Source organism: Marmota flaviventris, chromosome 9 (genome assembly GCF_047511675.1).
Source record: "Marmota flaviventris isolate mMarFla1 chromosome 9, mMarFla1.hap1, whole genome shotgun sequence".
Lineage (NCBI taxonomy): Eukaryota > Metazoa > Chordata > Mammalia > Rodentia > Sciuridae > Marmota > Marmota flaviventris.
In genome coordinates, this window is record NC_092506.1 from 16,833,609 (window position 1) to 16,905,697 (window position 72,089).

General features: G+C 35.8%; 3 protein-coding genes and 4 pseudogenes across 3 annotated transcripts; 4 read left to right on the forward strand and 3 right to left on the reverse strand.

Moving 5' to 3' along the window:
- The first annotated feature begins 5,385 nt into the window (after positions 1 to 5,385).
- On the forward strand, positions 5,386 to 6,318 carry LOC114093756 (olfactory receptor 5W2-like). Its single transcript, XM_027936653.2, has one exon. The coding sequence runs from the start codon at positions 5,386 to 5,388 to the stop codon at positions 6,316 to 6,318; it is 933 nt and encodes a 310-aa protein (XP_027792454.2).
- Positions 6,319 to 7,439: 1,121 nt separating this feature from the next.
- On the forward strand, positions 7,440 to 11,382 carry LOC114093588 (olfactory receptor 5W2-like; annotated as a pseudogene).
- Positions 11,383 to 19,892: 8,510 nt separating this feature from the next.
- LOC114093587 (olfactory receptor 5I1-like) lies at positions 19,893 to 20,834 on the reverse strand. The gene has a single exon (XM_027936367.2). It carries the CDS (start codon positions 20,832 to 20,834, stop codon positions 19,893 to 19,895), a length of 942 nt encoding a protein of 313 aa, XP_027792168.2.
- Positions 20,835 to 35,674: 14,840 nt separating this feature from the next.
- Positions 35,675 to 36,610, reverse strand: LOC114093586 (olfactory receptor 5L1-like). Its single transcript, XM_027936366.2, has one exon. The coding sequence runs from the start codon at positions 36,608 to 36,610 to the stop codon at positions 35,675 to 35,677; it is 936 nt and encodes a 311-aa protein (XP_027792167.2).
- A 6,720-nt stretch (positions 36,611 to 43,330) lies between these two features.
- Positions 43,331 to 46,529, reverse strand: LOC139706967 (olfactory receptor 5D18-like; annotated as a pseudogene).
- Positions 46,530 to 53,460: 6,931 nt separating this feature from the next.
- On the forward strand, positions 53,461 to 54,397 carry LOC114093768 (olfactory receptor 5W2-like; annotated as a pseudogene).
- A 14,695-nt stretch (positions 54,398 to 69,092) lies between these two features.
- On the forward strand, positions 69,093 to 70,030 carry LOC114093760 (olfactory receptor 5W2-like; annotated as a pseudogene).
- The last annotated feature ends 2,059 nt before the right edge of the window (positions 70,031 to 72,089 follow it).

The window sequence follows — 72,089 nt, forward strand, 5'->3', positions numbered from 1 at the left end:
ACCAAGTCTTTGCAAATGGGCCTTGGAGGATGCTTACCCCAGCCACCACAAGCACCAATAACGTTGTATATCCACTAACATGATATGTCTATAAAATTCTGAACATGAGTAAGAAACCAGTTAATAGGGCAGTGTTTCAAAGTGTTCGACCTCCTGACACTCACACTACCTACTTGGCATCATCACTACTTCTCTGTCAGGTAAAAAAAAAAATGATGAGATGAAGTGTGATCTTTCTGTACAACCAAACACAAACAATTCTGAACCCTATTTCTTTACAAAAGATAAATTAACATATGTCTCTACCCAGATAAATGCATGAGAATATTTACAATAACATTAATGAGATAATAACTCCTATCAATAATACAGTAGGGTTAGGGTTAGGGTTACGGTTATGTATATAAGTGATATATTTGTGTAAAGCAACACCTTACAATAATGAGATTGATGGCCAACATGAACAAGATCATTATTTGAAGGTTCAGAAAACAAACAAGGATATATTTAGCTATTCATTACAACTAAGGCTGCTAAAACCAATGCTTAACTCAGGTTTTAGACCTGCCAGTGTAAATCATCTCTGTATTAAGTATTTCTGAATCTTGTTGAAGCCCATATGTGCTTCTGCTTCCTAGGTAATATGAGTACACTCACAAGGCAGGAGAAGATATCATGAAGGAAAATACCTATAAGGATTCTTGTTTCATTACAAAGCCTTATGTGTTTCCACCTATATAATAATTTCTGAATTAACTCCTGATTGTGTTTTTGAAATTGTGTCTTCTGTGCATGGCTATAGTTCTTTTTCTTTCCCCTATGGTTTTCTACCCTAACTCCCCAAATGATAGTACTATTACCTTCTGGGAGTGATAAATTCAGGAGTGCAGGGTACTCCACAATGGGAATAGTGTAATTATAAAACAGATCTGAAGATCTCCTTAGACACTTCTGCCATGGGAGGGCAGTAAAAACAGTCCTGTCTCTGAATCAGAAAAGGAATCTCCCCAGATGCTGATTCTCACATTGTCTAAATGTTAGATTTCTATCATCTAGAACACTAAAGAATAATTTTTGTTATTCACGAGCCAACAATTTTGTGGTATTTTGTTATAATGCTTAATCTGGACAATAAAATGGTGAAAGCATGATTGCAATATGTTCAGGTTTAGGCAAAAGGGATAAATGTGACTTCCCAGTAAACTTAGGGTAAAATTTTTCCACCCAACTAACTCATATCCCTCTCTGATGTTCGCTTTTGTTAGTAATTCAAGCTTTATATTGGCTCATATGTTAGATAAAGTGGCTGTGAAATAAAACAACAAAAATTAAACCCTTATGAAAGGATGACAAAAAAAATCTCATAAACAGGTTTGATAGTGAACTTCATCTCCCTGAAATTTAAGAGGTTGAAAATGTATTATTTGAAATTGTTATCAGTGGTTTAATTACTGAAACATAACTTTGGGCAGATGGTCCCCATTTGCTCTTCTATTTTGGGATTCTATAGAGCTGTGAAATGCAGCACCAAAGACTTGGATCTATTACAAAATGTCTAGCTTCTATTTTCATCCTTCCCTACTCCTTTTGATATCTCTAAAGCATCTCCTTCTTTCATGTCAACAGATGACTGATGGCAAATATTGTTGAAATAAACACAGTACTGGTTATTATGTTGACAGGGTTAATGGTAGAATTGTTTCTGTGCTCATTCTTAATACTATAACAGTTAAATATAAGAATGCAAAAGAGATAGCATAGTGGTATGTACCTAAAACACAGTCTACTTTACTCTTCTTGTACTTAACAAGAGACTTAATGTAGATTATTTGCAATGTCCTTTCCAGGTGCCACATTCTGCCTCTATGAATTATGACTTTATTATATGTAAACCCCATTGCACTGTTTAAATATATTTGAAAACAAAAACAAAAATAATAGTTCATTGTTGTACAGAAGGATCAAGAACTGCATAGCACAGCCAAAGAATGGAGTTGACCAGGTTTTGGCAATTGAGCCTACCAGTATCCTAGCTCCGATGGTTGTTTAGCTGCTATTAGGAGAGGAGATGGTGGCTTAGAAAAGATACAGTAGTGTGTGAAGTTGGGAATCCAGACCAATTAAAATGACCACTACCAGGTTTGCAGTAAGATGAAGGGGATCAACAAAAAGAAATATACTGAATGGTTTTTTGATCCCTGGATATTCAAATATTTCCAAGACAAGGAATTTAATTAAGAAAAAGGAAATTCCCTTTCATTCTCATTTATTCCCCTGAAAGGCTAGAGATGTGTTCCAGAAATTTCTAGACAAAATTTTATCTCTTCTTGACATTTGCAAACTAAGAATCTGTAAGTCAGAAAGCATTTATTACAGTATGTTATATTCTTTATTCTCAGAAGATGGCTGTGTAACTCTGTTTGTTGTCATAGTAATAACATAACTGAGATAATTAATGTTAAGGGGGAAAGTTTAACTTTGGCTCATGGTTTGAGGGTTTTTATTCCTTTTTTACTTTGGGGCCTTTAGAGAGGCAATATTTTATGGTGGAAATGAGAATCAGAGGAATCTGATCACATCCTGGCAGCCGGGAAGCTAAAAAGGCAAGAAAGAAGAAGGACTAGGGTCCCAATGTCCACATCAATTGTACTTCCACTTACTGAAAAACATCCAAATAAACTTCACCTCTTAAAGGATCCAGCACCTACCAACAGCACCATGGGCTGAAGACCAAGTCTTTGCAAATGGGCCTTGGAGGATGCTTACCCCAGCCACCACAAGCACCAATAACATTGTATACCCACTAACATGACATGTCTATAAAATTCTGAACATGAGTAAGAAACCAGTTAATAGGGCAGTTTTTATACTAATTTTGTACATATAACACTTTCATTTGTTTTACTAAAAATAGAGTATTACACTAAATATGCTTTAAAATATATACATATCATTATATAAATATATACTATATAATTGTACATTAGAGTCAACATCTTTAAACAACACATAGAAATATGTTCATACTGAAATGATTGACACATTATAAAATATCACTCAGAATATGGCACAGACCCTGGGATACCATTTTTTTATGCTGTATGTGATTCTTGGAATTTTGTGATATGGAAGATCTCTGCAAACCAAAGATAATATCCTGTTAAAATGAAAAACACAGATTATACATGAATCTGATAGCTTTTCCTACTGCTTCCCTCTGTACTTTATCTCTAGGGGGAAAAAAAACTCTCTCGGTGTAGAGATGAGAATTGGATGACAATTTTATTGTCTTAGAAATCTGAACATCTGCACAAAAACACTATGACTTTTCATGATAACAATAAAGATAATTTTTTCAATGATGTATCCTTTTTTTCCTATTATACTGTGGGTATTCTTTTTTTCCTATTATACTGTAATGAGAAATCTATTGAGAATAGGTACTTTAGAGTCCAAATATGATGCTTATAGGAATCCAGAAGTTTACTGATTACTTAAGTATCTAATTTTTGGAATCGGTATAATGAGGTCGTTAAGAGATAGAATAAAAAAAACAGTATGTGAAATATTATATATGGAAATGAGTTGAATATTGTGTGAAAACAAGTGGCATTTTGTAAGATATCCACAATGTTGTACATTTAAATTAATAACATTTACCCTCATAAATTCAGTGCTAAATGAAAAGGTACTTACAGAGCACATTTACAGAAAGAAGACTAGATGTACTCTTATGGTGGGAAGAATGTAATGCAAGATTGAGATATTTTTACCTACAAAAGAGTCAAATAAAGTCAAAGGCAAGGATGATAGGCAAGATTAAAGGAGAGAGACCGTTCATTGGTGACTGTACACAATAAATGAGTGTGCATAAAATTTTATACTTCCAGTACCTATTATAAATAATAGTACACAAAAGTTGTTTTGGAAAAAAAAAAAAAAAACTATTAAATCTTAGGGTTTCTTTGAAAACATCATACTAACATGCATTAATTTTTTTAAAAAAGAGATTCATTTTACATATGAACTAAGATAGTAGAAATAAATCTTGAAACATTCATTGCTGTTTTTTTATATCTATAGTCTCACATTAAAATGTTTAAAACCTACATTTACTCATTCATTACTCATGCAAACCTTTGTGCTAATAACTGTGCTAATGTAGAGGCACTCACATGGGATGAGATATACAAATATTTGAAAGAGGACCAGTGTGTAGTGGAGTCATGAGTTGAAATGAGGGAATTGGTATGGAAGTGAGGAGAAATCAGATAATGATTAATGAAAGAAGTAGCCTGTGAATTACCATATCTCTAAATTGTAGTGCAAAAGGCTTTCTCAGAAATAAAGAATCAGGTGGATGAAGAAGGGGACCCAGCAGCCACCAAGTAGGGAATACATTTCAGTTTCAATAGAAGTCTGCTTTCATTAGCCGGTATGGTTATGAGAGCCATGAAACAGACTGGTAAATAAGTCCTGGTCCATTTCTGACATTGATTAATTTTGTGACAAGGGCAAAGAATTAAAAGTTCAGCCTCTGCTGAAGTTGTTTCAGTATTCTCAGGAGAAAATACTCAGAAAAGAATCTAATTAATTATATTTGAATAACACAAAGAAGTGATGGCAGTGGCTTAGGAGATTTAACTCCCAACAGTCACTATGTGGAAATAAAATGTGGTCCACTTATCATTCAGGCACCAGAGATAAGGACAGACAGACTTTCTCATCTTGGGTATGTCTCTGAGTGGCTATGCTTAAGAGTAATTGAAAAACATGACTTGACTCAGCAATGAAGAATCAAGTCCTGACAGGTGTGTAAGTGACTGTTTTCATACCTTCATACTCAAGTAAGTAAACCCCTCAGTATAATAACCAATGGTGTTTTCCTGATAGACCTGTGTGTTTTCAAGTGTTTGACTAACTTCATTTGTCAATAGAATAGGCCTGTAGAACTTTTAATTATGCATATTTTAGAAATCCACTCCTTTATAAAATCTTTCTGCAAGGGGTGTGGTACATGTAAATTTAAGTTTATTCTACTTTTATTCAAATATTAATGGAGGCAACACATTACAGATGCCAGCGTATGCCAATGGCCCATCCCTATTTTATTTAAGTCTAAAGTCATATAGTCAGGAACTGCTTATAAATTTGGAAGCAAAGTTAATAAAGTTCTTACATTAGACACTTCGACGTTCATTTTAAATATGTTAATGTTTCTTATCAGTGACCCTATGGACTATTTTTTGAGGTTAAAGAAAGAGATGTACAGGAAGAAATCATGTTCTGCCTCTAAATAACATTTTGCAAGTATGCATAAAAATGATTCCTAATTTATCATTTACATATTGATGTCTACAGCAGATTATTACAAGAACCAGAAGAATGGAAAGTGGAAATTGTTCAACATTAAGTCAATTCTTTCTCTTGGGAATCACCAATAACACTCAAACAAAAGTGGTTCTATTTCCTGCATTTCTAGTAGTTTATCTCATTATTCTCCTTGCAAATCTTGGAATGATCATTTTAATTAGAGTGGATTCCCAGCTTCACACTCCAATGTACATTTTCCTGAGCCACCTCTCATTCTCTGACCTCTGCTATTCCACAGCAGTTGGACCCAAGATGCTGGTGGACTTTTTAGCCGAGAAGAAATCAATTCCCTTTCTTGGCTGTGCTCTGCAGTTCTTCATCTTTTGTACCTTTACAGACGCTGAGTGCATGCTGCTTGCAGTGATGGCCTTTGACAGGTACAAAGCCATCAACAGGCCCTTGAGCTATGCACTAGACATGTCCAGCAGGGTGCGCTCCCAACTGCTGGCTGGAGTTTACCTTGTGGGACTGGCAGATGCTTTGATACACACAACACTAACATTCCGCTTATGTTTCTGTGGGTCTAAGGAGATTAATCATTTCTTCTGTGACGTCCCTCCTCTCCTGTTACTGTCTTGCTCTGACACACAGGTCAATGAATTAGTGATATTCACCATCTTTGGTTTCATTGAACTGAGTACCATTTCTGGAGTCCTTGTCTCTTATGGCTACATCATCTCATCTGTCTTAAAGATCCGCTCTGCTGAGGGGAGGCTTAAGGCTTTCTCTACCTGTGCCTCCCACTTAATTGTAGTTGTAATTTTTCAGGGCACTATGCTCTTCATGTATTTCCGACCAAGTTCTGCCTACTCTCTGGATCAAGATAAAATGAGCTCACTGTTCTACACCCTTGTGATTCCCATGTTGAATCCTCTGATTTATAGCCTGCGGAACAAAGATGTGAAAGTGAGCATAAAAAAGCTGAAAAATAAAATTTTATTTTAATAAATTCCTTACAAATACATATTATACAGAATTTTATAATTGAACAATTTATTCAAGTTCTTTTTTTGCCCTTGCTTGTTTTCCTCTGAGTTGTTGTTTGAGCATAAAAGGAGAAATAAATTTGGTATTATACTGAATGATAGGGTTATTATAGTCAGTAATAATGCATGTGCATTTCAAAATAAGCAGAATAAAAGATTTTGACTATTTTACAATAAATAAATCATGGGTCTTTGAGATAATACATATGATAATCACCTTCTTTGAGATAATGAATGATAGTCACCTTCCTTTTATTACTATGTAATGTATATATGATCCTTTTTTAATTGATGCTTTTTTTGTAAAAACTTTTAAGAATAAATAATAAATAAATGTGTTATTTCTAAGTAGTCACAGGGTGGGCTGCTATTATTATAATATTTGTAAAACTGGGATACTGTAAGAGCAATATTCCATATCTAAGAGTCAAAATTTATTTCACTATGTTCAATCTATTGATAAAAATTCCCATGATCCCAGACCAGTATATAAAGTTTATAAAAGTGTAAGTGTTAATGCTTCTTTTCATCTTCATGTTTTCTGATATATATAATAGTATGTACTAAATAACAGATAAATCCACACTCATTTCCAGTTACCCAAGAAAATAATTTTAGGCATATGTCTATGTCTATGCATTTGAGAATAAAGATCTTTTGACATGACTTAGGACTACAAAGGTTATAATCTGAATAACTAAAAAAAAATTCTGTATGGTACTGATTGTAAAGTTTAATACTAACTTTATAAAGACCATTATCTATCAATGAAAGAAAAGATTTCACTGGACTTATGTGTTTTCAAAGTTTCATTTTTCATTTTTTATCTGAGACTTGATGTCACACCATACCCGAACAATTTGTCAATTTTATGTCATTTAACAATAAAATGAAATGAAGAAAATTTGTTAATGAAGGACATCAATAAAGTCAACCCTGTAATGAAATTCTCAACTCGATCTTATCCATTCAGTTTTTCTTCCTTTATGCCCTTTTTCAGTTCTAATTAAGTGGGTACATTTGTGATTCCCAAATAGTACTTTCCTAAAGATATTATTTGTAGGGATTCTGTCTTTGGAAATGTACAGGTAAGCGTTCCTCTGGTGAGAAAACTCCCAGGGAGGGAACAGGCACCATGTTTCCCACCCTTAGAATGTCCTGTAATCTCTCTTAGGATCTAATAATATAGCTAACATATGAGCTATGTCTAGCTGGTATGGCAATGCCCTGAGATACCTCTGTTTTAGAGCCTCATCAAGCGTTGACCTTGATTACAGGCACATAACTCCTGGGAATAGAAAAACTTGTTTGCTAGATAACTACAATGTTTCATCAAGCTCTGGTGCTCCTAGAGCTGCCCACCTAACAGTAACTTTAGATAATAGACTTTCTTGAGAACTGCCACAAACTCCTGACATTGTACATTGTAACTATGAAATATAACTTCAAAATAAGTAACATTACTGATACTCTAAACAATAATGTTTTATGGTACTAATGATCTAATGTAACCTATTGATATAAATAAACGTAGCCTCTTGGACAAAAAGCTACTTTGCCAATTTCCCTGCCCCTGCACCTTGTCTGTGTCTCCTCTTTATTATTATTTCTTATAATTATTCTTTCCATTGCTGTTTATTAAATCCTCAACTCCAATGAGAGATTGTGAGCATTCTTTGCTGAAGGACAGCATGGCTTATGATTTTGATTCTTTCACAGCATTGTGACTGAGGCACAGAATGGAAAAACAAGCAGATGAATTCATGGAGTAACATTTGAGTGTTCATTAGATATAAAATTATAGTGAATTGAGGATATGCAATATACTTTGAATAAATATTTTAAGCTTTAAAAACAAATAAAGTGGTCATATATTGTAAGTTAGTGATTAAACAAAAATGTGAAAATTCAATAGAGAGCATTCTTCTAAGTACTTAGAAGAATAGTTCAGCTACTGCATCTGGCTGTGCTCAAGTTTATGATGTCCAAACACTAAGAGAATCTGGTTGAGAAACTATGAACATGGCAATAAGTTAGAAGGATTGTTCAACTCTATGAAATTTTTAATTATCAATTAAAATTGTACAAGATTAAAGGCATAAAGATTGTACCTTTTCTAGCTGTCATTATAAAATATCCCAGGTGAGAACTCTAAAAGTATAAGTAAAGCACAGGAGGCACCTATTCTTTTCAAAGTGGCATAAGTGGTACCCTAAGACAGGTTGTATCAATGTGTAGTAAAGGAAACAAGCACATGGATAAGAACTGGGGGAATGTGGCTTTCCAAAACAGGTCTAAAGGTTTGTGTCTGTGCCACATATTCTCAAATTACCCATATACTTTGTTTATCTTTCTTATGAACAGTACCATGAGGCTAATAGTTTCATTGATTCTGCCTCAGCTGGACAAGGATAATACAGATTGCATTTTATGATGTAAAATATGCACATATTCTATTTCTTCTACAGGAAGAACTAATTTGCAGTTTTCATTCTTACAGACAATATTCAGTGACTTCTGATTTCAGTTCAACATTTACTAAAGATGTTCATGTATTCTCAGGGGACAACACAGAACCAGAAATGTAATTACATGTTTGCATGATTTCAAAACCTGAGGGAAGTAGCTTCAGAGAGTTTAAGTCCCAAATGCTGCCTGTTAAAATACAATGGTATCTGCTCAGGGCTTGGTTACCAATGAATGACTCATCTCAGGTAAGCTCCTGAGTTTCTAGATTTAAAACTGCAAGATTAAAAAAGATATATATCACTTTAGAAAACAATTGGGAATTTTTTAAATGAATCAAGTTATACCTTCTAATGTAGTTTTATGAATTCTAAAAGTCTAATGATCAAAAATACTGTATTCGCTTCAGAATTGGAAAACTCTAAGTGAACATGATAGTATTCACAAAATAACATTATTTTATTTATATTTAGGATGATGACCAAGCCTTTACTTATTTTATCATTGACTAGGGATATATAAGAATGTAAGGTTTTTTTTAAATTTGTAGGATGATTTAACTGATTGTAGAAGCACCATAGTAATAAGAAAGCATACAAATAAAAATATACACATATGCATTCTCACCTTATCTTAGTAAAATTAAGAATCATACACACATGCACAAAGATTAAATATTAATAAATATACACACACTTAAAAAAAGGAAATTTATATATGTATGGACGATTAATTGGCCCTCATTCTGTTTTCACTTTCTAAATAAATATGTACTTCTAAAAATATATATTGTATATGTATTATATGATATAATAAAAGATTATGTGTTAAATTATGAGAGGTTTATAATTTCTGTTTGACCATTATTATTTCAATGTTCAGGAAAACTAACCCTCTCTGTTAAGAAGATATTTACAAATAGCCAGTGAGCCTTATGTCAAACCGATATATTTTTTGGAAAGAAAAAAAGAGAACACTTATATTGTGTGTCATCAAATATAAAAGATCACATAGACCAAACATAGTACTCATTGTTTCTACAACTCACACAGCGGTCTTTAAAACCAATCACAAGTATTGATATTGAAAAAAATGCATTTTATTTTTTACATCTAGATGGATGTTTTCAAACATAGCAAATACTTAATCCTTTATATCACTGTCTAAGAAATCTAAGACTTTGTTTATTAAATATTATTTTAAAAACTTACTGAAAGTTCCAGAGATATAAATGTGTAGAAAGTCATGTACCTCATGAATTACACAATTTCTCTTCAGCTATCTATTCATGTCTTTTGTCAAAAGCACACAATAGGGGTTGGGGCTGTGGCTCAGTGGTAGAGTGCTTGCCTAGCATTTGTGAGGCACTGAGTATTATTCTCAGCACTGCATACAAATAAATGAATAAAATAAAGATTCATCAACAATCAAAAATTTAAAAAAATAAAAAAAGGAATACAATGTATTTTTGTAGAGGAGAACACATGACTTGATTTTTTAGGATAAAAAAAATACTATTATAAAATATGTTCTGTCCTATTATATTCTGGAAGAAAAAATGAATCAAATATATATTTATTATGTTTTGAGCATTTAGACAAGAGAGGAGAAGAATAGACAGGAAAAATTTTTCATCCTTGAATGAATTCATTTTCTTGGGAATTACTAGTAATGCTGAACTCAAAGTGGCCCTTTTCATAATCTTTCTCCTGATTTACCTCATTAATCTTCTGGCAAACCTTGGGATAATCTTCTTAATCAGAGTGGATCCCCACCTTCACACACCAATGTACTTTTTCCTCAGCCACCTCTCTTTCTGTGACCTCTGCTATTCCACAGCAGTTGGACCCAAGATGCTGGTGGACATATTTGCCAAGAACAAATCAATTCCGTTCTTTGCATGTGCTCTGCAGTTCTTGATCTTCTGTATCTTTGCTGATTCTGAGTGTCTGCTGCTGGCAGTGATGGCCTTTGATAGGTACAAAGCCATCAGCAACCCCTTGCGCTATGCAGCAGACATGTCCACTAAGGTGTGTTCACTGCTCATGGCTGGAGTTTACCTAATAGGACTGACAGATGCTTTGATACACACGACATTAACATTCCGCTTATGTTTCTGTGGGTCTAATGAGATTAATCATTTCTTCTGTGATTTACCTCCACTTTTCCTCCTTTCCTGTTCTGACATACAGGTCAATGAGCTGGTACTGTTCACCATTTTTGGATTCATTGAACTGAGTTTTCATTGAACTGAGTTTCTGGAGTCCTGGTCTCTTATTGCTACATCATCTCATTGGTCTTAAAGACCCGCTCTGTTGAGGGGAGGCTCAAGGCTTTCTCCACCTGTGCCTCCCACTTAACTGTAGTTATAATTTTCCAGGGCACTTTGCTCTTCATGAATTTCCGACCAAGTTCTGCCTACTCTCTAGATGAAGACAAAATGACCTCACTATTCTACACCCTTGTGACTCCCATGCTGAATCCTCTGATTTATAGCCTATGGAACAAAGATGTGAAAGTGAGCATGAAAAAATTGAAAAATAAAGTTTTATTCTAATTAATATCCTACAAATATATATATATATATATATATATATATATATATATATATATATATTATAAAATAAATTCATAATCATGTTGTTCTCTTCAAAACACATATTATAATATTAAATTGTCACTAATATCTTAACATAATTTTGATTTTATTGAATTTTCACATGCCAAATGTTTTAGATGATTCAACATTCTATACTTCACTATTTGTCTTCAATTTAAATGTGATACTCTTTAGTTTTGGAAAACTCTTCATTTTGTATCTCAGTGTAGTAAAGTGTCATTCATTTTGTGTAGATTTATTCATTAATTATCTTAAGAGTTCTTGGTTTTTTAGTGTGAGCCTTTTGTTTTAGTGTGTGCCTTGATTTTCCTAGCAAAATAATTTCAATGTAAATAAGCTATATTTTGTATGGGAAATTAGAAACAGTAATTAATTTAACTTACAAGTAATTCACCTTGAACTGTAGCACACCGTGAAGTCAAAAAGCTAGGTATTCTATTTAAAAGCAAGTTTCTAAATATAGACTTCAGTGAAGAAATGATTTCTTGTAATGGAGGTCTTTAGTTTTAAATTAAAGCAATGAGTAGAGATACAGTGGAAGTTGGTTGGGAGAATAAAGAATTCCAGATAGAGATGGGAATTAGAGATTCAGAAATGGGCAAGAAAATGTCTGTAGATAAAATAAAGTGCAAATGTAGGGCATATGGAGCCAAGTGCTTTTGATTAGCATTCCAGTAATGATAAGTGAAGTTGAAATTTTCTAATATGCTTGGTAATTTGTATGTCTTCTTTAAATAAATATCTATTCAATCTTCTCTAAAACTTTTTATTCAAGTTCTTTTTTGTTTTCATTTTTTTTTTCCTACTGAGTTGATTGAGTACCAAGGGAAAAATAAATTTGGTATTCTACTGAGCATAGTATTAATGCCAGCTATTACTATGGAGCCCAATTGGCAACGCCTTCTCTTATCTTTGGAAAGTAGATGTCTCTTTGAATCTCCCTCCCCCAAAGTCAGAGAACTTGGTAAAACATTTGGTCTTCCTTATCACAGTCTGCATTTGCAAACACACTTCCCGCTTGAAAATTTTACAAATTATTATACATCTTTACAATACTACATAGTCCATAAATGTTGTGAAAAGCTAATAAAGGGGCATTCAGCTGATCTCTTTCAGGCCCATGTACAAGTAAGGGAGAGCAACAGGAAATAGGAAGCTTAACTATGTTAAGCTTTTTTTACAGAGATTATTATTTATTTATTTATTTGCTGATGGTCCTAAGATCAATTATAGTGTGAATTTCTGGAAAAGCTTAATTAAGATTTTCTGTGGAGGACCGGGTACCAGTGCAAATTAAGAATACAACGAAATGAAAAAAGAAATTGTAAATGAAGGACATAAGTGAAGTCAACCTTGTAATGAAATTCTCAACTCTGTCACTTCCACTCAGCTTGTCTTGCTTTCTTCCCTTTATCAGTTCTGAAGTGGGCACCTTTGTGATTTACAAATAATACTCACCTGAAGGCATTATTGTTTCTTTTGTTCAGTTTAATAAATCTTCAACTTCAATGAGAAACTGTGGCATTTTTTGCGGAAGAAAGCATGTCTTATGTTTTTGATTCTTTCACAACATTGGACTGAGAAACAAAATGGAAAAAAAAAAACAGTAAATAACAAAAATCAATCCATAGAGTAACATGTGTGTGTGTGTGTGTGTTGCTGGGGATTGAACCCAGGGCCTTATGCATGTGAGGCAAGCACTCTACCAACTGAGCTATATCCCCAGTCCCTCCATAGAATAACATTTGAGTGCTCATTAGATATAAAATTATAGTGAATTGAGGAAATGCAATGTATTTGGAATGTTTTACAGCTTCCAAAAACATTTTAAAAGGTTGTATATTCTAAATGAATAAACAAAAGTGTGCAAATTAAGTGAGAACATTCCTCCAAGTAATTATAAGACAACTCAGCTGCTGCATCTGGCTCTGCTCAAGTTTATGATGTCCAAACTCTAAGAGAATCCTGTTGAGAAAATGCAAACATGGTCATCTGTTAGAAGGATTGTACAACTCTATGAAATTCTGAATTATCCATTAAAACAGTACAAGTTTAAAGAATTAAAAAATTGTAGCCTTTGTAGCTGTCATTATAAATGTCCTGTAAGAGAATTCTCAAAAAAATAAGTAAAGCACAGAAGGCAACTATGCTTTTCAAAGTGGCATTAGTGGGACCCTATGACAGGTTGTATAAAAGTATAGTGATGGAAAAAACACACAGAAAGAATGTAGGCAGTGTTGCTTTCCAAAAACAGGCTTAAGGGTTTCTGCTTGTGCCATATATTCTCAGTTTACCCATAGTCTCTTATTCATCTTTCTTATGAGCAGCAGCACTGAGAAAACTCTGCTTGAAACACTGTGACAGTTCAAATAAATTAGAAGATTCATGAACCGAAGTGCATAAACACATTTCATTTTCCTCTGTATGACATTCTGCAGTTAGATCATGGAAGGATTGATTTGATCTTCCTTTGATCATTTGTAGAAATCATGAAATAAACAGAAGGAAAGTCTAACTGCAACAAGTGTGCATCTTATGCTCAAAGATACATGTCTAAAGGTATATGAAAACCAGTTCATAAGTTACAGTTTTCATCTCCTTGAATTTGTTAAAGTAATATTTTAAAAAATCACTTACTCTGAATATTTCTCAGAATATGCATGAATTCAGTAAGAATTTAGGCACATAGCCTTGAGTGATTGATAAATCTTGGGATTCTACGCTAAAGGGGGAACCTGTATTAACGGTCCTTAATTCATTCTGGCCTGTCCACTTCAATCCCCATCAGTCCCTTCACTGTCCATCCCTCCACATCACATCTTCCTCATGGATCAACAGTGACTAATGGAAAATTGTATTGTCACATATGATATTGCCAATAACTGTGTCACTGGAGTTCAAACTACAGGAATGTTTCTCTATCTTCCTTTATTTCCTTCAGCCTTAACACAAAAATACCTGAACATAACAATAGCACCTAATGGTAGGTTTGATGTCTGTATAACCTAGTGAAAGCACAGATATGTACTGGGGATTGGCTGTATAACCGCATTTGTTAGAAGATAGCAGTAATCATGATCAGTAACCGAGGAAATGAGAAGTCACCTGTTAAAGACAGGAGCTTTTAACTCCTGGAACATCTCTCTCTCTAGAAGCATGCTAGGGAATAAACACCTAAAGAAACTCTAAGTCAGTGATATGTAGGACATTGTCACTCTTCCTCATTTGATGTAAGTCCTCCTCTGTAAAAGAGCTTAAATTAAATTATCTGTAAGGTTCTTTCCGGTTGGCATTTTCTCCATTATTATACCTATAATTCTACTATCAAGTATTCCTGTTCCCATTATTGGAGATATTGAAGACACAAATAAATAAAACAAAAGAACTGTGTTGTGTCTCTGAACTGATTTGGTCTGAAATGGCATTGGCAGTGGTGTCAGCTAGACCACTTGTGTTGTGAAAGACCTCATACTTTTAAACATAACGTCTAACTGGACTGCCATTCTGCATTTGGACTGTAATAGACACAGCAAAGAACTGGTTATAAAACTATGAGTATTCAATTCAGTAAAAGTTAAAACCTTGGTACAGTAAAATGACCTAAAGAAAGACTAAAGTAAAAATTGTTAATATTATTAAGTTTATCTATATATACTAGAGTGGATATGTAACAACTTCAGATCTTACATACTGGAAGTAGGAGTCAGAATTGGGTTTTCACTGGAAGACTATTTGGCAATCTCTTCTATAGCTGGACATATACATACCTATGTCCCCAAAGTTCTATTCCTCTGAGAAACTGATGTGACTCCATTTTTGAAAAATCAGATTTCACCTCAAGGCCTGTCCAAAGGGATGGGTGTGACCCTTGTCTTTGGAAAAACCCACATAGCCACCCTGCGAAGTTGTTTGTCTGTAAATAACAGCAGAGATCTTCTGGCACCAGGTGTCTCAGACTCAGTTATGCTAGTTCCTGGAAAGAGCATGAAGACCCATAGCAACCCCCTAGCAACCATCAATCAGCATGAGACAAGGAAAATACCTGAAATGCCAGGTGACCTTCCCAGTAGTTTCATGATTGATAACATGATTAGGAAACCCTGCAGTTTAGCATATACACTTTTGCAACCCCTCATGGCCTAAACCAATCAGTTCAAATGTATCCACCTCTTGAACTAACCAATCAGCTCTACCCAACTTGTTCCCACCAGTCAATGTGCTAATCAATGTTAAGAGTTGTTTGATTTTCCCATGATATGAAATGATGTTGTGACACATAGAGTATCCCCCCAAACCTATAAAATCTCACTGAACAAAGGAGATGATTCAGTCCTCAGTACCGCTGCACTGGAAACAGTTGTGAGTCCAGGCTCGCTTGCAATAAAGACTCTTATGTGATTGCATTGGATTCGGTTCCTGGAGGTCTACTGGGGTCCCCAGAATCTGGCATTACACCTTATTTTGTAAAAATTGAACTTAATGGAGAAATGTATAGTTGTGTTTGTGTGTGTATATATACATATAGAGAGAGATATACCCAAAATTTAGGCAGAATGGTCAGTCTTATTATTTGCACTTTGACAAATAACAGGTTGTCTCTGTTTATTAGGATGCTGCATATTAATGAAAATGTACCATCACTACACATAACCAAATGTATGGAGGAATCTAGTAGGAAAGTTAAAGAACACAGGCATAAGAAACACAATGTGAATGATTCCACTTCAATATCAATTTTTTAATCACGTAAAATTAACCATCAATTTTTGTACCAGCTTAAGTCAGGGCCCTGTTGTGATGGCAAAAGGTGCGACTTATGCAGTCCAGGGGGAGAAACAGAGAATGTCCATTTGCTTCTGTCTCTGCCAATGCTTTATTTACTTAAATCACTCAATACAATTTCACCCTATAGGTTCTTCTTATGTATATATTTTTTTCAGTTGTTGATAGACTTTTATTTATTTATTTATTTGTAGTGCTGAGAATTGAACACAGTGCCTCACACATGCCAGTCAAGTGCACTGCCACTGAGTCACAGCCCCAGCCCTCTACAGGCTCTTAATCAAGAAAACAGCAATCCTTAATGCTAGGCACTGCAATAGACATAATAGATTCACAGGAAACAGTTCTAGATTAATACTAAGCGCTGTAAAACACACTTAATCATGACAGGCTAATAACAGACATTCCCTCTGCATGCTATGTTCAAAAGTCTTAAGCCTTAGGCTTTATGTCCAGCAGATGCAAACTCACTCAGATATTGGTGACCAGGTCTGGAACCAAGGCAGGCTTTTCCTGGCATGGAGTGGATGACCGGTTGAGGAGAGGGTCCTAGGGAGGAGTTGAGGCTCTCACCAAGGTCCAGAGGAGGCAGTAGAGTTTGAGAGCAGTGAAGATAACACAGAGGCTCAGGGAACAATGAAACCTGCAGTTTCACCAGGCACACCCACATAGCCCTCCAGTATGGCCTCAAACAAGTTATTTCCCCTCACCCTGATAAAGAGAGTGAAGCCTCTGGCAGCCTGTCCTAGTCTGATAAGAGGGAAAGGCAAGAAGATAAGGGTGGAGACCACCAGACCAGATGTTTCTGACCCCAGGGTAAATGATGTCACTGAGAATTCCAGTGGTAGCTGAGAAGGGTTGAAAGGGGGGTCAAAAAACCTCAAAATTTAGTATAAATGATAGAGCAAATCAGCCAGCAGAACCAAGGATGCACTCGAGCTGGAAAGCCTGATGAGAAGCTGACATTTCATCACTTGTCATTGTTCCCTGAGCCTCTGTGTGATCCTCACCACTCTCAAACTCTACTGCCTCCTCTGGACCTTGGTGAGAGCCTCAAGTCCTCCCTAGGACCCTCTCCTCAACCGGTCATCCACTCCATGACAGGAAGAGCCTGCTTTGGTTCAGGACCTGATCACTGTGGTATGAGTGTGCATCTGCTGGACTTAAAGCCTTTTTGAACTTAGCACACAGAGGAAATGTCTGTCATCAGCCTATCATGATTAAGTGTGTTTTGCAGTGCTTAGAATTAATCTAGAATTGTTTGCTGTGAATTGATTATGTCAATTGCAGTGCCTAGCATTAAGGATTGTCGTTTTCTTGATTAAGAATCTATAGAGTGAAATCTTATTGAGTAATTTGAGTGAATAAAGCATTGAAAGGGGAAGAAGCACGTGGACTGCGTATGTCATAATTTTACCCCCTCGTGACATCTCCTGACCTTGAATAAAATATTTTTTAAAAGGCTGTTTTTTTTTTTTTTCAAAACACAAATTCCTTTGAGAAGTATGTATTGATGGGGAGTAGGGTTTGTGCCACATGGCCTGCAGGGATGACTCTGTTTATGAAGTTGGTGTTTGGATCCTGAATGAGCAGAGTGTAGCCTGAGAAAATGAGGCATCCCTGGAGACAAGGGAACTTGTGAGAGGGAAAAAGAGGAGTGCTACTAGAAGGTTCCCAAGGATATTTCCACCTCCTCCAAATGTGCACCTGAGAATGAATAAAGCTCCATTAGGTACTTGAGTGAACCTCTGGGAAAGTTATTAGTGATTACTTAGAACAGAGCTCTGCCTCTATAATATCTCTCACAAAAGTATATTTGGTATTTTAGTATCACAGTCATCAAACAAAAATGAAAATGAAACAGCTAGAGATATTAAAATTTGTCAATAATAATATTTTACCAACAGGAAAGGTGGTGCATGCTTATAAAATACCCTAAGTGTGTTGTGGGGGATATGCTGGGAAGTGGTAATGACCAAATTATGTGATTATATTGTGTACACTAGGATTACAGGTAAAGGCCTGTTCACCTAGCTAGTCAAAATCCAGTTGCAGATGGCAGGCTCAGGTCATGTTTATGTATCTCTGCCCAATGACTCTAGGATTTAGTACTCCTGACTCTGCCTTCCTTCCTGGTTAGAGCTTAGCAGAGGCTTCTCCATGACTCCCCCTGCCAATCATATCATCACCTGCTTCAGCCATTTGCCCTGAAATACAGTACTAACTTCAATCCCAGACCCCACATTCTCAAAAACTGAATTCATTAATTCATTTCAGAGCATTTTATTTTATATTACTCTGTGGGACCCATCCCAAGGGCCGAGACTAGAATGGCAGGTAAAAAGAATCAATATCTATCTGTTGTGATGAATCCATGCATTTCAGAGAACATTTTCTATTGATTTTTCAGCTTGAAAAACTTAGTTCTGTTCAATCTCAGGATACCATTTCTGTCTTCACTATTGAAAATCCATATGGGCCAGAGCCCTATTTCAGTACTGGTGTGAAAGGACAAATTACTTTTTATGCATACATTTCCCATTCTAAGAAAGAGCACAGTGGTATAGATTTAGGGCCCAGAATATATTTTTCACTGTCAGAAGACTTCCCTCATTAGTTTATCCTCTCTCTCACTATTCAACTTCAACTTTGGCTTTCATTTTTTTCCTCTTCTTTTCTTTTTATTTTATAGGCATGCTTCATGTGTCATGATATGGTAGTAAGTTAGCCCATCATCCCAACATTCATAGGTAACAGTTCCTGTTGCTGGCTCTCAGTGCATTGCAATAGTTTGTAATGGCCACCACTTGTATATACTGTATCACTCTGGAGAATGCATCCAAAATACTGCACTAAAAATAACAAGTATCTGAAGACTGGAGGAATGTGACCTAAACTAAAAACAATCAATGGTCAACTTACATTAACATGTTAAAATTCTCCCAACAGGAACACTAGAGAATATACTATGATAATGAGGCAAGAGATTAAATAATGAATAAGATTTAATTAATGAATCTGAAATATGATTAGAATATAGACAGCTACAAGATAAGAAAATAGACAAACAAAATGATGATCTTGAAAGAATCACACCAAGGATTCCTGTGGACAATGTATACAAGTTTAGTTTTTATCTGAAATTGAAAGGGCATTACGAAAACAAATAGGTGTGAATTGAAATTTAATAATATATTTTAGAATAGGTAGGATTTAGACAGGTGAACTCTTTGAACAGATGAGCACATTTTTTCCATAGGAATCAAGATTAATGATAAATAATCTTCCTGAATTGAATTTGTTTTCTTTCACACACATACACACAAACACAAAAACAGGATGATGAAATACCATTGATTTATCCACTTTTTAAAGAAATTGTGGGGAAAAAGGGTTTAGAGAAAGAGGAGAAAATGTATAACAGGATACTTAGAAATTGATGAGTAAATATTCCCTTAGATTGATGTTTAATATTTCAGCTTTAAAACAATAGAAGTTATATTAATAATGTAAGAGATCCCAGCTCCAAGGTTAACCTTCAACCTTATTCTGTGTTTGAGATTTCATTATTCACAGATCTGAGGAATATCCATGTTAAGTTGACATTTCCAACAGTTAGAACCAAAGATCAAGAAACAGACCTTATTAAAGTTGTCTGGTGATTTTCATGTCATCTTAAGAAGCCATTTTTGGAGAATCATTTTTCTAAAGGCATTTTTGACATCTTTGTTCCTTAGACTGTAAATTAGGGGGTTCAACATAGGGATAATCAATGTATAGAACACAGAGGTCACCTTGTCAATATCCAGGGAATGATCTGTGCTTGGGCGCAAATAAATGAAGATCAGGGTGCCATGGTAGATAGTGACCACTACCAGGTGGGAAGCGCAGGTGGAGAAGCCTTTCCTTCTGGCCTCAGCTGAACCTGTTCTAAGGATGGCTGCCAAAATGCAGACATAGGAGAGGAGAACTGTTATAAGACAGATACCTTCCACCAAGCTAGCAAAGACCACCAGAATGATGTCATGAACATGAGTGTCAGTGCAGGACAGAGAGAAGAGCGGTGAGATATCACAGAAGAAATGGTTAATTTCTTTGGAGCAGAATGACAGATGGAAAGTATTGGTGGTGTGAATAATTGAGCTCAACGTTCCCCCCACAAATGCTCCAAGTGCAAGCTGACAACATGCCCTCTTTGACATAATAACAGTATAAAGGAGTGGGTTACAGATTGCAATGTACCTGTCATAAGCCATGGCGGCCAAGAGGAAGGATTCTGTGTCAACCAAAGAGCAGAAAAAATATAACTGTGCAGCACAACCATTGTAAGAAATGGTCTTCTCATCAGAAATCAAGTCCATAAGTAACTTAGGGGCAATAACAGAGGAGTAGCAGGAATCTATGAGGGACAGAATGCCAATGAAAAAGTACATTGGGTTGTGCAAGTGGGAACTGGTGGTGATTAGTAAAATCATCCCAAGATTCCCCATCAGGGTAACAGAGTAGATGGAAAAGAACACAGCAAAAAGAAGACTCTGAAGTTCTGGATGGTCACTGAATCCCAGGAGAAGAAAGTCTGCCTTCACAGTATCATTCTCCAACCTCATTATCTGGGGTGCATCTGGCTTTCTGGAGTCCTGACAGAGTAAAGATAGAAGTGTTAATAACACTGTCAAAGGAAAATATTTTTTTTTTAAAAAAGAAAAAAAAGTCAAAATAATTGCAATAATGATTGCTAATCCACTTGAGTATACCGATAGCAACCAGGTATGTCCACAATCAGTTCATTACATACATTTAAAATTAATTTGATTCATGTCATTTTAAGGTATCATTTAAAGGTATTGTTTCCCACATTAAATAAGGTCATAATCAAAGCAGTTTCAGGGCTCTACACTTGGACTTTAGCTTTAATTTTCCTTCTTTTTTTTTTCTTCTATCATCAGTGTGGAGTGATTATGGCTAAGCACCTGATGTGGGCAAAGTGAGTAAACTATTTCCCTTTTGTGTTGTCTTGTTTATTTCTATAACAGATAAAAGCGCTGCTGTTCTTAGTGCAGTCATGTGGGTGGAGCAGTAGGTCTGTATTTCTCACTTTGAGATGTGGCTTCCACCTTGGAGGAACCAAGGACCTCCTCCTTCATTTCTGAACTCCACTGATAACACAGAAAGAGCAATGATTCTGTATAGTTACTTCCATATAGACTGCTCCTCAGTAGTTGCAAGATCTTGGTGGCACAACTATGTACCAAGTTCAGTTTCTTCATCTGCAATATGAGAAAGACAGCACCTTTCACCAAATGCACATGCTGAACTAATTGGCTTCCACATCTTCAGTATAGTCCCCCTCTTATTCTTTCCCTGTTATCAAGTGTCACTATAACAATTCTGGGTGAATCCAGACATCTAATTTTTGTTCAAGTCTGGAATCTAAATATGGAACAATGATTTGTCATACTTACAAATTTACTCTGTTTAATTCAGGAAGTTATAGTAAATGAAAAACAGGAAGGTTTTGATTACCTTTTCAGGGAATAACTGTATAAGTTTTTAAATAATCTTACCTACTTTCTCTCTAAATTGTTTCTGCTTTTTATTGCTCTAATCTATAACTCTCTAAGTTGTGTATCAATATTTGTGTTAAAATTATCCTTGTCTGTGTGTATTTTGTCCAGCATAGAGAAAACTGACTTTTCTCTCTTCCACGGAAAAGCCCAGATTTTTATGTATGTATAATTTATTTCAGAATACCTGATCTTTCAAATTAGTTTTTTTAAATTCTCTTTTGTGCCAATTATAGAAGTTTAATGAATAAGACAAGAAAGATCACTGAACATACACATTTTATATTTGTATGGTCATAATTTTAGGTTACATGTGTGTTTATCTATGTATATAAAGACAGGTCCTTTCATGATTCATATTACACACAGCTCTTTCTCTATGGATAGCAATCTTAAACCTTTATTATCCTATTTATGACCCTACTTTGCCACCTTATTCTTCGTCCTGAAAATGCTTTCTAATTTATAGGGAAAATATTAAATAGAAAATAAGTTTATCCTGATCTTTCTATTCAAGTCATCTAATCAGCTTTTGAATATATCAATGATCACACTCTCTTTCTCTTTTCTTCCCTAGGGAAAATGTGCCCCTTCTCTGTGAAGTTGATCCTACCAACCATGTTGTTTCACTTAAGTTACTTCTACTAATCATCTCTCATAAACTTTTAGCACATGATAATGTTTGTCAATTTCTTCTTTCAAAATGCAGCCTTGCATGTATTTACTCATGTATCCTTTCATTTCATCTAAATGTTGCATTAGGGGTATTCACAGTGAAGTTCCCACTCACAGGTCTGATGATTTTTTTTCCAATAATTTAAAGAAAGTTTATTTCTTCAACATTATAAATTACATCTTCACTGCCAAATTCAAAGATTTTTCAGTGTGTTTTGGTTTTAAGTACTATATAATAGAACTGTCCTTAAAACCCCCACCTCTGCGGGTTCCTGTCACCTATTGGTTGCTTCCAAATTCCAAATTCCCCCACCCTCCTCAACCATTGCAGGTGGTGACTTCATTCTTGACCTCTTTCTCTCCTTTAAGTACACTCTTTCTAGGCAATACTACACCTTTACTAAGGTACCACATCCGCAAGACAGCTTTCCTGTATTCATTTCAATTCTGTCCCTCATTACATGGCTGTAGACCATGCACATATACATAATAAGTCTAAAATTGAATTTCATTAATACTACTTCCCACTACATAAGCCTGTGCTGTCATCCTGATCTTGTAGGTATATTTACTACTGAAAACATTCTATGTCTCCAATTCTCCCATATTCGAATAGCTTCATATTTGCATTTGTTTCCATTTGTCTCATATGCTTCATTCTATACCATGACCTAATCTAACAATATTATAAATACCTTATGCTTCTAAATGAGTTCCATAAAATGATATTGTCATACTAAATTCTGTAAAATAAATTGTAATAGTTTATTTTTAAAAAATCCCCTTACAATCAACATATAAGCGTAACCCCCACCCTGTTATTGTTTATTTGACAACCCTCACACTGGCTTTCTTACTTGATTTTCATTACATTGGTGCATCTATTTAATAAATCTAAATTTCTTCTTTAAAACCCTGGATTCAATTAAGAATAAATAAACTAACTGCAACTATTTGAAACATTATTCTCTGGGTACAAACAGTGTAATAAGACATGATGATGATTATTTTCAAAGTTGCTTTTTCTTACATTTGTTCTTTTTCCAAAAAGATCTAGTTAAATCAAATGATTCATGGATAAATTTGATACACTGAGAATTGTTGTTTTCATTTTATAATTTTCAAAGGACTGTTAAATCTGATTAAATTCTGATCATTAAATTTTCTAATTATTGCTCTTTTTTAAAAAAAGGAATTAATTTTTATAGGCAAATTAGTCAGTCCATGGTTATGGAATTTAATTATAGGAGAACCAGGCCAGAGATTGGCAGTTCTGTATCACTGGGCTACAGCACTCTCCAATAAGCACCACTTCCCAAGACAGGGGATGACACAAAGATGCTCAAGTTGGAAAAATGATTAAATACTTGCATTGCTTCCTGAAAAAAACAATGTGCTAAATTTGATATGAGAGTATTAAACAAACTTGAATGTCCATTTAGGGTTTTCCTGCAGATGTCAGTTTTGCTTCTTTCATCCAGGAACAGAGAGTAGGATGCACATTGGAGCCAGATTGCCTGGGCTTACATCCCACTTCTAGCATTTATGTTTATAAGACTTTAGGCACATTTGTTATACTATATGGTTTCACTCTGATATGTAAGTCGTATCATATAGTGAGACTTGTCTACAGGGTTATGAGGATTAAATGAGTTAACTCATATAAAGTTCTTTGAAATGTATATTTCATATCTCAAATATTCAATAAATATAAGCTAGTACTATACAACTAGTGAGATGAGTTTGAGTTTCACTAAACATTAATATGTTATCTTATTATGAATCCAGAGATCCATAAATCTGTGCAATTTTCAGACATTATAAAAAATAAATTTAAAAGAAAGAAAAAGTAAAGAGAAAAATTAAAAGGTGAGTTGATTGGAAAAAAAAAAATCCTTAATCGACTGGTCAACTCTTTGGGTTCTTCCTTGTTTATAATACAAAGTATTTCCTTCACAGAAAATATAAGATATGACTATCTCTGGTGGTTAGAAAGTGAGTCTCAGATGGAAGTGCTTCTGTGTTGTGCCATCCTCTATTTGGGCAACTCCAAAGAATGATCCTTAAAAACATTGGTTCATCATTAGGGACAATTCTTAAATGAACTTCTGGTATGGACTATTAGGAAATAGCCACTTCTCTTCTGAAAATGCTTTGTATTATGAACCCTTATTTCTGAACACAAAATTAAAGATGATAAAGAAATTAATTCATAAAGAGAATATTGGTTGCAATAATCTTGCAAGGATGTTATATGCTTCAATAGTGCAAATACTTGAAGCCAGGAAACTTGTCCTATGCAATGGACAGGTGAAATGGAGGATTCTGAATGTATTCCATAAAATGATATTGTTATAGTAAGTTCTGTAAATTACATTGTAATACTTTATTTTTTAAAAAATGTCCCCTTACAATAAACATACACCCCTCACTCCAGCCCTTTACTTGTTTATTGATATCTGGCAGCATCAATATGATAAGATAAAGCAAGTGACATATAAAATCAATTCACCTTAATTGATATCTGTCTGTTCACACTTTAAAAAATCATACCACATAATGAAAACTGGGTTTACACTTAGATTTCTGATCAAGTCTAGTCAGAGTCTAATAATTTTGAAAATTGTCTTCAGACTCTTATGCCTAAGAACACCCAAGTGACAAGAACACTCACCAGATCACTGCCTTTATTTCTTCCAACTTCTTACTTCACTGTTGTGACCCCCAGTTAATTCTCTCCTGGAAAAAAGTTAAGGTTGACAATTAAAGAAAAACAACAACATTATCCTTTGTAGTATCTGTCATAATCCATTTAGCGCAGGACTTCCGGGTTCATAGAAGAAATCTGTGCCTTCCTTAGGAAGGCTGTTGCTGTGGAAAAACATGACCTTTTATAGTTTGCTGTGAGGTTTTTCAAGTCAGCCTTTAATCTCACATTAGATCCTAATAATTCTAACTCTGACATCCAAATTTCCCATAGGAAAACATACATGAGCAATTAAATATTTCCACCAAGGAGCTGATTAAACCCAAAACCAAGTGATATAATGTGTTTGTCTATCACTTGAGAATACCTCAAGGAAATAGCTTGGCTTTCAAAATGACAGCATATATGGAAAATTGGATTAAGATATTTGTTATCTCACTTGATTTAAATAACAATTTATCAAAAAACTAGCAGAATATACTATGCAAAGAGAAGGTCACAAAAGTGACTATTAATTTAGAAGTATAGGATCTTAAAAACCAAAATGTCAAAAGAAAACCAATTATGCATGGATTTAATAAATTTGATATGTACTATGATATATTTGTATGTGTATTAAAGTTAAATTTTAAGCCAAATTATGCCATAATGTCTTCATTTAACAAATACATTTAGTTCTTGAATATTTTGTTTCAGAAACAAAGTTTAAATTAAAAAAAAAGAGTAACTTAAACATGCTTTACTAATTTTATCAAATGTAGAACAATTATGTGAGATGGATGGAATAACATAAAGAATTACATAGAGATTGGAAACTCCATGGCATTGATATCAGTCTTAAAAATAATTAAGATCTAGTTCCCTGGTATTGAAGATTTAAACACCTGAGAAACACGGAGGCAAGGGCAAATAGTAAATTTTAAGAAACAGAAACACACACACACAGAGAGAGAGAGAGAGAGAGAGAGAGAGAGAGAGAGAGAGAGAGAGAGAGAGATTCATCCAGAGAGGAAGGGACACAAAGCTGATGTTCATGGGAGCGGGGGCGTCTTCCTCTTTACAAATTTCATGCTTCTTTTGTTATCCTGCCTATGTGATCAAAAGGCAGGAAGCGTCTTCTGGCAGTGATTGCTTCTGCTGGAAAATAGGATCCTTCTTCTCCCACAGAAGTGTTTGCAACCAGGTGATGGGGAAGTGCTATCTACCTCTTTCTTTCTTTCTTTCTTTCTTTCTTTCTTTCTTTCTTTCTTTCTTTCTTTCTTTCTTTCCTTCCTTCCTTCCTTCCTTTCTTTCTTTTTTTTCTTTATTTTTTTTTTGATAATCAGGTACTTGTACTTCTTTCTTTCTCCTATCTCAGCATGATTAGAGAATTGAAAATGAGATCAATAAAGAATATATTGCCTAATAAAGTAAGACTGAGAAAACACACAAATATACATGCACATGTAGCTAAAAATGTTTTGTCTTAAAATTCACTTCAAGGAAATCAAATATATTTTAATTAATCAAGAGGATACTGAGTTGTAGGTGTTTTAGTTATCTTTATGTTACTATAAACAAAATACCTGACAACTAGAGAAGCAAGTTTATTTTGGCACATGGTTCCAGAGTTTTCTGTTCATAGGTGGCTAACTCCATTACTCTGAGCCCAAGATGAGGCAGCACATCATGGTGGAAGAGGTGGTGGAGAAATAAAGTCCTTTTCATGGAGACCAGGAAGCAAAGAGAGGAGAAATATGTCATAGGGAAAATGAATGCTTCCAGAACACACCCCCAGTAACCTATCTCTTCCAAAAAGGGCTACCTGAATAGAGTTATCACCCAGTCAGTTCATTCAAATTAAGATGGACTAATGAATTGACAGTCTTCACATTTCAATCATTTCACCTCTGAATATTTCTGCATTAATGTAAAAAGGGGATATATCATATACAGACCAAAAGAGTAGGAATGTTTTGTCTGAACGTAGTAGAATGCAAATTCTTGAAATTTGTATTAAAGTTAAAATGAACAGAATATGTCAATGATATAATTGAACACTCTGGACATAAAGCAGAAGACAAAGGATCAAAGGGCTCAAAATAAGTGCCATTGATTATTTATTTTTCTCTATTTCTCTCTTAGGCTTTCCTCTGTTGACTTAAATCTCAAGTAGCCTCTCTATTCTTAGGAAAGAGAACAATGAGCATTTGAGTTTCTGACTGCTCAGAGGATTACCTGGGTAGGAAGTATCTCTTCCTTCTTCCAATGATCCCAGCAAAATCCTACAATCAATTCATTATCTCACTTCTGTCTAACCAGAAACCAATCCCTGTGTCTCTAGATGACTGATCATAAACCACTTCTCTGACTACAGCAACAGGAGAAGAGGTATCTTAGAAGTGTTTTAAAAGTTCCAGGAGAGATGGGGAAACTCGAGACAGCACTGTTATGTAGTAGCTAGCAATGAGCAGTGAAATGCATGGCAAGGTCACAAAGTGTTCTTTAAATTACTTCAATGTCCTTCTTTAAACTGTCAAATTAAATCAAATGGTGGCAGTTAATCTGTACAAAAAAAAAAAGGGAGCTTTTTGTAGAACATATCAAGAGAAAAGGATTAATGGGATTAACTCATAAGACGGTCCACTGATGTTGATATAAAGCTAGGAATTATGACTATATGTGTCTCAAATTGTCTCGGAAGGAAGATTCTTTTAGTATTGCAGGTGCTCTAAGGTAACTTCTGACCAGCTATTGACATCAATGCCCACATTAACATGGAATTGACTTGTAGATGAAGCCCCGCTAAATGGATGGCCACCATGACAGTTCCAGAGAGGACCAAAAGCTCCACCTCCTGATGTGATGGAGGATCTGAAAAGAGCACAGAAAATGGTCCCCAGCTCTTTTGGTAAACATCAAACAATTAAAAAGAAAATAAATAAAGAGCCTTTGCTTTGTTATTTTTTGCTGGGAGATGACTCACTCTCTCTTGAGAATGCTCTCTGCTTAAGTCTTAATTTATTTTTAGGTAACTTTCACTTCACTTTCATATAACTTTCTCCTATATCAAAGATCTCTTGCATGATTTTTCTTTTATCAGAACACAAGAACCAAGATTTGGAATTTCAGCTCCCTGCTTTCCTGTGACAGAGCCAGTGGTATAGTTGGCTTACATGGTAAGGACATCAACTTGCACCAGTCAGAGGCATAGACAGAAGTTTATTTAAGAAAGTAGGCTTATATTAAAAGTACAATGTGGCCAATATCAAGAGAAAAAAATGTCTTTAGGGTTAAAACAAGGAATACACATTCAAGGGGGGATATAGGCCATCTCATGAATTATAGACACATTTTGGAAGTTTAAGAATCTTCTTTTAATGAAAAATAGTGAGCCAGTAGGTACATAGCATTGAGGAGCAGGTAGGTGAAAAAAGACAGTGTAGATAATGAATGATTGGGTTATATTGGGAAGATGGGGGCTGGTAGGAAAGGAAATAAAATGCTCATACCTCCAGAGCCCTTCTGCTTTTCAAGGTTACCTCCCTCCAGGGAAGTTTTCCTCCCTGCAAGCAGTTGGTAATGAATATCTGCTGGGCTGCTCCCTTCCTGTCTGTTCTGATGGGAAGTTTTATTCTCATTCTTGGATCACTCCACATTTTAGTCACTAGTCATGTAGGCAAGATAAGGGGGGAGGAGAGTGAAGGGAAAGGTAGGAACAAGAGACTAGTAAGCAAGAAATGAAAGACAGAGACCAGGCAGAATACACATGACAGTTTATTTGCCAGAGCTAACAAATAAAGACCATCTCTCTATAGCAAGAGAGACAGAATAGGCTTGGGTTCCAGGAGTTTTATAGGGCAGGCACTAATAGGTGGGGCAGGTGCCAATGAAGGTAGTTAAGGGTTGGGTTGGTATGACCCAGTGGCAAGTCTTTCTCAGAAACACCATTGGGCAGGAAAGCGAAACTTTTTCCTAAAAAATGGTGGCTGTCACTTAAAATGTCCATCCAGTATAAATACAGATGCTAAGCAAGGACTTTGAATTTAGCACTTAAGCTTAGCATGCAGAGGGAATGTCTGTAATAGGTCTGTCATAATTAAGAGTGTTTTGTGTGCTTAGAGTTAACGTAGAATTTGTTTACTTTGAATTAGTTGTGTTTATTGCATTTATCAGTCTGAATTATTGTGTTTGTAGTGCCCAGCATTAAGGATTGTTATTTCTTGATTAAGAACCTATAGAGTGAAATCATATTGAGTAATTTGAGTGAATAAAACATTGAAAAAGGCATATGAGTGTGGACATTCTTTATTTCTCCCGCTGGACTGCATAAATTGCACCTTTGCCCATCTTCTTACAAGGCCTTAGATTAATCTCTAGTTTTGGACCTGATTCCCCACAGGGGCATGTACACTTCAAAGGAGTCATTAGATTCCTAGGGGAAGTCATCTACAACTCAAAAGATAGGGGGGTGTTAATCTGGTTCCCTGAAGATCCCAAGAGGGTTGACTACAAAGGGGAGGAGAGCTCTCCCTTTCCCAGACACTAATTCTCATGATAGTTGTTATTATTTTCAGGCTTGAGTTTGTCTCCCATTATAACACAAGAAAGTTTTCAAATATCACTCAATGTAGCAGGCATGTGTGTATTAAAGGAGATAGGAAAAAAAGGTAAAAGGGACGCTGTCAAGGAGAAGAGTGAGTCCTCTAGGAGAGGGAGAGACCATGCTCCTTTTCAGTGTTATTTAATTTCCAAGGGAAGTTTTTAAAAGTCTCACCCAGGTTCATCTCTTGGCTTTTGACTGACAGCAGTAAAGTAACAATGAAATATTAAGTCCTTAGGCCAAAGTAACCCCATTTGGAAAATCAGCAGGGGCACCCAGGCTTGACCCTCCTGTCACTCTTTCCTCAAGAATCCCTAACTACTAAAACAACAACAAAGACCTGAAGTAATAGTCATAGGAGCAGATGGGTTATTCTCTGTCAATAAACCTTTGATTGACTCAGCAATGTCTCTCTTGTGGGTGTTTGTGCCAGCTACACTCACATGAAGTTTTTTTTTTTTTTTTTTTTTTTTTTTATTTGTTTTGATTTCCTTCAAATCTGGCTTGAATTAAAACTTCTTATTCTACCAATTTGACTTTGAATACTTTGGGAACAGTAAGCACTATTGTTACTAAAAGCTCACTTCTTGTCTCTGATGCCAATTTGATACTGAGGACTTCATGTTGAGAAAAAGGAATAAGGTTTATAGTTTTGCTATCAAAGTAGAAGCACAGGAGACTACTGCCCAAGAGACTTTTCTTCCCTTAGTTAATTGTCCTTCAACACACCCACTACAGGAAGGATAGGTCTGCTAGAGGATTGTTATGGGGAGCCATCTCAGAAAACACTCTTAGTCTGAATTCAAACAAGAGAGAGCTTTATTTACCTGGCCAGGGACTGTCTCTCACAAGTAGAGACTGGTGCTCTGTGGGAGAACAGCAGTTTCCTGGCCTGTGCCTTGGGAATTTAAGGATGAAAAAAAATCACAACTCAGGGGCTTCTTTCAGTGTCATGCAAGCAAGCAAGTTACAAAAGCTAAAAAAGGCAGTTAACTTTATCACATTTCCATTCTGAAGAAGTGTTAGACCACCATATCCTGAGTTTTAGCTGAGCAGGGGCGATAATCTATTTTAAAGTCATATAGACCCATAAATGTACTCAAATCCAGGATATAGCTCACCATGACCACCACTATATCCTGAATTAGGTACATTCTGTGGGGTACAAAGTACAGTAAAACATTTTTTTTTTAAGAAGACAGCTTTCGTTTCTGTTTCTCAGAAGTGGGTCATGCAGTTCTCTCTTCACAGAAGCAGTAACAGAAAAACTAAGATGCAGTCTAGAACAGCTAAGACGGAGTCCCTATGGCCACACTTTTTTTCATATACCCACAGTGACTCCATTCCTGCTATCCCAGTAGTGATAACTTAGTCAATGCTGAAGTTGTCTCAATTACTCATCATTTCACTACTGATCTCTATAAGCCTTATGTCTACATGATCAAGCTACTACAATTGTTCACAACTACACTGATTTAACCTTGTCTATATCTGTATTAACCTACCAGCCTATATTTATAACTATATCGGCCTACTGACTTATACTTATCAATTTACACTGTGCTATATCTTATTTCCTGTAGCTTAAATCCTATGTCTTACAGTTACATGATTATCCTGCTATTACTTATGCTTACTCCTGATGAACTTATGTTCTATGCTTACTTCTAACTTATTATTAGGACAGTTTAACATTATTCATCTCATAGTACTTATTTTTATTATCCTATTCTATCTTATCTTATTCCTATAATTTTTTATAGGTTTGGTTTTTTTAAAGGAGAGAGAGAGAGAGAGAGAGAGAATATGAATCTTTTTTTTTTTTTTTTGTAGATGGACACAACACAATGCCTTTATTTTTAAGTGATGCTGAGAATCTAACCTGGATCCTGCCTGTGCTAAGCGAGCGCTCTACTGCTGAGCCACAATCCCAGCCCAATTTCTATAATCTTTAACCTATGTCTATGACTTATTGATTATATTGATCAGTTCACACCACAACAGCATCTAAGAAATGAATATCTAACACAACATCTGGGTGCCAAAGAACCGCCTACCAGAACACACCTGGAATGCAAACCTTGAAATTTTTTCTTTAAAATCCTATTTCTCCTGATGGGCAGAATCTCAGCCTCTGGTATGGGAGTCCCCTGTGTTTTTCCTTTGTTAGCAAAGCAATAAAACTTCTTTTATCTTTTTTCTCAAAATCATGTCTTCATTATTAAGTTGGCATGAATTGACATCCAGGACAAGCACTGAGATTTTGGTAACACACTCATGTACTCTCTAGACCAGTGGCACTCCACTGGGGCAAGGGGACTTCTGCTGTAGGAAATGTGGCAATGTCTGCAAAGATTCCTTGCTTGTCATAAATGTGCGGGCTGCTAAGTCCTTGCATCTGATGAGTAGGGATCAGGGATTCTGCTAATCATCCCATCAAATATAGGACCAATTCCCACAGCATGAAATGATCTGGTCCAAAATGTCAGTAGTATCAATATAGAGAATCACTATTCTCTTTGGAGAAGAAAATTTTGTGAAAGAAATTTCTCTTTCATTAGTCTTCACATTCAAAGTCTCACAAGAGATAAATAAAATCTCATTCCAGTTTGAACATTTGAAAATCCACTGAGTGCTAACTGTCCATCACAAGCAGAACATAAGTCATTCTTTCAATCAGTGTGTATTTATATATGACACAGTCATATAGTAAATACTATTGCATTGTATATTTGGAATTTGTTTAATGTGCATGTACTCTTTTCACCATAGAAAAAGAAAGAAGAGAAAAAGGAAAAGAAAAATATCGGTAACTGTGAGGTAAAGAATTATGAATTATCTCCACTATGGCGATCACTTTGTTTTCTGTGTATACATCACATTATCAAGTTATATGCCTTAAAGAATCTTTAATTGTCAATTTTACCTCGATAGATAAATAATTTTTTTTCAGAAAAGAGAAAACAAACAAACAAAAAATGTAGCTGTCTTTTCCAGGGATACTAAAACATTTTAAATAGATAACAAATGACCCTCAAACTCAAATATTTTTTTTTTGTCAAGAATCAGTTAAAGTGCATTTTGTGGGCGAGTTCTTTGCAGGCATTGTTGTTGTCAATGTTGTGGTTGCTATTATTATTCTTATCATTATAATCGTTATCATTGTTATTATTGTAGTATTTAAGTCCAAAATAGCAGTCTGAAGCTACCAGCTTATTTGCAGGTTATATGTGAGAGAAGTTAGGTTGAGTTTAAGCATCTTGCTCAAAATCATTCACTAGGAATCAGAACATCGTCACAGGTGTTTGATCTTATATGTCAAGTGATCCTCTCAATTCACTAAAGTAACAAAGATCTATGTTCCATTTAAATGAGTGACTCATGAAAATAGAGACAAAAAGAAGTAGCAATGCAATCTTAAGAGAATAATAAAACAAATAGTGTAGAAACAAGGAAAGTCAATTATGACTTAGCCTTTAAAAGATGTACATGTTAACCTTGAAGACAACTGTCGGAGATATCAGGTTATATAATCCTGGAACCTATAATTGCTACTGTGGGAAGCCATTCTCCAATGTGATTGGGCACCTCCCTGATTGGGTGTGAGGTGTTCTGGCCAAACTATGGCGGAACTAATCTCCACCCTCTCCAGGTGCGAGAACCTGTCTGTGTGGGGGTGTGACTGACCATTGACCCTGAGACCAACACTGACCCTGACCTTGGAATGCTGTCCCCCTTGACCTTCATTGGATGGAATTTTCCCCTGAATTTCTTGTTCCCCAATAAAAGGCCACTCCCTGGCATACCCTACCTCTCTCTCCTGCTAGTCCTGAGTAAGCCTTGCGGTTCGAGGCGGGAGCCAGAGGGAGGGCCGTCTCAGACCTGGTCAAAGAAAAAGGTAATTGAGTCTTGTGTGTTTATTTTGATCTCACTAGTTAACTTCTATGCTACGAACCTCTTGTATGAAGCCAGCGTGCTGGTCGCGCGGCTGATGCTACCTTGTTTGGAGAAAGGTTACTTGCAGAAGTGATTAGATGAAGGATCCTGACAGGAATGAGACTGGGACTGATCAGGGGGTAAAATGGCAGACAAACTCTTGGGCCTTCATTTATAATTTGTTTTAACCATCTTTTTCTACTTCCCCACTCACACTATGTGGAAGTTTTCTTTTCTTATCCCCCCGTTCATAATGAAAATAACCATAAACATCAGATAGAGTAGGACCATGCTAAGATATCCAGGAGTCTTTTCCACAGGAAAGAAATTCCTTAAAGGAATTATCATAAAAATACTAGACCCTTCCTGACCCAGCAACTCAATAAAAGGCTAGTCCATCTTTTGGTTTGTGGGCAATGTTGATGACTCTCTCAATAAGGGCTGTCCTGTTCATCTGGAAGTGGAGCCCCTTATCTCCTTTTTGTTTTCTTTTCTAGATTAGAGCTTTGTCTATATATTCATGCTCACTTGACCTGGTTTTCATATTCAACAACATTTTCTCAAATGTTCCCATCTCTGTTATCAGGGAGTCTATCCTGGATTACTTTCAGGTTTGGGGGTTACTGTAAATGCAATCTCACTCAATCTTAATCTTGCGGTTAAGAGAGAAGCAACACACACACACACACACACACACACACACACACACACACACGGGAGAAGATACAATGATGATGGAGCTGAGAGAGGTTTGAAGGTGTTTGCATGGTTGAATGAACTCTCATGGAATGTCTGCTGCCACCGGAAGCTGAAAGAGCAAGGTGTAGATTCTCTTCTAGAACTTGCTGATACACCTTGATTTTGGCACAGAATACAAATTTCAGATTTTTGACTTCCAGAATTGTGATAAAATAAAAATCCACAGTTTTAAACCATCAAGTTTGTGGTCATTATTTTCAGAATCCATAGGAAATTAACACAATGGGCTTAAGATAAGTGTTTATATTTAGAAAAGGTAATGAATGAAAGGCATCATTTCCTGCAGATATAAATAATAAAAACATTAACATGGATGTGGAAATCTTAAGAAAGTAGGGCATCAAACACATAACTAAATTGTTTAATCAGGAATGATTATAAAATTTAAACATGAAAGTAAAAATGAAGCAATAAAATACGATAATAATATACTAGTTTATTAATGTTATATTACGTATAATGGTAAGAATTTAAGACAATATTTAATTTTCATGAATATTTTGTAATAAATGTAGAGAATCTCATGTCTAGTTTGCAGATGAGAAAGTTTACAAAGGTTCCAAAATTATAATCTCTCCAAAGAAAAAGTAATAAAATGAAAATTACTGAAAATATTATCCAGAAATACATAACAGCTCAGTGGAAACTAATAGCATATTATGAAAAAAAGCATAGATGATTAAATAAATGTATTTTTCCCTCTAGTAAAAGTGAAGTAAATTTAGTGAAAATGTTTATATGCATCAAGGATGATGAAAAAGCATTTCAATATGCACTTTGTTGGAAAAACATCGTACCTATCTCAGACCCTAAAATTGGGAATAATTATACTATCTTACAAACCCATTTAAACCAGTTGGAGATTGAAGAAGAGAAGTGAAGGTAGAATATTCAGTTAAACAATAATTAAATAGTATAGCACATGACTTAACATACAGACAAGTGGTCCACCTGAAAGCACATATAATCCCCTGGTGCCTAAAATATTTCCCTGTTTGACATTTCCCCACATTGATTCACACATAAGTCCTCTTGAGGTTTCCTTTTGCAACCCTGAAATCTATATAAGAAAATGATTCTTCAAAAGTAATTGAATCCCATCACCTTTTTAAAAAAAATATTATTTTTAGTTGTTGATAGAACTTCATTTTTACTTACTTATGTGTAGTACTGAAAATCAAACCCAGTGCCTCACACATGCTAGGCAAGCACTCCGCCACTGAGCTATAACCCCAGCCCAGATCGTATTACCTTTCTGAGAGCTTCTTTCACATCCTTGTTCCTCAGGCTGTAGATCAGGGGATTCAGCATGGGGATCACCACAGTGTAGAACACTGTGGCCACTTTGTCAGCATCCCGATTGTGGCCTAGACTGGGCTGGCAATAAATGAACAGAATTGTTCCATGAAAGACAACTAAGACTGTGAGGTGGGAGGCACAGGTGGAAAAAGCTTTGTGCCTCCCTTCTGCAGAGCGCATCTTCAGGATGGTAATGAGAATGAACAGGTAGGAGGTGAGGATGATGATAATGGTAATGACCTCATTCACAGTGGGCACAATTAATACCATGAGTTCATTAACAGACACATCAGAGCAAGCAAGAGAAAGGATAGGTGGTAGATCACAAAAGAAATGATCAACCACATTTGATGTATAGGATGGGATTTCAAGAGCTAAACACAAGTGAATCAGAGAACATACCATTCCACAGAGGTAGCAACTGGAAACAAGGCCCATACGAAGCTTCTGAGACATGGTAACCATGTAAAGGAGAGGGTTGCAGATGGCCAAAAAGCGGTCATAAGCCATAACTGCCAAGAGGAAGACCTCAGTGACCACACATGTACAAAAGAAGTAGAGTTGCACGAAGCACCCTAGGAAAGAGATGGCTTTGTCCTTGCTGAAGATGTTGGCCAACATCTTTGGTACGATTGTTGTGGAATAGCAGAAATCTACAAAGGACAAGTGGCTGAGGAAAAAGTACATGGGCGTGTCAAGTCGGGAGCTCAGCTGAATCAGAGCAATCATGCCCAGGTTGGCCAATACGGTGACTCCATAGATGAGAAGGAACATCAGGGGGAGAAGGACTCTCAGATCAGGGACATCTGATAATCCAAGGAGAATGAATTCTGTCATGGTGGTGCAGTTTTTTCCCACCATTGATCACTGAGTCAGGTTGGGAAGATATTCTGTTTTGTATTTTTTTCTGGAAAGAGAATAAAAAGGAAAAAAAAAAAAAGTCTATATTAAAATCAGAAAAATTTCATGTGTGTATATATGTCATTGATCTCAGAATATTTATGAAGATAACAAAACATAACTACCAAGCAATTTAAAAGTTAAGCATCTTAGTGAGTATTACTGATTTAAATTAATTTATTCATCAGGAGCACTTGATATTTATTTCCACCTTTTTTCTACCAAAGTAGGTTCAGGTGATCTAATAAGTTATGTCACTCCATGGACTTTGAAATATATTTTATGTTTCATCTTAAAATACATAGAAATTAAACCTTGTTCCCTGTAATACTTGGTTAGTTGCATTTAAGAGATTTACAGACAACATGACCTTGTGTAATATACACTATTTTTTGGTTTGATTTGTCATAACATTACTTTTTTAAGTGAGGTGATTTACAGCTACTATATAAAAACATGACAAATTTGAGGAATTACAGGAAGATAGATCATTTAAATACAGAAATATGTAGAATGAATAAACAATAAAAGGAACCCTGAAAATCATAGGAACTTTACTTACAAAATTGACAGTTATTTCATTAATTAAGGTTCAATATTTCTGATTACTCATAAAGATGAATACCTATGTGAACTTACCTGGAAATAACTAGGCAACATGCATCTGAAGTCTTAATCCAGAAAATAAGAAAAGATAAGATATTGTTTTGTTTAGAAGTACTATTATTCTTAGAAATTGTTTAGGTCTATTAAAAGGAGAGACATAGAGAGAGACACAGACAGATATAAGACAAATTCTACCATTCATTACTCTGTCTTTTATACTTTCGATGCTTTATGTTACACAGGAAATCATTCCCATCAACTGCCTCTCAAAACTATAAGGCAAACACATTGTATAAATTAACTTCACAGAGAAACAGTCTATAAATATAAGAGAGATGCGGTTAACATATTTAAATTATCTTTTATCAGAAAATATTCTAATTTCCTTCTTCAAATAACCCAAATCTAGTTTTGGCTATCACACTTGAAGTACCAGCTTTTCTTCCTTGATACTGAGGATGGTAAGTGAATAGTATAAGGTTAGAGATTTATACTATACGTAACCCCCTGGGAAATGGGTCTCTTAAGTAAAATTGTTATTAATATCTATGGTTTAACAAAATACAAATGGCACAAAATCATGTGATGTAAGCTATGAAATATAATTAATCTCTGTGGAATTGGCTGAGTATTTCGTTAAACTACTTTAATTGAAGATATAACTGTTTAATATCAAACATGCTTCCTTTCAGAATCCATAGTTCTTTGTGGAATTGTATAACTGCATATCAAATATATGATTAGAGTTTATGCTTCCATTCTGAAGGAACAGGTATATTTCTTATAAACATCCACTTTCTCATAATATTATACAAATCCCATACTTTCCAGTTGGTGGAGTGCCTTAAGCCACACCAAATTTCCTTCAAATAGTAGAAAGATAATGAACCTACTAATAAGAAAATTCTAATTAACAATCACACTATGTGTCTGAAGCTATTCTGAATCATGAGATACAAGTATTACCATTCTGGTGTCTGGTTTTGCACTTCGTAGCTGAACATGAAGAAAACATAGGACCAGAGCCAGTGTAGAGACTGCATTCTCCCTAGTGGCTGTCCAATGCTGGAAGGCATCCAGGTGAATGCTGCTAGGTGTGCTGCCCTTCACACTTGATAAGGATAAGCGAGGCACCTGTTCTACTTGTCTTTATCTATCACTGGATGTCCATTTGGGTTTTCAATGTGTGCATGATGCAAAAGCTGTTTCAGATAAACATATTGAGATATTTTCAACTCCTGTACAGTATATTTCTAAAGTTGATCTGTCGAAGATTGCACATAAAACTATGGAGACAGTTGGATTCTCTACTCAAGCACCTATTTTATTTTTCACATTTTAAAAAAGGAAAGTTTATATCAACTCAGAGTAGGGTAAATTATCATCTTGACTAAAATTCTGAAGGCCAAAATAAAAGGGGGGATAACCTGAAATATTGTTGTATCAGGGTTAATTTTTATATCTTCTTTGTATAAACCATAAACTCATCTAAAATTTTTTGACCTTTTTCCAGTTCTTACATTTCCTACTACTAGCATCTAGTGTTAAGAAGCTAGGGGTGCAGCTCAGCATCCTCTAATTCAATTTACAGGAAGTAGTGGCCCCCAAGAAAAATTGTCCCATGTAAAACATCAATAGCTTTAAGAACGACAAGCCCTACTATCTCTGTCATGATTCTTCCTTTCAGTAATTTCTATTTTACTTTTCAAAACTTTTTCTGGACGAGAATGTGTGTGTGTATGTGTGTGTGTGTGCGTGTGTGTGTGTGTCTGTGTTCTTTCTGCTTGTCTCTGACCTTTTATTGTTCATCTTGGAGACTTTTGTTTTTCTATTTCTTTTCGTTTTTGATTAATTTCAGAAAAAAAATTAGCCCCATTCCTACATATATTTCCTCTGCCCTGACCTCCTTATCTTGAAGGAAAACCCCATTATTTCTAATTATAGTTATTTTGATTCCTTGGTGTTACTTACTGCACTGTCTTCAGGTGTGGTCTTTACTCTTTTTCATTTGGGGTATACTATGTTGATACGCCTTTAATTTCATTAAAATTCTGCTCAGTTATGTTGGACCTACTGTTGTTCTTCTTTAATGTATTTTTTCTTATTTTTTTAAGTTTAATTTCTAGCTATAGTTTTCATGACTTTTTTGAAATTTGCTTTATACGCCTGCATACATGTTTCATTGCCCACCTGTTTCATTAATGCATATAGAAATCATGACTATTTTAGATTATTTATCATATAGTTCTAATATCTATGTTGTACGTAAATCTGGGTCTTCTAATTTTTTTTTACAATAAGTTATTGTCTCTTACTTTCATGTATACCTTATAATTTTGATTAAGAATGGATACTGGTAGCTCAATATGGAAGTGTGTACTTGATGCCCCATCTACTTGGGATGCTGAGGTAAGAGTGTCTCTTGAGCCCAACAGTTTGAGACCAACCTGGAAAACATAGTGAGAGCCCAATTAAAACAAATAAAAAAAAATTTAAAAAAAAAGAAAAAGAAAAACTGAAATAAAGGAAAGAAGAAAGAAAGGCTAGAAAGAAGGAAGAATAGATATTGTTTTGGGGATACTAAGTTATTTGTCATTTCTGTCTGGTGATTTATTCCTTCTTTTTCTCAGTGTTACCTATCAGGATTGAGCTGGGCCTCTACTTAGTTGACATGGTGATTCTCTCAGTTGTATGTATCAGCTTGACATGAGTATAGGCATCTTGCTCGAAATTGCTGACTTGTTCATCAGGTAAACCTGGCATGCATTTTAAACAGTAGAAAATGATTGAGATATTCAGCAGAACATTCAGTGATAATCGCTGAAGTCTTGAATTTTCCTTAACTTATGTTTAATATATTAATAGTAATTTTTTTATTTTATTTTATTTTATTTTTTGAGGAATCCCAGCTACACTCTGATTGGCAATAGATCACGTTTGTCTAGTTTAGCATATGAACCTTTTTGTCATACCATGGAGAGTGACTTCTGCCACCCAAGACATGCTCTGTCTTTAAGTACCTAATGAATTGGATTGGACTCTGTGAAATTTTATGTTTAACTGCCTCTTTCATCAATCTTTCTGCACCTTTCACCATTTATGGCTGGTTCTTACACACCAGATTCCATTTTTATGAAATAATCAATGAGCTAGCAAGGAGCTTATAAAACTGATGAAAGAGAAGGAACCTTCCATAGGGGAAATCCTGAGCATCCACTTATGTGTATGTGGAGGGGGAGAACTAAATGCCCGATCCTGGAGGCCTGCCATAGTAGTACAGGGACACTCTATGTTTGGAGAGCAGCAGGGATGATACTCTGCCATTGTTGACAGAAATTTGTCTAAACTAATGTGGTAAGGAAGGGCTGTATTGTGCTGCCATTATTGAATGCCCATTGTTGAAGTGTGTACATTTCGGTACTGATGCAAAACTAATTACAGAGGCAAGAACAAAATGGATGGAGGAGAAATTACAGCTACAAACAGATGTACATTGTTCCACATTCTTTCTGGCCTCCAAGTTGAAAGAACAGACATAGAAGAACAGAATTCTGGTTTGGAGATATTAACCTGTGGATTTGTCAGGCTAGGAGGGAAAATGATAGAAGTAACAAGTGAAAGCAAGTGTCTAGTGACCTGAGTGAGATGGAAAGAAATGGAATTCTTAGGAGCAGGGAAGTGTGGACTGGGAAGATTCTCTGTCTTATGTACCAAACTTTTCATCTCAACAGTGGTTGTAATGGAAGACAAAAGCTCAGACAGAAGACAGGTCACAACCTGCAACAACCACCATGCAAGAAACCTTACTCATTCAGTAGCAATCATCTGTAGAATTGTTAAGACACTGCAAAATTGTGCAACTTCTTACTAATGAGAGTCTGCCTGCCTGAATGGTAACTACAATCACAAGTCAGGAGAAGATATCATGAGGGAAAATACCTATGAACAATTCTTGCTTTATTAAAAAAGCCTATGTGTTTCCACCTCTATAACAATTTGTGAATTATCTCCTGATGTTTTGAAATAGTGCATTCTGTACATGGTTATTGTATTTTGTTTTTCTTTCACCTATGCATTGTGACCCCAAATCCCCAAATGATGGTACTATTACCCTCTGGGGGTGATAAATTCATGAGTGCAGGGTATTCCACAATGGGAGTACTGCCTTCATCAAACAGGCCTGGAGATCTCCCTGGACCCTTCTGCCATGAGAAGACACTGAAAACAGTTGTCTCTGGACAGAAAGGGGCTGTCCCCAGACACTGAATCTCACAGTGCCTAAATATTAGACTTCTGTCCTCTAGAACTCTGAAAAATAAATTTTTGTTGTTTATATGACAACAGTTCTATGGTATTTTGTTATACCAGCTCAAGTTGAACAATAAAATGGTGAAAACAATGTTTGAAATATTCTGAAATTTAGGCAAAAGGGATGAATGTGGCTTGCCAGTAACCTGATGGTAAAAATTTTCTATCCAACTAACCCATCTCTTTCTCAGATATTCACTTTAATTGTCATATTTAGAGGCCAATTCAAGCTTCATATCGGCCCCTATCGTTAGATACAGTGACTGTGAAATAAGAGAAATTAAAGACTTATGAAAGGATGACCAAAATATCATAAACTGGTTTGATATTGAAATTAACCTCCCTGAAATTGATGAGTTTCAAAATGTATCATGTGAAACTATTATTATTGGATTCATAACCAAAACAGAAGTTTGAGCAGATGGTTCACGTTGGCTCATTTTTATCCATTTTACTCTTTTTAATTTGTTTTCATTAGTTACACATGAGAGTAGAATGTATTTTGACACATCATACAAAGATGGAGTATAATTTCTCATTCTTCTGTTTGTACATGATGTAGAGTTATCAGTCATGAAGTCATGAAATCATATATTGACATAAGTTAATAATGCCCAATTCTTTCAAACTTGGGATTCTAACAATCTGTGGAACACAGCACCAAAGGCCTGGATCTATTACAGTCTGTCTAGTCCAGTCCTCATTCTTCCCTTCTTCTCTTGATCTCTCTTAAGCACATCCTTCTTTCATGTCAATCAATGACTGATGGCAAATATTGTTGAAATAAGCACAATATTGGTTATTGGGTTGACAGGGTTAATGGTATAATTTTTTTCTGTGCTCACCCTTAATGCTGTAACTGTTAAATATAAGAATGCAAAAGATATGGCATAATCTAATACATAATCTATTTCAATCTTCTTTTACAAAAAAGAAAGATAATCTAGATTATTTATAATGTCCTTTCCACATACCACATTCTGTTACTATGAATTATGATTCTATTCCATGTAACCCCATGTGGTGTTTAAAAAAATTGAAAAAAAAATAGTCACTTTATTGTTTTACAGAAAGATCAAGAACTGCAGAGCACAGCAAAATAAGGGGGTTGACAAGTTCTTGACAATCAAGCCTACCAGTATCCTAGCTCCAATTGTTGTATAGTATCTGAGATCAGGAGAGGACAGGTGACTGAGAAAAGATTTAGTAATGTGTGAAATTGGGAATCCAGTCCAATAAAATTACCATTACTTGGTTTGCAGTAAGATAAAGGAGATCAACAATGAGAAATGTGCCAAATAGTGTCTTTTTAATCCCAGGTTTCTTGAGAATTCCCAAGAGATGGAATTTACTCATGGAAAACCAAATTCCCCTTCATTTTTACTTACTCCTCTGAAACCCTAAAGACATGATCTAGAAATTTCTATACTGAAGTGCCGCAGTCTGGCTGGGCACAAAATCACGAGCCTCTCAAGCAGGAACAAAGTTTATTTTTTGAAACTGCCGCCAATGTCTGGTACCGCCCGGGAAGATTTTTTCCACACACGCGGCCTCCTCTCGGACCGCCGAGAGCGCTCCTCCCCCGGAACTCCCTCCTACTGTACTTCCCCAACCAATGGGAACTCTCCAGGAGTCCAGTAGCCGGCCTAGGTGAACAGCAGGAGTCCAATATCCATATGAATGCAAATCTTAACATAATCATATCATCTCAATGGCTAGCTGGCGTCACCTTTCGACCAAAAATGCCATGCATCATATACTTGGCTCTTAGCAGTAAGACATGAGGATGATGAGCAGTGTGCTGACTTCATTAAATGTGGCAGAAATAAAGAGCAGCAAAGAAGTGATGTGGGGATCTGAGCATGAGAGGGAGAACAGGGAGGAGAACTCACAGAAGAAGTGATCAATGGTGTTGGAGCCATGGAAAGACAGCTGTAGAGCAGAGCATGTTAGTATAAGGGAACAGGCCAACCCCCATGCATAGGATCCAGCCACCAGAACAGCACAGAGTTTCTGGGACATGGCCACTGTGTAGAGCAGAAGGTTGCAGATGGCCACAAAGCGGTCATAGGCCATCACTGCTAGTAGAAAAGACTCAGTTATTACAAAGGTACAAAAGAAAAAAATTGTACCACACATCCTGAAAAGGAGATGCTTCTGTCTTTTGCAACTGGGTTCACCAGCATATTTGGAGCAACAGTGGAGGAACAGCAGAAATCCACAAAAGAGAGGTGACTGAGGAAAAAGTACATGGGCATGTGAAGTTTTTAAAGGTGACGCCAGCTAGCCATTGAGATGATATGATTATGTTAAGATTTGCATTCATATGGATATTGGACTCCTGCTGTTCACCTAGGCCGGCTATGGGACTCCTGGAGAGTTCCCATTGGTTGGGGAAGTACAGTAGGAGGGAGTTCCAGGGGAGGAGCGCTCTCGGCGGTCCGAGAGGAGGCCGCGTGTGTGGAAAAAATCTTCCCGGGCGGTACCGGACATTGGCGGCAGTTTCAAAAAATAAACTTTGTTCCTGCTTGAGTGGCTCGTGATTTTGTGCCCAGCCAGACTGCGGCAACTGGTGGCCCGCACGGGGAACGCCTGAAGTTTGGAGGTGAGTAAAATTGCTCGCCCCTGAGGGAAGGCAACAAAATGGGTGACCATTTCAAAAAACAATGTGTTCTCGTTTTGATTTATCTTGTTTTTGTTTCAAGCTGCCTATCCCTAGAATTTTCTCAGGCAAACTGGGAAAATTGGTTGGCTCAAGGTTTGAAGTTGTTCGGCCCTGAGAAAGAGAAAATTGATACAACTATTCTTTGTTCGGTTTTTGTTTCATTCTGTTTCGGTTTTGTTTTATGCTATCTTATTGGGTTGCGTTACCTTTATAGTAGATTAGAAACTAGTAAAAAACAAACCGAAAGACTGTTAAGTAAATTGTTAGAGGTCCAGACTATGGTAGAAAACATGTTAGGTCAAGCGAAAGAGAAGGTCTCTCAAGCTAGTCAGACAGAGGAAGATTTGAAGAAAGAAAGCTTAGAGGAAAAACAACCATCAGGCGGGGAATTACAACAGGAGGCTGCTACTAACCCCGTTCTATCACCAGAGGGCGTAATTCAACCAACAGCTCCATCTACAGCTGAGCGGCCCTCAACTCCCGTAGTTGATGGACGGAATCCTGAGGCAGGACCCCAAAGATTAGCATGCCCTGTACTTGAGCAGGCAGGAGGGCAACGAATTCACCGTGCTTTAGATTTCAAAACAGTGAAGCAATTAAAGGAGGCTGTAACAACCTACGGGCCGCAAGCACCCTTCACTGTGAGCATGGTCGAATCCATTACCAACTTAGACATGACGCCAGCAGATTGGGCTAACATGTGTCGATCTGTGCTAAATGGAGGACAATATTTGTTATGGAAGGTTGCCAATGAGGAATTTTGCATGGAGACAGCTAGGCAAAATGCAACAGCCGGTTACCCTCAAAGAAATCTAGAGATGTTATTAGGAAAAGGACCTTATGAGGGTCAACGGCAACAAATTGAATATGATCCTGGCGTATACGCACAAATTGCTGCAGACGCAGTTAGGGCATGGAAAACTTTACAGGGGCATGGAGATTTACAAGGACAATTATCTAAGGTAATACAAGGAGCTAATGAACCTTACGTTGAATTTGTAGATAGGCTTATTCAGACAGCATCTAGAGTATTTGGAGATACAGAACAGGCAATGCCATTTATAAAACAACTGGCTTATGACCAAGCAAATCGTTGCTGCAGAGAGGTCATCAGACCATGGAAACATGAAGATTTAAACACATATATTAAATTATGTAGAGACATTAATGAACAAGGGCAAGTCTTAGCAGCAGTACAACAGGCTTTAGATGCCAGGCCAAAAACATGCTATAATTGTGATCAAACAGGACATTTTAAAAGGAGTTGCCCCATAGGAGGAGGGTTTAACAAGGCTAGGTATCAAAGGAATAGAATACCGGGTATTTGCCCACGATGCCGTAGAGGGAAACATTGGGCTAATGAATGCCGTTCTCAAACCACCATAGAAGGTATTCCGTTATCAAAAAACAGACAAGGACCAAGTGTTTACCCACGATATCGTGGAGAAAGACATCAGGCTCCATTGCCAAAAAACGGACTGGAGGGCCCAATGCTCCGGGGCCCCAAACCACAAATATACGGGGCAGTGGAGGAACCCAGCAACACCATCAAAGTAGTGCCCAGGACGCATTATCCATTAAATCCCTCATCAGACAAACTAGAGGGAGCGCAGGGTTGGATATCTGCGCCTCTGCCAGAGCAGTACTAACTCCAGAGATGGGAGTTCAAATCATTCCCACAGGAGTAAAAGGACCTCTTCCCCAAGGAACAGTAGGCTTATTATTGGGACGCAGTTCTTCAACACTAAAAGGACTTATGATAAGTCCTGGGGTAATTGATCCCGATTATGAAGGTGAAATAAAAATTATAGCTAGTTCTCCAAGAGGTATATCAGTAATTTCACCAGGAGATAGAATAGCACAGTTATTAATAATACCCAGCCTACATGATAAATTTTCCAGTAGTACTGTAGAAAGAGGTTCCAGGGGATTAGGCTCCACAGGTGTAGATTGGGCTATGCTGTCTTTAAATCTAGATTCTCGCCCAATGCTAAAACTAAATATTCAAGGACATGACTTTAATGGGCTACTTGATACAGGTGCAGACCTTAGCATCATATCTCATCAAGAATGGCCGAAACATTGGCCATTACAACAAGCCACTCAAACGCTTTGAGGCCTAGGAGTGGCAACTAATCCCCATAGAAGTGCAATGGTATTAGATTGGAAGGATCCTGAAGGATGTGAAGGAACTATACAGCCCTATGTATTGGATCATCTTCCTATAAATTTATGGGGACGAGATGTCCTAGATCAATTAGGTTTGACATTAACAAATAACATCAATCCTAATGCGCCCACTACTAGGGCTAGACAAGGCTTTAGGAAAGAAGAAAGATTAAGAGAACAAGAACAAGGTATGACAGCACCAATTCAAATAGATCAAAAAACAAATAGACATGGATTGGGTTTTCAGAAAGGGCCACTGAGACAATCAAAATTACTTGGAAATCAGAAAGACCAGTGTGGGTTCCTCAGTGGCCCCTGACTAAAGAAAAGATACAAATAGCCCATGACCTGGTCAAACAACAATTAGCGGAGGGACATATACAACCTTCCGTATCTCCCCATAATACTCCCATTTTTGTCATTAAAAAGAAATCTGGTAAATGGAGATTATTACAAGATTTAAGAGCCATTAATAATGAGATGGTTATTATGGGACCTGCTCAATCAGGGATTCCCCAATTGTCTGCTTTACCAAAAACCTGGTATGTTTTAGCTATAGATATTAAAGATTGTTTTTTTTTTTCAATTCCAATTCATCCCGAGATTAGTCCACATTTTGCATTTACTATCCCTGCACTAAATCATGAAGGTCCTGATCAGAGATATGAATGGAAAGTACTCCCTCAAGGGATGGCTAATAGTCCAACTATGTGTCAAATTTATGTTAACAAAGCAATCCAGCCACTTAGAAATCAAAATCCTGAACTACAAATATTTCACTATATGGATGATGTGTTATTGGCACATAAAGATAAAAACACATTGCTAGAATGTTATGCCACACTTACAAATTTATTAAAAAATTATAATCTAGAGATAGCAATAGATAAAGTACAATTAAATCTTCCAATTAATTATTTAGGGGTTTTATTATCCTCAACCATGATCCGTCCACCCAAAATTCAAATACGAGTAGATCAACTCAAATCACTTAACGACTTTCAAAAGTTATTAGGAGACATAAATTGGATAAGGCCTTATCTAGGCATACCAACAGGAGAGTTGGGACCTTTATTTGATATTCTAAAAGGTCCATCAGATCCAAATTCACCCCGCATGTTGACGCCTGAAGCAAGAAAGGCATTAAAAATCATTGAAACATATATGGAAAATATGCATTTGGATAGAATTGATATAAGTTTGCCTTTATTATTTATTGTACTGCCAACAAAAAATATACCTACAGGAGTATTCTGGCAAGAAGGTCCATTATTGTGGATACATTTATCTTATTCTCCTAATACTATTCTTACTAGGTATCCTGAGGCTGTAGGACAATTAATACTCAAAGGAATAAAAGCAGCCAAGGGAGTGTTTGGGATTTCTCCCAATAAAATTATTACTCCATATACTATAGATCAAATTGATGAGTTAGCTAATGAGTTAAATACTTGGGCAATAATCATGTGTAAATCTAATGTTTCATTTGATAATCACTTACCGTCTAATCCTTTGTTGTCTTTTTGGTCTAAACATCCTGCAGTTTTTCCAAAGATGACAAAAAAAAAACCCCTATCATGAATGCTCCAAATATATTCACTGATGGGTCAAATAATGGTACAGCAGCAGTAGTTACCCCTGATCAAACTTTTACATTTTTAGTACCCAAACAATCAGCTCAAAAGGTAGAGCTTAATGCAGTATTACAAGCTTTTATGATGTTTAAAAATTCTGTATTTAATTTATTTTCTGATAGTCAGTATGTAGTTAATGCTATAGTATCCCTTGAAGATGCTGGTAGGATTTCCCCTTCTTCTACTGTTTTCTCTTTGTTTTCTACTATACAAAGTCTAATCTGGGACACAAAAGATCCATTCTTTATAGGACATATCAGGGCACATACAGGATTGCCTGGAGCCCTTAGTTTGGGCAATGAGTTAGCAGATAAAACTACACATGACATACATATTTTCTCCACAATAGAAGAAGCTATAAATTTTCATAAAAGGTTCCATGTCAATGCTAATACTTTACAAAAGCATTTTAAAATAACTAAAGAACAAGCCCGACATATAATAAAACAATGTCAAAATTGTGTGACATTTTTACCACAAGTTAATCTTGGAGTCAATCCTAGAGGACTGATACCTAACCATATTTGGCAGATGGACGTCACACACTTGCCACAATTTGGAAAATTAAAATATTTACATGTTACAGTTGATACTTCTTCCGGATTTCTGATGGGCTCCTTTCATGCTGGAGAAAAAACTAAAGATGTTATAGCTCATTGCTTACAAAATTTTGCCACTGTGGGCGTTCCAAAACAGTTAAAAACCGATAATGGTCCTGGTTATACGTCCACCTCTTTTAAACAATTTTGCTCATCATTTGGCATTACTCACATAACAGGAATTCCATACAATCCACAAGGACAAGGCATAGTTGAAAGAGCTCATCAAACTATTAAAATGTACTTATTAAAACAAAAGGAGGGAATTGGAAAGGGGTATATATCCCCCAAAGATAAACTTAAAATAACCCTTTTTACTCTAAACTTTTTAAATTTGGATTCATCAGGGCTTAGTGCTGCGGAAAGACATTTGTATCCAAAAAATGTACATAAGCCTAAGGTACTTTGGAAAGATATTCTAACAGGACAATGGAAAGGTCCTGACCCAGTGATAGTCTGGAGTCGGGGCTCTGTTTGTGTTTTTCCACAGGAAGAACAGCAGCCGATTTGGATTCCAGAGAGACTAACTAAAACAGCTCCTACAGAACAAAAGGAAGATGATTCCACTCAAATCCATAACAGCTGATATCCAGATCTCCAGCTTGGCTATTCTTACATCTGTGACAGTGATTAACCAGGATGTTTTTTTCAATATCTATTTTATTATTGCTTTTTCCCACATCATAAAGTTCTATTTTATTTTTGAGCTCATACAGACCTAGGTTAATGTTTTTTCTGATCAGTTTTTTTGACTGTGGAGTTTTTGAACATTGCAATGGAGATTTCACCTAGGTAAAGCTACAAGGCCTTTACTATTGTCTTATGTGTTATATGTTACGTGTGCACACTTCTGTTTTGTGTTGTATGTCTGTATGTGCGTATGTCCATATTTCACATATGAGGGGCGCTCATGCACATGGATCCAAAAAAAAAAAAATTTTTTTTATTATTCACGTGATTTTAATAGTTTAATTTAATTTGGGTAAACAGCTGTTGAGGATTGTTCTAATATATGAACAAATAGAAGGTTAACAAATCTGTTTGTTTACTTTCACCTTTCCTTTTCATTATATTTAATAATTCTGTTCAGGATAATGTAAATTGTTCTAAATATTGTTTTCTTAGTACCTGTTGAAATGTTACATATTTTTTTTAGCATCATTGTCAAAATTCCTATTTTCATCCCAGTGCCGGTGAAGACAAAGATAAAACCAAACTACAACTTCTTCGAGAGTTATCACAACAAACCGTGTAAGCTGATACATCAATGATTTATAACTCAACAAGTAATGCTCAATCAATGAGTTGATTTATTTTGGAAGGATATGGACATATTGATAGATTCCTCTGCTTTGAACTGCTTACAGAACTTGCCTGGACTATGTATCACTTGTATGCTTTATTTTGGGAGGATATGGACATATTGATAGATTCCTCTACTTTGAACTGCTTACAGAACTTGCCTGGACTATGTATCACTTGTATGCTTTGTGATCTATTTGTTGATGCAGCGAATTATGGTAGTGCCAGCGTATCTTTGCTGATGTGTCACCAGTGATGTAATTTTTCCTAGGAGCAGTTAATTGACTTGGTGTCATGACATTTCTGTATCCTCCTCCCTTCTACTAGTGATGGTCTAATTTTGGGGGCCAACAGAGGTGAGGTAAAGAACCTCACCCCCCCACCAGCACCAAGGCCAATTTTGGGGGCCAACAGAGGTGAGGCAAAGAACCTCACCCCCCCACTGGTACATAGGCCTATCCACAAGTATGGCTATATGCTGGACCGGTAGTCAGTGACGGGTATGATCCAATTGCAGTGGTATCAACCTAAGACAGGAGGCTGACGCCTAAAAGTCAGTTTTCCGATGACGGGTAAGAACCATATGTTGAATTGGACAAACCTAACAGGCACGGTCCCTAGCCAGATTGCTTGTTACTTAAACAGAAGGGGGGAGATGCTAAGAGCCAAGTATATGATGCATGGCATTTTTGGTTGAAAGGTGACGCCAGCTAGCCATTGAGATGATATGATTATGTTAAGATTTGCATTCATATGGATATTGGACTCCTGCTGTTCACCTAGGCCGGCTACGGGACTCCTGGAGAGTTCCCATTGGTTGGGGAAGTACAGTAGGAGGGAGTTCCAGGGGAGGAGCGCTCTCGGCGGTCCGAGAGGAGGCCGCGTGTGTGGAAAAAATCTTCCCGGGCGGTACCGGACATTGGCGGCAGTTTCAAAAAATAAACTTTGTTCCTGCTTGAGTGGCTCGTGATTTTGTGCCCAGCCAGACTGCGGCACTGAAGTTTTAATTTTTCTTGATAATTGCAAAACTATTTATTTCATTATGTGATATTCTTTATTTTCAGAAAATGGCTAGGTTACTCAGCTTTTTGTTATGGTAATTATATAGCAGAGGTAATTAACATTAAGGGGAAGATTTTACTTTAGCTCATAGTTTGGGTTTTTTTATTCATAATCAATTGGCCTCTTTGTTTTGGGCCTGTGGAGAAGCAACATTTTGTGGTGGGAATGAGGGTCTGAGAAATCTGCTCACCTCATGGCAGATAAGAAGCCATAAAGGCAAGAAAAAAGAAGAGCTAGGGTCCCAATGTCCCAATAAATTTTTCTTCTTATATTACTGGAAGTAGGTCCCAGCTCTTAAAGGATCCAGTACTTCCAATAGCACCATGGACTGAAGACCAAGTCTTTGCACATGGGCCTTGGAGGATGCTTACCTGAGCCACCAAAAGCCCCAATAAAATTGTATATCCACTAATATTACATGTCTATGAAATTCTGAATTTGAGTAAGAAGTCAGTTAATATGACAATGTTTCAAAGTGTTTGACCTTCTGAAACTCACACTACCTACTTGGCATCATTCACTACTCCTCTGTCTAGTGGGAAGAGAGAGAGAGAGAGAGAGAGAGAGAGAGAGAGAGAGAGAGAGAGGAAGTACAATCTTTCTGTACAGACATAAATTGTACAGAAATTTATACCTCCAATTTCCATACAAAAAAATAAATAAATGTATGTCTCTACCCAAAGAAATGCATGAGAATATTCAGAATAACATTTAAGTTCATAGTAAAAAAGAAAACAATTCAATTCCTACCAAGAATTCAGTGTTTAAAAAAATAGTATATTTGTGTAAAGGAATATTTGACAATAATGAGAACGGCCTTACATGCAGCCTGTACATACGAAGTAGTCAAATGAATTTAAAGACAAGGATGTTAAACAGATTGAAAGAGGGAGAATATTCATTGGTGGCTGTACAGGATAGATTAGTGTGCACACAAAAAAATACTGCCAGTATGTATACTAAATAATAGTATGCAAAACTTATTTTGGAAAAATAATAAATCTTGCTGGTTTTTGTGAAAACATCATACCACCATGCATTATTTAAAAAGAGTATTATTGTACACGTGAACTAAGTTAACAGAAATAAACCTTGAAACATACTCATTGCTGGTTGTTGAATATCTAGAGCCTAACATTAAAATGTTTTAAAACACACATGTACTGATTCATTACTCATGCAAATATCTGCACTAATTACTGTGCTAATGTAGAGACACTCACATGGAATGAGATATACAAACATGAGAAAGGACCAGTGTGCAGTGGAGAACATGCATTGAAATGAGGGCAATTGGTGTGGATGTGAGGAGGAATCAGACATTGATTAATGAAAGAAGTAGCCTGTGGACTACCATGTGTCTAAACTGTAGTTCAGGAGGTGGTCTCAGAAATGAAGAAGCAGGCGGACAATGAAAGGGACCCAGAAGCCACCAAGTAGGGAATGTATTTCAGTTTCAGTACATGTCTGGTTTCACCAACAGCCAGTATGGTTATGAGAGCCAAGAAGGAGACTGTTAAATAAGTCCTTGTCCATTTCTGACAGTGAGTAATTTTGTGACAAGGGAAAATAATTAAAAGTTCAGTCTTTGCTGAATTTCTTTTGGTATTCTCAGGAGAAAATACTCACACAAGAGTATTCGTAATAAGCTGTTATAGCAAGTAGTAATTAATCTAATTAATCATGTTTGAATAAAACAAAGAAGTGATGGCAGTGGCTTAGGAGATTTAACTCTCTACTGTCACTATATGGAAATAAAATGTGATCCACTTATCATTCAGGCATCAGAGATAAGGACAGACAGACTTTCTCACCTTGGTTAAGTCTCTGAGTGGCTATGCTTAAGAGTAATAGAAAAATATGACTTGATTTTCCAATGAGGAATCATGTCTTGACAGATGTGTAAGTGACTAGTTTCATACTTTCATACTCAAGTAAGTAAACCCCTCAGTGTAATGACCAATGATGATTTTCCTGATAGACCTGTATGAGTTTGACTGACTTCATTTGTTATTTGAATAAGGGCTGTAGAACTTTCACTTGTTCATATTTTAGAAGTCCTCTCCTTTACAAAATCATTCTTCAAGGAATGTGGTACATAGTTTCTTCTACTTTTATTCAAATATTAATAGAAGCAACACATTGCAAATGCCAGTGTATGCCAACTACCAGTCATTATGCTAAGTCTAAAGTCAAAGACTCAGAAATTATATATAAATTTGGAAGCAAAGATAATCAAGATCTTATGTTAGCCCTTTTAAAGTTTTTTTTTTAAATATGTTAATGCTTCCTATCAGTGACACTTGTGTTTGTGTAGGCTATTTTCTGAGAGCAAGGAACACAATGTTCGAAAATAAATTAGGTTATGTCTTATAATAACATTTTTCATGTATGCATAAAAAGCAATCCCTAATTTATCATTCCCTTATTGACTTTTATAAAAGATTATTACAAGAACCAAGAAGAATGGACAGTTGAAATTGTTCATCATTAAGTCATTTTTCTCTTTTGGGAATCACTAATAATCCTCAGATGAAAGTGATTCTATTCCCTGCATTTCTAGTTGTTTATCTCATTATTCTCCTTGCAAATCTTGGAATGATCATTTTAATTAGAGTGGATCCCCAGCTTCACACTCCAATGTACTTTTTCCTCAGCCACCTCTCTTTCTGTGACCTCTGCTATTCCATAGCAGTAGGACCCAAGATGCTGGTTAACATATTCTCCAAGAACAAATCAATTTCTTTCCTTGGTTGTGCTGTGCAGTTCTTGACCTACCGTACCTTTGAAGATTCTGAGTGTGTGCTTCTGGCAGTGATGGCCTTTGATAGGTACAAGGCCATTAGCAACCCCTTGCACTATGCAGTAGACATGTCCACTAAGGTGTGTTCACTGCTCATGGCTGGGGTTTACTTTATAGGCCTGGCAGATGCTTTAATACAAACGGCATTAACATTCTGCTTATGTTTCTGTGGGTCTAAGGAGATTAATCACTTCTTCTAGATGTGACGTCCCTCCACTCCTGTTACTCTCTTGCTCTGACACACAAGTCAATGAGTTAGTGATATTCACCATTTTTGGATTCATTGAACTGAGTACCATTTGTGGAGTCCTTGTCTCTTATGGCTACATCATCTCATCAGTTTTAAAGATCCATTCTGCTGAAGGGAGGCTCAAAGCTTTCTCCACCTGTGCCTCCCACTTAACTGTAGTTGTAATTTTCCAGCGCACTATGCTTTTCACGAATTTTCAACCAAGTTCTGCCTACTCTCTAGATGAAGACAAAATGACCTCACTGTTCTACACCCTTGTGACTCCCATGCTGAATCCTCTGATTTATAGCCTACGGACCAAAAATATGAAAGAGAGCATAAAAAAACTGAAAAATAAAATTTTCTTTTAATAAACATCATACAAATACATACTATACAGAAATTTATAATCATGTTTTCTTCAAAACACATATCATGTGAAGTTATCACTAATATCTTATAATATTAATTTTACTGAATTGTCACCTGCCAATAGTTTCTAGATAATTAAATATCCTATACTTCATTATGTGCCTTCAATTTAAATATTATACTCTTTAGGTTTGGAAAACTTTTCAGTCTGTGTTTCAGTGTACTAAAGTGTCATTCGTTTTGAATAGATTTATGCATTAATAATTATTCTAAGAGTTATTGAGTTTTCAGTGTGTGCCTTTTGCCTTGATTTTCATCCCAAAATAATCTCAATGTAAATGAGCTAAATTTTGTATTGGAAATTAGAAACAATAATTAACTTAACTTACAAGTAATTCACATTGAACTGTAGCATGCCAAGAAGTCCAATGGTTAGCTACTCTATTTAAAAGCAAATGTCCAAATCCAGACTTCTGTGAAGAAATGATTCCTTGGAATGGAGATGATGAGTTTCAGATCTAAGCAATGAATAGAAAGAGATACAGTGGAGTGATGGGGAGAAGAAAGGATTCCAGATGGAGATGAGAATTAGAAATCTAGAAGTGGGCAGGAAAATGACTGTAGATAAAATAAAGTGCATCATTTAAGGAACATCAAGCAAAGTGATTTTAATTTGCTTTCCCCTAATGATAAGAAAATTTGAATATATATTTTTTTCACGCACTTGGTAATTTGTATGCTTTCTCTAAATAATTGTCGATTCAATCTTCTCTAGAATTTTTTATTCAAGTTCTTTTTCCTTTTTTTTTCTTTGCTTGTTTCTTATTACTGTATTTTTACATTCTACTCAATGTAGTATCACAATAGTCAATGATAATGCATGTAGAAGAAGAGACTGAATATTATGTAATAAAGAAATTATAAGTCTTTGAGATAATGCATATTATAAACACATTATTTGATATAATGGATATAATAATCACCTTGCTTTTTGTTATTATGTAATGTATATATGACTCTTTTTAAATAATGCCATTTTTTATTTTTGTAAAAATATTTTATGTATAAAGAAGATATGGTATTTCTAAGTAGTCACAGGATTGGCTCCTACTATTATAATAAATGCAAAATTCAGATGCTGTAAGAGAAATATTTTATATCTGAATGAGGATTTATTTTCCCGTGTTCAGTCTATTGAGAAAAATTCCCATGATCCCAGACCATTATATAAAGATTTTAAAAGTGTAAGTGGCTATGCTTCTTTTTAGTTTCACATTTTATGACCTATACAATAGTACATACTAAATACAAGGTAAATCCACATTCTTTTCAGTTATCCAAGAAAACAATATTAGGCATAAAGATAAGTGTATGCATTTGAGAGTAAAGAGCTTTTGACATGATTTAGGACTACAAAGATTATAGTCTGAATAACTAAAAAGAAATTCTGTATGTTATTGATTATAAAGTTTAACGTTGACTTCATGAAAGACCATTATCTATCAATGTTCTATCAATAATTTCACTAGAGTTATATTTTCAATGTTTCATTATTAAATTTTATATAAGACTTTATGTCAAAATGTATCCTTTCAATTTGTCAATTTTGTGTCAATTAACAATAAAATGAAGAAACTTGTAAATGAAGGACATCAATAAAGTCAACCTTGTACTGAAATTCTCAACTCTGTCACTTCCACTCAGCTTTTCTTGCATTCCTCTCTTTTTCAGTTGTGGTGAAGAGGGTACCTTTGTGATTCATAAATCTTACTCTCCTAAAGGAATTATTCTTCCCATTTCTCAGTTTATTAAATCTTTAACTTCAGTGAAAGAGTGTCAGTATTCTTTGCTGAAGGACAGCATGTCTTACGCTTCTCTTTCTTTCACAGCATTGTGACTGAGACACAGAATGGAAAAACAATAAGAAATAAAGATCTCTCATTTGAGGTAACATTTGAGGGCTCATTTGTTATACAATTATAGTGAATTGATGGATGATATGCCATGTATTTTGAATAAATATTTTATAGTTTTCAAAAACAAATAAAATATTTGTGTATTCTAAGTTAGTGAATAAACAAAAGTGTGTGAATTAAGTAGAGAGCATTCTTCTAAGTACTTAGAAGACAGCTCAGCTGCTGCATCTGGCTCTGCTCAAGTTTATGATGTCCAAACACGAAGAGAATCTTGTTGAGAAAATGCAAACATGGCCATTTGTTAGATGGATTGTTCAACTTTGTGAAATTCTTAATTATCCATTAAAATTGTACAAGTTTAAAGATTTTAAACATTGTAGCCTTTTCTAGATGTCAATATAAAATATCCTCAGTGACAACTCTCAAAATATAAATAAAGCACACTAGGCATCTACGCTTTCCAAAGTGGCAACAGTAGGACCCTATGACAGGTTATATCAACGGTGTAGTTATAGAAAAAACACATGGGGAAGAACAGGGGGAGTGTTGCTTTTTCAAACACAGACTTAAAGGATTCTGCCTGTGCCACATATGCCCAGTTTACCCATATGTTTTTGTTCATCTCTCTCATGAATAGTGGCATGGAGAGAACTCGACTTGAAACACTGTGACAATTCAAATAAATTTAAAGGTACATGTAAACACATTTAATTTTCCTCTGTATGACATACCACATTTAGATCATGGAAGGATCAATTTGATCTTCTTATTTATTCCTTTAATCATATGCAGTAAGCATAATATAAACAGAAGGAAATTCTAATCACAACAAGAGTGTATCTTATACTCAATGATACATGTCTAAAGGTATAAGAAAACCAGTTCATAAGTTATAGTCTTCATCTCTGTGAATTTGTTAAACTAATATTTAAAAAAACAAACACTTACTCTAAATATAGCTTAGTATATGTGTGACTTCAGTAAGAATTTAGGCAGATAGCCTTGAGTGATCCATCCATCTTGGGTTTCTATACTGATAGGCAAACCTGTATCAAAGGTCTTTGATCCATTCTGGCCTGTCCACTTCAATGCCCACCAGTCCCTTCACTGCCTATCCCTCCATATCACATCTTCCTCATAGATCAGGGAAGACTAATGGAAAATTGTATTGCTACATATGATATTGCCAATGACTCTGTTTCAGGAGTTAAGACTACAAGAATGTTTCTCTATCTTGATTTATTTTCTTCAGCCTTAACATGACAATACCTGAACATAACACTGTGTCAATTCATATAAATTTGAAGGTTTATGGACTGAGATGTTTAAACATTTATGGAGGTTTGATGTCTGTATAACCTAGTGAAAGCAGAGAACCTACCGGGGATTGGCTGTATAGTATATTTGTTAGAAAATTGCAATAATTATGATAAGTAACCAATGAAAAGAGAAGTAATGTGTTAATGTCAGAGACAGCAGCTTTAAACTTCTGGCAAATCTCTCTCTCAAGAAGGATGCTAGGAGATAAACACCACAGTGATATGTAGGAAGTCACCCTTCCTCACTTGATAACTGCCCTTGTGTAAAAGAACTAAGAATAGATTATCTGTGAGATTCTTTTCAATTGTAGTATTCTGCATTATTATACCTATGATTCCACTATCAAGTATTTCTATTCCCATTATTGAAGGTATTAAATAAATAAAACAATGAAGGGCTTGATCTTTGTATAAAAAAAAACTTTGTTCTTTCTCTGGATTGATTTGGTCTGAAATGGCACTGACAGTGATGTCAGCTAGAGGACTTGTGTTGCAAAAGACCAGATACTTTTAAACACAGCCTTTTTAACTGGCCTGCCATTTTGCAATTTATTTTAATAGACACAGCACAGAATTGGTTGTAAAACTGTCCGTGTAAATTCAATAAAAAATAATGCTGTTAAATGATCTAAAGAAAGACTAAAATAAAAATGGTTAACGTTATTAATTATATCAATTTATATTAGTGTGGATATGTAATAACTTTTCGTCTTACACACTCGAAGTAAGAGTAAAAATTGGGTTTTGACTGAAAGACTCTTTGGCAATATCTTCTATAACTGGACATATACATATGTTCTCAAAGTGCGATACCTTCTTTTAAACAAATCTCTGTTTATCAGAATGCTGCATATTCATGAAAATAAACTATTACTACATATAACCAAATGTATAGAGGAATCACATAAGAAAGCTAAAGAAAACAGATGCAAAAGAATACAATATTTCAATTTGCAATAGTGCATTTCAATTTGCCTATCCAATTTAGTTACGGCCCACAACAATTCTCTGAAATTCTTGTTCTGTTCTGAGTTTTTGTGGTTCAGCTTTGAAATATAGAAGTGTTTGCATTTCTGAAAATCCCTTTGCTCTCTTTACTATTTGTAAAAAATACATATATTATTTTTAAACATATACAGTTAAAACTTTTTATGTACACATGTCCTGGAAGGTTGTCAGAAATCAAACACTATTTATTGTTAGATTTTTATGATTATATTATCCCTTATAAATCTCTAGCAGTTTCTGTAAACAAAGCATATTGAACCTACACTTGTGAAATTAATAAAGCACAAAACCTTCACATAATATTTCATAAAATAAATATTCTTTATATTTACAAAAATCTGCGATTTATTAATTTATTAATGCTAGCATTCTCAGGCACTGATTTTCTGGCTTTGAGCAGCAGAGATCCCTGAAACTGGTTTTCCTTTTGACCACGATCATGTGGTCAAATATGATATGTGGTCAAATTTGAATATGTGATAATGGCTCTTCACAGGACTTGGTAGCTGTCTTCTTAAAGAAGGACCTTAGAAGAAGTGGGGTTCCCATAGTTATATTTAAGGGCAACAGTGACCCCAGGAAAGCTGTTTTTGTACAGGTATTTTCTTTATGTGTCATTCTCACTTGTTTGTGATGTTTTAAATTCTACCTTAAGTCTCTTGACCCTTGAAAAAAAATATTTAAAAAGAAATGTTTTCTTTAAAAAAAAAAACAATTCCTTTGGGAAGTAATTCGGATGAAGCAATTTTTTATAACACAGTCCAACCTTTGCTGTCATATTAGTTGGTATGGGGGCTGGATTTCATGGCCTTCAGGAGTAGCTCTGTTTATGAAGTTGATGTTTGGATCCTTAATTAGCAGAGTGTAGCCTGAGGGAATGAGGCATCCCTGGGGACAGGGGAGCAATTGAGGAGAAAATCAGGAGAGCAACTAGAACATACCCGAGGATGATTCCATCTTTCCCACATGTGCAGCTGAGAATTAATAGAACTCCTTTAGGTCCTTAAATAAACCTGTTGAAAGTTACTGACAATTACTTAGAACAGACCTTTGCTTCTATAATCTCCCACAAAAGATTTGGTATCATCAAACAGAATGAAAATGAAACACCAAGAGACATTAAAAATTGTCAATAATAATATTTTTACCAGCAGGAAAAGTGGTTCATGCTTATAATCTCAGAGACTCAGGAGGCTGAGGTAGGAGAGTTGCAAGTTTGAAGCCATTCTTGGCACCTTAGTGAAATCTTGTCCCAAAGTGTATATATATATATATATATATATATATATATATATATATATATATATATATAGGACCGGGTATGCAGCACAGTAGTAAAGCACCTCTGAGTTCAATTCCCAGTACCAAATGGAAAACACACACACACACACACACACACTTTTCCAAAAATAAAAAAAATGTATTAATGCCATTGAACTTCCTGATGATAAGTGTTTTCTACACTCAAAAATATTAAACTTATTTTACCATATTGTCATAAAAGGAGCATGGAGGGTGATACAGAGTTTACTATTCAAGACCTCTTCCCTGATTTTATATAAACTTTCAGTTATAAGATGGACTGAATGTGCTGGGGGATATGCTGGGAAGTGCTATGTGTGCTATTATATTGGGTCCATGAGATAAACCCAGCCTAATTCCCTCTTAAGATTGGGAGCCATCTTGTCAAACATTACAGAAAGTTCATTTCTGTTTTCTGTAAAATGTTAGGATTACTATTTGGCCTGGCCATATTTTGATGTTTTAAACTTTCTTGGAAAGCCTGCTAGTGCCTTAAACTCATTCATGCCTGGCTTTCCCTGGCCAGACAACAACCATCACTGAAACCCCAGCAGTGCCTCATAAATTCTGGTGTTGGGATCTGAATTTATTCCCCAACTTGAAATGTTGAGCCATGTAGATCATTAACCTACTATCTGCTTTTACATTATGCTTGTCAAAATCCTGTTAGCTGTAAGTTCTCAAAACACCCACTTTGCAACTTTTTGTGCTATAAAACCTCTTTCCTGGAGAGCTAGAATGCTGATCTCTAGCCCCTGTTGAGAGAGACAACTGCTGATCAGCTCTTTGTGTACACAAATACAAGCTTGCTTTAATTTGATTTAAAATTGGAGTTGGTGGTCTTTTCTTTGCGTTGGGACTCAACACATATACTAATGTGTAACAACAAAGCCCATAATTATGTACAACTAAGATGAACCAATAAAAATGTGGAAAAAAAAAAAGATTTACTGAATGTTATCTATCCCAAAACATCATAGTAATTGAGCAATTTATAAAAATATGCAATTTTGACAGGATATTTGTCTTGCATTAATGACCTAACAGAGCTGAAAATAAATGAATAATATTATTGCGTCTCTTAAGTACTTGTTCTGTACAACCTTAATCCAGATAGTTGCTTCTTTTTTTATTTTTTGGTTTGTTTTTCTTTTAAGAAAGGAATAAAGAAGAAAGTGACCTTAATGAAAGACTTTGGATTTTGAAGGAAGACAGATATGATTTTAGTTTGTATGCAGTGATTACTTATTAATTTTATGACAATAATCAGACCTTCATTTTTTTCATCTCTTAAATTGGGCTTTAGTAAAATCTGTATCTGTCAGTTATATAGAGATATATCTGATATTGCTCAATAGAGTTTCTATAATGATACCGTTTTAGTTTTGATATGAGAAGTCCCTCTAAAGTTAATGTGAGACAGGCAAGTATATTCAGAGGTGAAATAGTTAGATTATGATAGTTGTAATGCAAACAGTGGATTAATCCACTGTCAAGGATTCACTGGGATTCAATATAGGCAGGTAGGTTATGGTTGGAGGAGATGGTTCACTGAAGGTATGCTTTGGGGTGTGTATGTTCTTGCTGGTGAGAAGAGAGCTTTCTCTGCTTCCTACTTGCCATGTCCTGAGCTGCTTTCTTCTGCCCGGCTTCTGCCATAATGTTCCATCCTAATGTTCCGCCTCAACTTAGGCCCAGAGATATGGAGTCAAATCTTTCTAGACTGAGACCTCTGAAAACACAAGACAAAATAAACACTTTCCTTCCTCTACATTGTAGTTGCCAGGTCTTTTTCTTATAGTGACAAAAAAGCTAAAGCTCATACTAGGTCAACCATAAAGGACTAACCTCCTGATGATAAAAGACAGATAAATTATATTGTTCATAGCATCAGATCATGAAACAGTCTTCAAGCTGTAACTCCTGTATGTTTGTTGTGGTACTAGGGGGTAAAACCAGAGGTGTTCTACCTCTGAATGACATCCCCAGCCAATACTGATGCAAGTTGTAAGTAAGTTGCATAGGTTGGTCTTGAACTTATGATTATCTTGTCTCAGACTCCCAGGTCACTGGGATTACAAGTAAAGGAGTGTTCACCTAGCTAGTCAAAATCCAGTTGAAGATTCTAGCCTTAGATCATGTTTATGTATCTCTGTCCAGTCACCCTAGGAGTTAGTACTCCTGACTCTGCCTTTCTTTTTGTTTAGAGCTTAGTAGAGGCTTCTCCAAGACCACTCCCCCGAAATCATATCATCACCTGAATAAGCTGCTTGCCCCAAAATACACTAGAAACTTTATTCCCACATTCTTAAAAAGTGAGTTCATTAATTAATCCCAGAGCACTTTTTTTATATTACCCATTGGGATCCAATCTCAAGGGCCATGGTTGGAATAGCAGGTTAAAAGGAATCAATATATATCTGTTGTAATAAATCCATGCATTTCAGAGAATATTTTTAATTGTTTTTCAACTTTCTAATGCTGGTTCAATACATATTTTGCTCTATGCTCTAGCTAAAACCATATATAAACTCATAAGCTGACACACATACTAATGAATTTTTCTGCTCAGGTTCCTTTCTGCATGACCACAGTTTTATCTCTTCTTGCTTAAGTAAATTCTGCTTTGTTTACTTTTCCCTTCCATGATTATCCATGAATATTATCCTTCAAAATTTATGAGACAAGAACCTAGAGGAAATTGGTGAAGCATGGAGTCTAGTCTCATGTCAAAAGTCCAGTTTCACTAAAACTGGTATTTCAAAGATAGAAAATTAACCCAACCCAGTGACCTGTTGGTGGCTGTATTGAAAGATACAAAGCAGTTTCAACCTCTCTTCCCACACAGAGAGAGACAATCAGCCTGTGCAGTCAGGTGATGCAGGTTATTTCAGATGACTCCTTTTCAGTCCCTGAGATTAGGAATATGGTCCAAGTTGCCCCAGAGTGAGGCAAACAGAGAGCAACTTGAGGTCTCATATAGAATTCACTCTATGCTTGTCCACCAAAAAAAAAAAAAAAAAGTTGCCCTCACAAATTTTGATGCTAAATGTACTCAAATCCATGGCACACAATCCATGTTTTCCAGAACCCTGGACAATACATACAGATATAAAAAAACAAAAACTACGAAGGAGAAGCATTAAGTATCAGATGAGCACACCAGGCACCACACCAGGTGCTCATATGTTAATCCCAGGAAATACACCTGGAATAGATACCTTGCTTGGAAAGACCCTGAAAAAAAATCTGTTGGAGAATTTTGGCATAAATAAGAATGATACAGTTTGTATTGAAGAGAGAAGCAAAAGGGGGTCCTAACAACCTCCTACCCTATGTGATACATGTGTACAAGGTAGTCCAAACTCTCCACAGAATATAATAAAGTAAAATTTTACTCTGTATGGATTCCCAGTTTTCCCTGCACCATTTGTTGAAGCACCTGTCTGTTGTCGAATGTATGTTCATGGCACTTTTATAAACTATGAAATAACAATATTTATTTGGGTTTTTCTCTTTGTCTTTATTCTGTTCCATTGTTCTTCATATTTGCTTTGGTACCAATACCATGACTGTATTTATTACTGTAGTTCTGTAGTATAATTTAAGGTCTTATACTTAGATGTTTCCAGCTTCGCTTTTCTCATTATGGATTGCTTTGGCTGTTTGGGACCTCTTGTTCTTGCAAGTAAATTCATGACTGCTTTTTCTATTTCTATGGAGAACATCGCTGCATAATGGCTCAGTGCCTCACTTTGAATTCCTGCTGTAGTGGTGAGTGCCTATAATTGTACTGGGAGGCTCATGCAGGAGAATACCAAGTTCAACCCAGTACATGGTGTAGACAGTAGACACTGTCTCAATATGAGAAGAGTTGAAAAATGCAGCTTAGTGTTAGAATGCCCCTCGGTTAAATCTGCAGTTTTGCCCTCACTGTTGTTTCCTACTGATCTTATCTAGTTTCATTATATTGAAAATATTTTTCTGAGAAGATAATATTATTTTACGGAAGATAGTAGACCATCTTTGTACCAATCTCCAAGCAAGAGGTTGTGCTATTATGTCTCCTAAATTCAGAATCTCATACTATTGCCAAAAGTTGGATCCTTGTCCCTAATGCCAATTTAATAAGATGGACACAGTTTTGAGAAAAAGGAAAATGAAGGTTTATTGGTTTGCTAGCAAAGGAGAAACACAGGGGACTTCTGTCCCAAAGTATGTATTTCTACCCATTTGGTGGAATAAGGAGATTTTGAAAGAACTCATCAAAAGTTGCATTCCAGGTGTATTCTGGTAATGGGTCCTGGGATCCTCTGATGGTATGATAGATAATCACGTCTTAGATCCTCTGGAAGATATTTCCCTCCTGTGGTAGGTAAATTCAAGGACAATTGACTAGGGTAAAAAGTAATACTACTGTCTCCCTAATCTTGTGAAGGAGGTGGAGAGGGAAGAAGAAAGAAAAAAAAATTAATACCAATAAAAACAAACAAAACATCTTTTTAAAAAAAATAAACTTCAGAGCAAAAACAGCAATATTCAAAGGGTGAGTAGACCTCTGTTACATTTCCCCACTGTCAATTTCTACCTTCCATTTCTGTGGAAAGATGGATGACAGATATCTCCAAGCTGTTTCCTGCTGAGAGTGGGAGATGGAAGGCTTATTTATTGTTGTCATTCTTTAATCCTGTGTTTAATTGCGTAGTTGCAAAGGGAAGAACAGCAACAGAAAAGTAAATGGAAAGATACATACACAGAGGCAATGATGAATATGATAGTAAGAATGAGGTGGAGGAGACCTAATAAAATACACTGAATCCCTCTTGGTATCCAGGAGAAGAAGCCAGAGAATCAATCAATTGGGCCTTTTTACATCACTTACAAAAATGTTGTGTGGTGGTCAAGAGTTTATTGTAGGCAGGTTGCTTGTTGCCTGATCTTTTCAATACCAGTCTCCACTTGTGAAGAGGTGTAAACATAAATTCAGCAGGGGATGGGGTTGTAGCTCAGTTGTAGAGTACTTGCCTAGCACATGTGAGGCCTTGGGTTTGATCCCCAGCACTATATGAAGATAAATAAATAAAATAAAGGACTTAAAATAGATAAATAATAGCTATAGCACAAACTCCCCCTTGCTCATCTAACAGACAGTCAAAAGCCAGGCAGTTATCTAAAACTACTTTGGCCAAGGAGTTCAGGGAGGTTTGTCAATTTGAAAGGGATAGAGCTGTTTCATTGGCCAGTGTGATCAAAGTTTTGGACAGATTTTGGAGGACCCAAGGATGGGCCCCAACACCCCATCAGGGTAATAAAGTATAGCCAAAGAAATATTTACATGCATCAGGAATCCCCCTGGGAGGTCCATGGCCAACTTACTAAAGATGTTTATAGAGCTTATCCAATGGGCAGATACATTTAAGGACTGAATTGAGAATGTTGTTGCTAAATTTTTAAAATAATATAGGGTGCGAGTTGTAAAGTTTCTAAGGCATTCAGTAGCCCATGATTATTAATTTTAAAAACATATGTCCTGTAGCAGCACAGAAGACCAGTTTTTTTTTTTTAAACAGAAATCCAGTGGGTCCCTAATTAGAAAGTAGTCCCCAACTTTAAACTATCCTATGCATTCCACCCAGGAGTAATCTGGGAATAATCTGGGAAGGATAATCAGTTACTGCTGTAATTTTCTCTATAAAAAGTTGGGTAACTTTTTGTACACACAGAGGTAGTCATTCTTGTTAATGAGGGGGTCTCATTTTAAGATGCTCTGGAATTTGTATTCTCCTGTAGACCAGGTCTTTGTATTTGAGGCAATACAAGGAAGAGTGAGACAGGGAACACCGGAAACAGCATCATCTGGATAATGCATAACTGGAATCCAATAAATTATGGTGTGGGCTTGAAGGTCCCATATTGGTGTCCAGTCTGCATCTGGGATTCAAATAAAGTTTGTAACTGGATATACAAAGGGGTCACCATGGTCCACAGAGGATTAGGCCCTGGGAAGATGAATTCAGCAATCAACAACTGCATGAGTTGAGAGGGTCAAGTTCTGTGCTACTCTGACCAAACTGTTGTCCTCCCTAGAGAGGGAACAGGAGAAAAAATAACAATAAAAACATAAAATTTCTCATTGTGATTTCCTGAGCAGGTATTTTAAGTCCCCTATGGGTTGTCATGTTTGTGTGGGAAAGGTAGCTTCAGGTAAGTCTCTTGGGAACTTCTTCATTCTAGTGTGGAGGGCCCAGGTTTTTATTTCAGCAATGTTTAGAGAGGTGTGAGTTGTCAGAAGCACATCATAACATCCTGTTCATTTCTCTCCCAGTTGTTGCTCTGGTCCCTGTTTTTTCCAAGCCTCAAGTAGCACCTGGTCCCCAGACTGGAAGGGATAAACAGTGACTTCAAATTAAAGGCAGCCTGAAAGAAGCATACTCATGCAACATTAGTTAATATTCGAATGATCTGATGTACAGATTGTTTGAGTCTAGTTTCTCCTGCTCTCACCACATATTCCCCTTTTCCCTGGGGTGCTAAAGGGTCTCCCATACACTATTTCTTAGGGGTTTAATTTGAGCCCACTTCTGAGGCCACCCATGTTTGGAGGAGAGCAATTGGCAATACCTTATCCCACTGCAGATGGATTTGTTGGCATAATTTAGCCACTTTTTTTAAAGGTGTGGTTTATTTTCTCTGTTTATCCTGTAGATTGGGTTCTCCAGGATTCATGCAGTTTCCATTGAATATCTAGTTTCAGTGCCTTGTTTCTCATGTACATATAATCTGAATTCCTTTTTTTTAAGTCAGGTAGGCCCAGAGCAGGGGTTGTCATAAGGCTATGTTTTAATTTTTCAAAAGCAGCTTTACATTCTAGGATCCAGAAAAGATTCTATTTCTGTCCCTTTCAATGCTCATACAAGAGTTTTGCTGTTAGTCCAAAATTAGGGTCCAAATATGGCAGAATCTGGACTTTCCCAGGATCCATGTAATTGCCTCTGCTTCCGGGATTCTCTCAGCTTCAATATAGTCAATTTTCCATCTGACATCAACTTCAGGTTCCTTGGCTAATTTGGAATATCAGATAGGTGAATTGTAGTGTGTAAATTTGAGCATTTTTAGTGGACACCTTATATCCACATGAGGCTAATTGGTTCTGTAGTGTAATAGTATTTGAAAGACAATGTTCATAGTCTAGATTGGCTATAAGCAGTCCATCCACATATTGTCAAAGGGTTCCTTGATCCAGCGGTAACCCTCGCAAGTCTTTTGCCAGAATCTCATTAAACAAAGTGGGAGAGTTCTGAAAACCCCGAGGAAGGACAGTCCAACAATACTGGGTAGTAACTTTGGTATTTGTGCAGTTATTCAAAAGAAAACAGCAATTGTATGTCCTTTCCAGGGGGATACAAAAAAAAAATGTTCTGCAAATGGAGAGTACACAGCCTTACAAATATAGCCAAATTCACAGATGTGCTTGCTTTAAAGAGTGAATTGTATATTATATGAATTATATCTCAATAAAAAGCATTTAGATGGTGAAGGACAGTGCTACAAAAATGAAAGAAAAGATGAATAACAGAAAGAAATTGGAAATTATTCAACAAGGTGATGTTAGTTTTACTGAATCTGCTTCAGCTGGACAAGGATAATGCCCATTATATTTTATAATGTAAATTATGCACATTCTATGTATTCCTAAGGACAAATTCACTTGCATTTATCATCTGACATAAACCCTTCTGTGAATATTTTCAAGATTTCATTTCAACATTTACTAAAGATGTTCATGTATTCACAAGGGGCAACACAGAACCAGAAACATAATTACATGGTTGCATAATTTCAAAACCTGAGGGAAGTAGCTTCATAATGTTTAAGTCCCAAATGCTGCCTGTTATAATACAATGATACTGCTCAATACTCAATTATCAAAGAACAGCTCATCTGAGTTAAGATCCTGAGTTTCCAAACTTAAACTGTAGGTTAAAAATTTGACCTCTTTGGAAAAAAATGGGAGTTTTGTAAATGAATTGCTTTATGACCTCTTATGTAGTTTCATGAATTCTGAAGTCTAAAATGATTAAAAATAATCTATTCTTAGAACCAGATAACTCTAAGTGAACTTGATAGCATTGACAAAATAATATTACATTTATTTTATTTATATATAGTATGATAAGCAAGCCTTTATTTTATCAATGAGTAGGGATACAAAGGAGTGTAAGGTTTTTAAAAATTTGTTTGATCACTTAATTAATTGATCATAGAAGCCCCACAGTAAAAAGAAAGCATATAAATAAAAAAAAATACACATATCTATTCTCCACTGTTCACTTAGTGCAATTAATAATCATACACAATTGCACAAAGATTACATATTCATAAATGCACACATACTTTTAAGAATTCTATGTATGTATAAACTATTAATTGTCCCTCATCCTGTTTTCAATTTTTAAATAAATATGTACTTTAAAAATCTTATATAATGTAAGTTTATGTGTTAAACTATGAGGTTTCCATCATTTCTGTTTGAGAATTATGTTTTCAATGATCAGGAGGACTTCCCCTTTCTCTTTTAATCATATCTAAAATTGGGTAGTGAGCCTTATGTCAAAAGGAAAGGAAAGAACACTTACATTGTGTCTCATCAAATACTAAAGAGCACATAGACCAAGCATAGTACTCATTGTTTCTAGAACTCACACAATGGTCTTTAAAACCAATCACTAGATTTGATCTTGTAAAAATCGCAACTTCTTTTACATCTAGATAGCAAATATTTAATTCTTTGTATCAATGCCTAATCTTCATAGAAAATCTAAGATTATGTTTATGAAGTATTATTTTAAAGATTGACTGAATTTTGAGTGTATCAAATTTATTTCACAAAAAAAATTAAAAATAAGATTCAGAGATATTAAATATGTAGAAAGTCATATACCTAATGAATTACAAAATTTCTTTCCTGTCATCTATTTATGTCTTACTGTCAAAAGCATGCCATATCTTTTTGTAGAGTAGAACACAGGTCTTTATATTTTTCTTAGCATAAAAATTTACAGATACAAATTGTGTTCCGTCCTATTTATATAGTGCTGGTAAAAAATAATTGAATAAATATTTATCATGTTTGAACATCTAGACAAGAGAGAAGAATGGACAAGAAAAATTGTTCATCCTTTAATTCATTCATTTTCTTCGGAATTACTATTAATGCTGACCTCAAAGTGACCCTTTTCATCATGTTTCTCGTGGTTAACCTCATTAATATTCTGGCAAACCTTGGTATGATCTTCTTAATCAGAGTGGATCCCCAGCTTCACACACCAATGTACTTTTTCCTCAGCCACCTCTCTTTCTGTGACCTCTGCTATTCCACAGAAGTTGGACCCAAGATGCTGGTCGACATATTTTCCAAGAAAAAATCAATTCCGTTCTTTGCATGTGCTGTTCAGTTCTTGACCTCTGTATCTTTGCAGATTCTGAGTGTCTGCTGCTGACAGTGATGGCCTTTGATAGATACAAGGCCATCAGCAACCCCTTGCGCTATGCAATAGACATGTCCACTAAGGTGTGTTCACTGTTCATGGCTGGGGTTTACCTCATAGGCCTGGCAGATGCTTTGATACACAGGACATTAACATTCCGCTTATGTTTCTGTGGGTCTAAGGAGATTAATCATTTCTTCTGTGATTTACCTCCACTTTTCCTCCTTTCCTGTTCTGACATACAAGTCAATGAGCTGGTCTTATTCACGATTTTTGGATTCATTGAACTGGGTACCATTTCTGGAGTCCTGGTCTCTTATTGCTACATCATCTCATCGGTCTTAAAGATCCGCTCTGCTGAGGGGAGGCTCAAAGCTTTCTCCACCTGCACCTCCCACCTAACTGCAGTTGCAGTTTTCCAGGGCACCATGCTCTTTATGTATTGCCGGCCAAGTTCTTCCTACTCTTTAGATCAAGATAAAATGAGCTCATTGTTCTACACTCTTGTCATTCCCATGTTGAACCCTATCATTTATAGTTTATGAAACAAGGATGTGAAAGAGGCCCTACAAAAACTTAAAAGCAAAAGGTGGTTTTAAATAATTTTGCTATCTATACGTATGCATATTTATTTAAAGTGATTGTTTTTGCAAATTGTATTTCATGATATGCAAGAAACAAAATTATAATACATCATTTAATTTAATAAAATGTGCATTTGTATTAAGGAATTATTATTAGAACATGTGTCAGATGTCCATGTTTCATTACTGTCATGTTTCAATTTTTCTCTTGAATTACAAAATGGTGTCCCATTTTGTAGACAATGTTTCTGAGCCTTTTATGTTCCAACATTTCATATATTCAATTTTTCATTGAAATTCAATTTCATGAAGATTTAGAAAATGCTGTTGATAATTGACTTTTTGCACACTTAAGCACTTTGATTGCTACTACAAATGCATTAGTTTACTTACAGATGACTCCTATATTCTAATGGAAGTAACAAACATTAATTAACTGAGAACAGAAAAAATTCCCAGTGAACTCAAGACATTATATAAATATATAAAGAGATATAATCCACAGAGGAATATGTAAATTCAGGGTGCAGGAAGAAGTCTTAGATCAAAAAGATGTTGGTGAGTGGAAGGTTTTCTAGTGGAGGGTTTAACAATAGAGAAGTTTTGAGGTATGTGAATCTATAACATTGGAGAATCCAAACAGGCTGGGATATTAAAAAAAAAGTAAAAAGTGTTTGATATATAAAAGCACATGTTTGCTAAAATTGTCAACAATCAGATTCCCATCAGTTCCTCCAGGAAGTTTTTCATTGCTTTGTCCCTATACTTGGACTTGAAACAAATGGCATTAAGCACTCTTGTCACCATATCAGGTTTTCATATGTTAATTCTAGGAAATCCTAGAAAATATCCCTGGGATTGATATCTTGCTTGGAAAGACACCGAAAAAAACAAAAATGTGGGAAATTTTGGCTTAAATTAGAGTGATTCAGGTTGTGTTGAAGATAGAAGGAAAGTGGGGTCCTATCAACCCCTGCCCTAGGTGGGAAGTGTGTACTAGGTAGTCCAAACTGTCCAGAGAATATAACAAAATTAAATTTCATTTCGCTACATATGGATTTCCAGTTTTCCAAGCACCATTTGTTGAAGAGGCTATCTTTTACCCAATGTACGCTTATGCTGCTCTTCTCTAGTAATAGATAACTGTATTATTTGGGTTTGTCTGTGTGTTTTTTATTCTATTCCATTGTTCTTTATGTCTACTTTCATACCAATACCATGATGCTTTTGTTACTATAGTTCTTTAGAACAATTTAAGGTCTGGTATTTAGATGCCTCCTGCTTCGCTTTTCTCTCTAAGGATTGCTTTGGCTATTCAAGACCTTTTGTTTTTCCAAGTAAATTCATGATTTTTTTTTCATTTCTATGGAGAATAACATTGTATCTTGGCTCAAGACCTCACTTTGAATGCCAGGTGCAGTGGTCCCTGTCTGTAATTCTTCTGCTCAAGCAGGAGAATTGCAAGTTCAACCCAGGATTGGTGACATAGAGAGATTATCTCAAAATAAAAAGAGTTGAGAATGTTCAATCCACAGTCTTGCCCTCTTGTTTCCTACTGATCTTGTCTACTTTCATTATATTGATGATATTTTTCTGAGATCATTCTCTCTTACTGAAGAGAATAGACCATCTTTGTACCAAGCTCATGGCAAGAGGTTGAACTATTATCCCTCCAAATTTAAGGATGTTATACCATTGTAATGTTATTTGGGTAATATGAGCAGATAAAGCTAATTTAATGCCTGGGATACTGTTCAAAAAAATCAGATTTTTCCTGTACCACATGCAATAAAGGATGCCTAGGCTTTTGTAGGGCTCTGTATTACTGGCACACTTTATTCCCTGTTTATCTCAATGTCTACTATATATTAGTTCAGTATAGGAAGTTTTATAGGCCTGGATTGTTGTCCAGAATTTAAAAAGACAAAAAAAAAAATCTTGACAATGCAAATATAAGCCTAAGGAACCCGTGTACCAGGTATGCCAATGCAACTAGATGCCAATATAAAAGGTGATCTGAAGCCAAATGTCTTAAAAGAGCCACAAGGACAAAAGTTATACTTATGCATTTTGT

What these genes read in the sequence shown, in the direction of transcription:
- LOC114093756 (XM_027936653.2), top strand. Translation starts at nt 5,386, where the DNA reads ATGGAAAGTGGAAATTGTTCAACATTAAGTCAATTCTTTCTCTTGGGA.
- LOC114093586 (XM_027936366.2), bottom strand. Translation starts at nt 36,610, where the DNA reads ATGGTGGGAAAAAACTGCACCACCATGACAGAATTCATTCTCCTTGGA.
- LOC114093587 (XM_027936367.2), bottom strand. Translation starts at nt 20,834, where the DNA reads ATGAGGTTGGAGAATGATACTGTGAAGGCAGACTTTCTTCTCCTGGGA.